Raw genomic sequence first — 72,089 nt, 5'->3', positions numbered from 1 at the left:
AGGTTAATGGTTGGACTTGATGATCTTAAAGGTCTTTTGCATCCAAATATTTTATAAGAGCACCTACTTTTGCACTAGCAAGAACCACACATGTTTCTTTTTCCTGATGTTCTTTGGCCTGAAAAAATATTTTTACTGAATTTATTCATTAAATGTCCCCTAATCTGAGTACCATTGTTTCTCCAAATTAAAGGCCAATGTGATGTCCTGCTTTCAAATGTTTGTCCCACCGAGTACTTACTTATATTTGAAGAAACATAATTTTAGCAAAAACTTCATAGCCTAAAAAAATAAGGAATATTTTGTCCTTTCTTCCCATTCCTCTTTGAATTTATCTCTACATGTGTTCTTCTCCTATGTTTCTCTGTCACATTAAACATCTGACCCCTGCTATTTCTGAATTCTGTGTAAAACCACAAATTAAGTATTGTCTCTCTTTTCTGCTAGATTTCCAGAAGAAAGAAAACTGACAAGTCTTATATTAAAATGTGTTAAATTAGGTTAAAAAAATATTAGAAATCAAATGGAAAAAGAGAACAGATTAAAGGACAGTTCCTAGCAAATAAAGAATACTGTATCAACAGAACTCCCTTCTTCTTGATGTGTTGTTTCACAGGAATTATGTAATGTGACATTCAGATGCACATCAGCCTCTGAGATCTGTGTGTGGATTTTAGTTCCCTTAAGTGGGAAGAAGATATATGTGTGGGTGACTTCATGTGTTTTAGAATCTTCTTCAGTCTGTCCTGCAAACACAACCGGCTGTTAGAGAGAGAAAAATAATGTTAAGTGGGACAATGATAAGCTGAGTACAGAGCAATGATGTGTTTTTTTTTCTTTTAGTTTACAAAAGAAGATCATTGGAAAGGCTTGTGTTGTTTGAGACTTTCAAACTTTAATCAAAATTTAAAAAATAAAATAATAAAAAAGGAAGGAGAATTTAGAAAAGTTTAAGATAAGTCTTGGGACATTTTTCCATGTAAGAAGGTTTGATGATAAAATTGCATAATAAGGTAATAGTCAGGATTAGTTTCTAATAGCTTATGCATCTGTATCAATAAGATTTCCTCTGCAATGCGCTTCTTAAGAAACAGCAATTAGGAGTATGAGTATTTGTCCATTTCTACATGTGGCACTCTTGAGCAAAAATAAATGGCTTTGTAAGACTTTTCAGTTTGGTGCATGGTGACTTGAGATTTAAATTGTGTCCAATTGAAAGGTTTCTAAAGCTGATTTGCTGACAAGGTCAGGTTTCAGTACTATTATAATTAGAGCTGGAAAAAGAGTAATGTTGATTCACTTCCTTAAATGCTAGGTCAGATGTTTCTGTTCAGGGGAAACATCTACTAGTCTGATACATGAAGGAAAGTCAAAACTATAGCAGCAACAGCAACAAAGCCAGCAATAAAAACAAAGAAGTACTATACCTTTAAATTGCTACCACAAACCCAAAACAAGAGTTTTCTGTGATTTATGTTTATAGTGAACAGAAAAAAATTGCAGTCTCACATATTTGAAAGAGAAATTTAGCTACGGATTTAGTCTTCTAGAGATAATTCTTGGGTCTTTCAGTCTTAACTGAAGAATGAGTGATGTTTATGACAACTGCTGAAAAGCCATGCATTCATTTATTGATTGTATTTTTCTAATATAACATCTCATTTGGTAAGATTACTTTTTCTAGCTTATTAAAACGCAGTTTTCAGATGCTTTAGAGAAAATAAAACTACTGATGAAAGTCTGGACATTTAACATGTAAAGCATAGTTCTGTTTAAGTATGCTGTTCTACAGTCATTCCTTCATTAGGTGTAAGACATTTTGAGGAATCTAGTGACCTTGTCATTTATATTTCTGTTGCTGATATTTGTTAAGTGTGTATGTAACACTTAGGTATTTGAATTTCTGTAACAAAAAAAACCAACAGTGCCATGGTCTGAACTTCTGAATACTGGCAGTGCTGAGAGTGCTTGCAATAATTACTGCCCTTACACCTTCTAATAAAGTATCTTTAAAGCTTGCTTTTTTTTTTTTTCCTACAGATCTACTGAATGTTGTATTAGATATCAACATAAAAAACACTTAAAAATAAAAAAGCAGATTCTAAAGTACAATTTCACATGAGAAAATGGCCACTTTATGTACCAAACGGAAGACCACTGTCCTAGCGATCGTTTGTTAGACCTTTTCTAGTCTCTAAGAAATAGTCACACTGAAATTATATCATTTTCTCTATTGACTAGAGAAGAGCCAAAAATTTAGCTATCATTTTTATTCTTAGAAAAAAGCTTCTGTGTGGTCTCTCTAAGTGTAGTCAAAAGTGGAATTTCTTACAATTATTATTCCAATCTAGAAATAAAACAGTGTTCTCATAAGTTCATTTTACTTCCAGTTATGAATTGTCCGGTAAATAGGGAAAAAATAATATTTTAAAATTATTTTACTGAATTTATAATTGGTCACTTAATCAGTTGGTTAAATCTCAGCTACTTATTTCTATGGTACTACAGAGGATTTATCCAGGTGAAGTGAATTTTACAAGTATTATAACAAATTACCTAGCATAAATAAAGTTTTTCTCCATGGAAAGCATTAAAAATATCATTAATTAAAAGATCTCAAAAAAATTGCACATTCCTGACTGCTTAGCACTACCATTGAGGTCCAAAAGAATGTCAAATTCACCAAAAAAAATCTTTATCAGTAGATAAATATCAATATCTCATTTTTTCTTCATTTGAAATTTCTTGGTTTTTTTAAATCAAACCATTCACTTTATTTCAAAACGTGCTTTATTTTTTATTTTTTAAATACGATGCATTATTATTTCACTCGCTTTTCAACTTTAAGGGTTATTTTCTTTTTACTGCTCAGTTATAAGCTAAAAAGTACAAAAATGAAAACACTTCAGTCTACATTTTTTCAACACTTACATATTGTGAACAAACAGAAAATTCCAAAGCAACCCTTTCAATTCGTGTCTCATAGTTTTTATAAAATATCTCCCCTTTCCAGTGTAAGAATTGTTATTCTTATGTAGTTTGAAACACTTTACAGTTTTCTAAGCTGGTCAAAGCTGTGTGTCTTTTCATTTCTGGGGTGGGATTTTGTACCAGCTAGGAAGTATATTCAATATTTGTTGATTTTACTTCCTTCACAAAATACCATATTTGGTGGATATGATAAGAAAGAATTGGGGGTGTTGGTTGATGAGAAGCTCAACATGAGCAGGCAATGTGCACTTGGGGCCCAGAAAGCCAAACATATTCTGGGCAGCATCAAGAGAAACATGACGGGCAGATCAAGGGAGGTGATTGTCTCTCTCTGGTCCACTCATGACACCCCACCTGGCGTACTGTGTCCCTTTCCAGAGTCCTCAAAATAAGAAGGACATGGACCTGTCAGAGAGAATCCAGAGGAGGACCACAAAGATGAACAGAGGGCTAGAGAACCTCTTCTATGAAAGTGGGCTGAGAGAGGTGGGGTTGTTCAGCCTAGGGAAGAGAAGGCCCTGGGGTTACCTTATATCAGCCTTCCAGTACCTGAAGTGTGCCTACAGGAAAGCTGGGGAGAGACTTTTTAAAGGACATATAGTGATAGGATGAGGGGTAGCAGTTTTAAACTGAAAGAGGGTAGATTTAAGTTAGATCTTAGGAGTAAATTCCTGACTGTGAAGGTCATGAGACACTGGAATAGTTTGCTGAGGGAGGATGTGAAAGTGTTCAAGGCCAGGCTGAATGGGGTTTTGGGCAATGTAATCTACTAGGAGGTGTTCCTGCCAATGGCAGGGGATAGGAACGAGAAAATCTAAGATTCCTTCCAATCCTAACCATTCAATGATTCTATGAGTACAATTGTCAGCAATCTCATAAAGACACACATAACAATTATTAACTGCACTAATAAATGGCATTTGGTGATTCTATGCTCTTGCTCACATCCTTGAAATTTAGTATTCTTTCAATAGCTTGTGGCTGTACAGCATTTGTCACAGATAACATTTGGAGTTCAGCTGTTGGTTGTATTTTCACAGAATCACAGAATCACTTAGGTTGGAAAAGACCTTCAAAATCACTGAGTCCAACCATTAACCCTACTCTACCGAGTTCGGCACTAAGCCGTGTCCTCACATCTAGACAACTTTTAAACACATCCAAGGATGGTGACTCAGCCACCTCCCTGGGCAGCATGTTCTAATGTCTGGTGAGCCTTTCAGTTAAAAAATTCTTCCTAATGTCTAGTCTAAACCTTCCCTGGCACAGCTTGTTCTTGTTATGTCTGCAGAATAGATCAGTGCCTACCTCTTTACAACATCCTTTCAGGTAGTTGCAGATGGTGATGGGATCTCCCCTCAGCCTTCTTTTCTTCTGACTAAACAGCCTCAATTCCCTCAGTCACTCCTCATAAGACTTGTTCTCAAAGCCCTTTACCAGCATGGTCACCCTTCTCTGGACACGCTTCAGCACCTGGATGTCATTCTTGTATTGATGTGCCCAAAACTGGACACAGTATTTGAGATGTGGCCTCATCAGTGTCAAGTACAGAGGGATGATTACCTCCCTGGTCCTGCTTGCCATGCTATTCCTAATACAGCCGAGGATGCCGTTGGCCTTCTTGGCCACCTGAGCACACTGTTGGCTCATGTTCAGCCACCTATCAATCAGAATTGCCAGGTCCCTTTCTGCTGGACAGTTTTCCAGTCACTCTTCCCCAAGCCTGTAGTATTGCATGGGGTTGTTGTGGACCAAGTGCAGGACCAGGTACTTGGTCTTGTTGAACCTCATACAATTGGCCTTGGCCCATTGATCTAGTCTGTTCAAGTCTCTTTGTATAGCCTCCCTACCTGCAGGCAGATGAACTCTCCTTCTCGACTTGGTGTCATCTGCAAACTTATTGACAGTGCGCTCTATCATTAATAAAGATGTTAAAAAGAAGTGGTCCCAACAGTAAGCCCTGAGGAACCCCACTTGTGACTGGTTGCCAGCTGGGTTTAACTCCATTCACCACCACTTTCCGGGCCTGGCCATCCAGCCAATGTTTTACCCAGCAGAGTGTACGCCCATCCAAGCCATGAGCAGCCAGTTTTTAAATCAGAATGCTGTGGGAGACAGCATCAAAGGCTTTACAGAAGTCCAGCTAGACAACATTCACAGTCTTTTTGCATCAGCCAGGTGGGTCATGTTGTCATAGAAAGAGATCAGGTTTGTCAAGCAGGATCTTCCTTTCATAAATCTGTGCTGACTGGATTTGTTCACCCGGTGGTTCTGTATGGGGTGTGTAATGGCACTCAAGATGATCTGCTCCATGACCTTTCCTGGCACCGAGGTCAGACTGACAGGTGTGTAGTTTTTTTTGAAGGGGATCAGTGGCAGTGAGAAAAATATCTTACATGGCTCTTGACTAAAATGGTATTTACTCCTTTATAGAGCTTTATTTATTGTATAAAGCCACAGACTATTGGCTTGTATTCCCCTGGCATGCTTGTATGTATGTTGATGAGAGAGAATCTCACTTCTTTTGTCTTCTCCAGCCAGCACCTCCTACACCTAGGGCCAGAGGCCTCCTCTGCCTTGCTCTCCTTTCTGTACGGGCACAATAGCAGGTCTAATTTGATCCTTATGTTAAAATGATTCAGCCAGCCCTCTCACTAAGTGATTATCACTTTCTGGAATAAAAGTGATTTGATGTACCTTAGTGAACAAAGAATTTTCAGCCATTTTTTCTTACTGGAAATAGTGTTTTACTCATGTAGCATCTCCTTTGCAAATAAATCTCAAGTACAAATTGAACTTGTGTGCAGTCATCACAAAGACAAGACTGCAGGCAATGCAAAGGCACATGAATTTATTCTGATAGAATCTATTTGAAATTATCACTTTGCCTATCTGAAAGTCAGAAAGTAATAGCTGTATTATGGCATATTTATAATACTACCAGTTAAATCTGTCCGCAAAAATTTTCAACATCAGAACTAACACTGAAGCCAAAGCCACATTGGCGAAGAACAGTAGTATCTCTGCCTCTTTGGAAGCTGCTTAAATTTCACCTTGTGGTGATCTCAATCAAGTAATCTGCTACATTACCCAAATATTGTAACATTTTCTGTCCATTTTTAAAGGCATGAAATATGAAATACATTACTTGATGATGGTTGGACTTGGTAATCTTAAGTTTTTTCCAACATAGATGATTTTATGATTCTAAAAAATCAGATGCAAAGCTTTGTGTTTGTATTAATATAGATTACTTAGGTGAAATGAAATTGAAAAACATAAATCAAAGTAGCTCATTACAAGTTGCTTGTTTTACAGTAATTTATCAGTTTTATTTCTGTTTTTTTATTGTTCTGTACATATTATTATTCTTTTACTTAATTTCTGATTTTTTCATACAAGCTACTCATTTTTGTATGAATTATAGTCATACTTCTAAATAAATGAATTTACTTTCCCCCTCCATTACAGCAGGCATAAATAGGCAAAGGCATTCCATAGGACCTTTAATGACAACAGAGTAAGCAGATAATATTTTAAATAATTACTTAATTTTCTAATTTTGTTTTAATTAAAAAAAAAAGAAAAAAAAAAATCCTCACAAAACCCAGGATTTCTAAAATCTCTTAGGAAGAGCCAGGTAGAGAGGGCTTGACAAACTCCAGGAAAACATTAATGTTGGTGCTTGCTGCAGAAAAAAATTTTACAATATAAGAAGTATCATCTACCAAAGGGGAAATAACAATTCAAGAGCTTTTCTCTTTTGTTTTATATATATATATATATATATAGGTATAGGTATAGGTATAGGTGTAGGTATAGGTATAGGTATAGGTATAGGTATAGGTATGTATATATGTATAAATATGTACATATGTATAGGTATGTGTGTACATGCATATATGTATATCCTGAGACATATATATTTATATGCATAATTGTATAGACACACGTATTTTAGTCTTTTAACTCTTTCTTCTCATTCTTTTATTAATTTATATAATACACGGTTGGTCTTCTGTCAGATTTCCACACAGGAATGAGTTTCATTCATCCAGTAACAAATAGTGCATGACAATATATATTATTTTCTTGGGAGCAACTCACTGCTATAGTAAAGACTTAGAATATATTTTCATTGTGCTTTAGAGAGTCAATCAGGCTTTAAACACATGCCATGATGTGTTTAAATTATGTTGGTTCCCAGAATTACGTGTATGATTATCAGGTGCAAAATGCAACTCTTTTTCTTTTTCTAGGACAGCCTAACACTGTTGAATTTGTTTGAAATGCTTGTTACAATTTAAATCACAAAGATATTCTTCTTGTGAATTTGCTTTTTAATCCTATCCCATTAAGTGGTTCTTGCTGTAAAAACTGAATTGAAATTAGCAATTTCTATTAAAAAAAAAAATCAAATAGACCAGTGTTGCCTCAACTTATATCTCCTAATCAGGCAAAGTGGCTTAAATTTTGAAACACAAAGTTAGCCCTTATTATAAATAGCATAAGCTAATTGTGAGAGAAGCCAAGGAGTTCTATGTCTTCTGATATTTTGTAAGATTATTGCAGAAGGAAAAAAAACAATGAGTAAGGAAAGAATTTTTGCATTACAATCTTAAGAATCAATTTACAAATTTACAAATTTTTTTTCTAGGTTTTGATCATCTGTGTCTTTGGAGAAAGAATTATTGCCCATGGGGTGTAGTATAGACAGTGATTAATGTCATTCTTATCTCTGAAGTTGTACTCCGCAATTTGAGACTTATTTTTTTAATGTATCTCTGTGTGATTTTTAAACAGAACAGAGAGAACTTACAATGGAAATATTTCCACATTACTTCTCTGAGGTCTGTGCCATAGTTAGAGGTTTCATTTTTTTTCACTTGCACGAGGAGTTCTGGGATTAAAAAAAAAAAAAAAATTAAATAAATAATGTGTGGTACTTAAAGATTAATCTAAAAGGTAACTAAATGTTCAACACTGTGACTAAAAGCTGGCCACCAAATACATTACTTTATTATGAAATTTCTTTCTTTCAAAATCTTTCTCAGGGTCATCTTCTTCTGCCTAACTGTTCACATAGTTAAAATTGTAACTGTGGTAAATGCATTTTTTTCTAAGAATTATGGAAAATGAGCCTTGCATGAGGACTATGATATATTATCCATCAGGTCTATTAATCAGACAGTCCAAAATATTCTAAAATATTTTTCAGATCTGTTGGGAATCTGAACATAGATTGGGATTGGTAATCACATAGAGATTCAGAAATCCAGATCAGGGAAAAGAAGGGAATGGTCAAAGGATACAATGTATTTTCTAAAGTGTTTTAAGCTGTAAAATGCTGAAGTAAGTGAGAAAAAGATAGGAGTTTTGTTTTTTCTTCCTGAGAGATTATCTGAATTAGGATCCTTGTACATGAACAAACTTTATGAAAGCTGTCTTATTCAGCAATATTATAGACTTTAAGAGTTATGATGGAAAAATAACAGGTGCAAAATACGTGTGCAAAAAATTCTTGGCTAGGATTCTGTGTTTTTTAAAGGTCTCTTCTCATTTAGTGTTCCCTGCAGTGTCTCCAGCTAGAATCAGAATATAAGAAAGCATTTTATCAAAACTTTATCTGTATTCCGTTCATTGGATTACACTCTTAAACAAAGCTGATAATTATATTATTTTTTAATAATAGAATTTATACTTTGTATTTTACAATCTTATCCCAGAGAATATCGAAAACTCATCAATAAGAGAAATCAGGGTCGCCCTTTTTTTTTTTTTTTTGAGGCAGGTTAGAAAAGAAATAATATTTGTGAACATTTAAAATTAAGGGTTTCTATTAGGTCTCTTATTTATGTTATGTAATAATGATGTCCCTGGTGTTTCATAGTGAGCATGATAGACTATTACTATCCTGTTTTAGGGTCTCTGATACAAAATTAATACATTAGATATAGTTTCTTCATTTTTGTATATGATCACTTTGCTGAGGTGTGTCTAAAAGCATTCTGAGAGGAAAAATATAAGATCATCGTTCACAAGAGCATTTAATCACCTGGGCTTTTCTGCTGCCTCTGGTAAGACCATTTCAATGCTATTACAGCTAAGCAAAAAAGAAATTTTAGTTAAGGAGGCAGAATAGATTTTTCTTCTCGTGCTCCTGTCTTCACATCTGTTTGTGTCTCCCTGTTCTAAATTTTACATGGTACTGTGTTGTAAATCAGACAACTGAAATGATTGGAATAAAAACCAGTATGCAGTTCTTACATCAGTAACCCTTCTTACATGCATGTAATGATGCTATCAGTGAAGCCTTCCCTCACAGACAATAATTTTCTTAAGTTCAAAAGGCTAGCTCAATTTCAGAGGAGAAATAAGGAGCATCTTAAACTGCTTTCTCCCCTGAATAAAACCTATCCTGGAACTACTCTCTGAGCAGCTGTTCACCTCTGACACTGCAATCTTGAAAAAAAAGTAATTATGAACTTGATTATCCACATTTGCAGCTGATGTAGTCATTTATCTTACAAAGTAGGGATGAAAAGCTACACTTACAGTCCAGTAGTATTATATACCGCAGTTTTCTCAGGGGTAAATGGCTGTATAAGGCATAGTTGAAATAGAGAATCAAATGTATTGTGTTCCTTTGTGCTATGCAAGTCACAGCACTCAGGTTGCATTGTGTTCCTTTCTCATGAAAGGAAAACATATTGTGATTTTTACTATACCAAATTATACTACTTTGTGCCTCTGATTGCTATGTGTAGAGAGCTATTATTTTGTATGGCACAACATGCAATCAGCTACTGAACAGCACTATGTGTATTGATTACACTATTTATCTCTGTGATTATTAATAATAATTCTGAAGTACATTCTAAGACTGTGGTAGATTAAAAAAAACAAAACAAAAAACAGAAATATGTTTGCTTTTTTCTGAAGCAACCTCTAATAATATTTTTGTCTTCAATTTAGAGTATGAACATCCAAACCTTAGCTCCTCTGTTCACTTCCTTACATAATTAAATTGATTTTGGTGCAAAATAGATAATTATACATTTCCATTTTCAGCTGAATAGTAATTCAATTATGGCAGTTCAGTGCTAAAGAAGGGCAGCTTAAGACTGAAGAAGCCATTATGAAATATTACCTGTCATATGAAATTCTATGGATGTTTACTGAGCAGTACTTGACCTAAAATGCAGCTGAGTATGTAAGATGGATTTCCAACACTTTACAAAGGGTTCCCTATAACATAAAAAATAAATGTTCAGGCTGACTCCCAGAAGAAGAAGAAAAAGAAGCAATAGAAAGTGGTTAGTAAGAATTCTCTCTCTCTCCCCTGTCTCTCCCATCATAGGTCTTCTGTATTTACAGATCCTTTTTCATTACTTTGATTTCGAAGTGCCTCCATTTAAAAGCTTTTGACCAACATGCTTGTAAGCACATGAGGTGAAATCATATTCTAATACATGATATATTAATACAGTAAACTGGAAACAATGGAAATGTTGGTAACATTTAGCTCTTGGTTTGACTATATTGACTGTATTTGTAGTTCTGCTTTGTAGCTGAAACAAAGGTAAGTATTTACCATCTTCTGGTATTGTTTTTTCAGTGTCAGAAAGTAATCTTATTACTGGGAATAATTTGGCATTCTGCAATGTTTGAACAGAAGTAACTGAAATAACAAGTTGGCCCTATGAAATTAAAAGAGGTTTATTTTCATTGTAGCTCTATATTTGAAGACTGGAACATGCTTCTAAGATGGTGCCTTTTTAGCTGGAACTATACCCATACCCCCTCTTTTAGAAATAACAAAGAAGATAAAGGTTACTAGATTCTCAATTATTTTCTTTCTTTCCAAACAGAAAAAAACCCCACCAAACCAAATATAAAAACCTTTTTAAATATTTGCACCTATTTTGAGCCCAAATAATTTCAGTTGGCAATTTAACCATCTAGATTTTTAAAAATTTTCTTTTACAGGTCCTGGTCACCTTAGTTAATAATGACTTAGCAGCGTACTGGCCAGTGGCTATTCTCCAGTACTTTTGCCATGGAGTCTTGGTCCATGACAAAAAAGAAGTGAACAAGCAAACAAAAAAACCCCAAAACCAAGCCAAACCACAACACACACACACACAAAAAAAACCCAACAAAAATACCCCAAACAAACAAAAACACCAGCAGCACAAGACCAAAAACCAACCAACAAAAAAAGCCCCATCAAACCAAACCAAAAAACCACAAACAAAAAAGGCTTGCTATTATGTTGTTATTTTATTTCAGATCACTTGTAATGAATACTGACTTGTACTATCCTGCCAGTTTCTTACATGTAAAAAAGTTTCTATTTTCTATCATACGTCTTTGGCAAAGGATGAGATGGAAGAGAAAGCATGAATGAGATGGAGTTTTAACAGTAATAGTCTGGGAGGCAGCACATCATCTCTCTCTTTCTCTGAATTGTTGTGAAATCCATAGATATCAGTGGGACTGGAGCTAGAAATGGTAATAATGAGCAAAATCTGTATCCAAATATTCCTGGTTTCTATTTTGTCTTGGAAGAATAAGTCTGCTCCCCGAAAGCCCCTATGACCAAGGCACGTGAGTTTTTTTGTGAGAAATTCATATTGGTCCCTGCATTTTTTGATGGAAAGTAGAGAAATACTTAGATATTCCTTGAAGATTTTTTGTATTATTATTTTTAAGACCTGCAAAAGATAATTAATTTGAAAAGAGGATGAGCTGATGTTTACTAAAATTTATGGGCTAGTATAATGTGAGTCACATCACTGACTGTCTTTCCATGATAGCTAGAGCACTTTGGGGTAAAGATATAAATGACATATGTTGCTTTGCCTCTCTAGCTTTGTTCTTTCCTGTTTGTGTTCCTCTCCATGTCACTGCAGAGTATTGAAGATCTACAGAAGGTGTCTTCTGTGTGTTTTTTTTGTTTCTTTCTCTTTTGCATTAATTTAGTAGTACTTACAGCTTTCACTTTTGATTCTTTCTAATGATTATATTACATTTCATCAAGAATTTGAATATTGGGGTCTAAATTATTTTAGAAAGTGGCCTGTATAAACTTATTTCACTCAGATTTACAAAAACCTACATACAAATTAATTTTATTAATCTTTCTTCTTAATTTTTTTCATGACCCTTTGAACCTACTGGCAGTTTTAAAAGTGATGCAAAACATCTTAGCAGGAGTGGTAACTTCAGGCTGTACTTTCTTGAACAGAACAACCTTGAGGGATGCATAACTGTAAAATTTCAACATCCACCCATACAGATTTGTGTCCTCAGAATGGAAAAACACTGCAACCTAAGATTAAATGAGCAGCTGGTAGAGAGTATCTGATTTGATCATGCTGCTTTTTTAGACAGACTAATTGTTCTGATTTATGGTTATCACCTGTATTTCATGGGTGCTTGCTTCCAGCTCTAATTAATGGATAATTTTTAACTGCTGCAACTTTAATTGTTCCTTGGATTTCAGAGCAGAGGAAACATGGATGATAGCAAATAGGGACCTGGAAATTATAATTGTTTAGCTTTGGGTTTTTTGAGATATAGAATTTTACACCACCTAGGAAAAACACATTTTTCTGTATATACAATGATGACTATTAAAAAAATACAAAATTAACCTTCAACTGAAAAAAAGATATAATTTTAAAGCTTTCTAGTATAAGGTTGCTTGACATTATTTAGGACACAACAGATATTTTACATAATTTGTTAATTTACTTATGTCTCTACAAAGAACAACACCACAGTTTTTATTAATACCTCAGTCATATTTTAATTTTTTTTACTAACGGGTTCCTGTCAGAGATACATACAAACTTGGTCCAAGGAATTAAAAGATGGAGAACTCATCCCTTCCCTTCATTATGCATTTTCAGAGCTATTGTGGAAAAAAAAGGTAAAGTTATGCTATTTTTATAGAAGCTCTTCCTATCATTAAACAATCAATGAAGAAAGAGTAAATAACAAGAGAATATGTAGTATAAGAGTCAATATTGTTACAAGATGAACAGTAGTGCACAGACAAATATGAAGTAAAAAAAAAAATATTAAAAAAACAAAAAAAAATTAGCAGCAGGATCTTGTAACACATAAAGTAGAAGGCATAAGACATTAGAGGTCAGAGATTACACTGAGGTGATAGAAAGGAGAAGTTGATGAATATTGACATGTTTTTTAATATGTAAACTTCATATATACTCACAAGAGAAAACAGGGAAAATAGCATTCTTGTAGATGAGGCTTTCTTGAAACTTTCTACAACTACGACTGCAAAAGTTTTTAAGACTTCATGACCTGTTTTTTGAATGCAGAGGATCACACTGGTGATTCAATTGTAAAAACAAAAATAAATTAAATAAAACACAAAACAAATTAAAACAAAAACTACAAACACAAAAGCACTTAGCTGATTATGAAAGGTGTGTTTTTTTAATCTATCAGTTTCATAAATCTACATTTCTCCACAAAATAGTGAATTTCTCTAACATCTCACTTTACGCGCTCATATATCAGTAAATTTTACAGCTGGTGTTTCTGGTACCTTCTCTGAACCTTGAAAACTTCCCATAAATGTTATCAGATTAATTTCTCAGCTTTTCTTTCTGTTTTGCTCATTATGGAGTATTTATGGAGCATAGCTGAATGAGAAAAAAAACCACAAAACAAAAGAAAAACCTAAACTGTCTGAAACTCAGAAAAGAACTAAAAAGGGGAAAAGTTATACTGAGAATGTACAAGAAATGTATACTTAATCATCTAGAATGCAAGCTCCTCCTTCAATAGTCTCCAACAGTATCTGAAATAAATTGGATATAAAAATAGATTGAATAATTAAAAATATGTCCAGATACACTCTATGGAGTAAATAGAAGAATCTGAAATTATTAAAAAATATTGCAGAATGTTTCTAAATAGTTCATCCGTGAATGTTTACATAGACATAGTTTTAATAAAAAAAACCAATACAAAACAATCAATCAGAAACAAAACAACAAAAACAACAACCAAGCAAGCAAAAAAATAACCTTAGTCTTCTTATTTTGAAATTAAATATGTTATGAAGAAGTTGTATATTCAATGCCATATTTACCTGAGGAATCTCTCACAATCTTTGGACTAGAGTCTTGAAGAGCAGACTCTGTTCATCTCTCTAAAGCCTGATCATAAAGCCCTGAAAACTTTCCTATGCCTGGTTTCTTTATATTACAATTTTTGGGCAATTTGAAAAGATAACTAAAAAAATCTTGATTTATCTTTCAACAAAAAGGTTAAAGTGTATTATAGCCATGAATTCTACTTTAAAAAACCCACATATTCTACCCAATACTGAGATTATAATATTTTTTTCTAAAGAGGGAGCAAAAATGCGATTGAGAGGTATTTGATACATACGAATATCAAGTCAAAGCTAATATTAATGTAAGAAGAGGATTAGCTGGTTTGGTAACCCATTTTTTTTATTAATTTCATCTGAGAACTGCAGAAGGATTTGACTGTTTGTTATGAACTACATTTTTTCAAAAGAAAAAATAGTTCTATAGCATGTATTAGTCAAGTATGATAGAGAATTTAGATGTTTCTGTATTATAATAACTGTGCAAACGCTATCCTGAGTGCTTATTAGTTTTTCATTTTTTTGTTGTTTTGTTCTTCCAGTTCAGAACAAAGCCAAAATATTTAACTTCTCAATAGAGAAAGAGAATCTCTCTTTCTTCCCCTTTTACTTTCTCCTCCAGAAAACCAAATACCAATTTTCAGAGAAGCATATTCTTAACTCTGGTAAAACTATTTCACCTACCAGTTAAAAACATATTATCGTTCTCAGATTAAGTCCCCACCCCCAGCATATTTGCATCTTTCTTGGTTTCTTAGACTGTTCTTAGTCCCCTGAGGCAAATGAAGAGCAACAAAAATCTTCAGCCACTCTTATAACTATGTATACATGGCTCTGTTATCAGTGCAAGAATAGTAGTCAGAGAAGGTTAGGATATGAAGAAAGGGCTAGTTTTCTGAAAACAGAAATTTTTGTTACCAGTGTCTCAGTTGAAAACTGCTGTAAGACTATGCTGGTCCATCAAATATCATCAGCTAGTCATACACATACTATCATCTGTTTCTATAGCTAGGCAGGTTAACTGCTATTCATTGACAGGCAGTTGTTGGCACTTCATGTTGGCACCACATCCCCAGATGTATACTCTGTGCTCTGGTCTTCCACCAGATGGCTGTGGCCTAGGTGTGAGCTAGGCTTTCAGTACCTGACAGATGCAACTGCAACAACCCCAACCTTATTGCACACCCCTGAGATGGATAAAATCAGCAGGAAAATTGCAGTGACAAAATATTTTTTTTAACTTCCAGCCATCAAAAGGAAAAAAAACCTCTCCAACCAGGCAAAGATGGCTGTGGTTCTACAATATGCTAGAGCTTACCTTACTGTGTAGTTGATCTGCCTTGATGAGGCTGATGGACCTTGCAAAAGAACACCAGAAACAGGCTGCAGGCACAGTCACACCTATTTTTTGTTGTTGTTGTTGTTATATATACATGGTCTAGGGACTAGAACTATACAGCTTCAGAAAAAAAATGTAGTAATTAATGAAGAATTACCTGGTGAAATACAGTTTTAAATATTGTGCATTTTAGAGCTACCAAAGTAGATCATATTTCAATGATTTAGTTACCTATAGATTTGCCTACTGAGAAACATGTAAGAAAACAATACGTAAGAACGTGTAAGAAAAGAATAAAAAATCTTTGAACAGTTAAAAATAGTAAATATTCCAATTGCTCCTTGACACAAAAGAGTCAGCTTTAGCGTGTCTGACCTTGTTCAAGTCAAGCTCTTGCTAGCTCGGTAAATACCCTGTATTAGTGAGTTTGGCCTTTGCTGATGGGAAGGATGGAAAAACAAGTTTATTGAGGTCTATTATGTTGCCATTAGCCTAAAAAGCAGAGACACTTCCTGTCATTTTAAGTGTTCATATTCTGGATTCAGCACCAATAAAGTCAAACACCTCTGCCCTTTCTAACATATGTAATTATAATTAAAGGAAATTACTAAAATGCTGAAATACTCAATCTGTGTCTTGCAGATCAGGCTTGGCTTTTATTAATGGGAAATATGTCCTTATGGATATAAATATTAATGCTTTTAAGTGGTAATCTTTGTGAGTTGTTCTGCCCCTTTATCCCCTTTTCCCTTTTTAAACTTCAGCATTTGTTTGATATTTCTTAATTGTATCCCTTCTGTCACTAAACAGACACAAATATCACCTTCTGGTCAAGGTTGCATTCAGGTTCTCTAACTGAGTCAGGAGGTGGTTTGGGCGGGGGAGGGTGGAAAGTAAGTTTTAGCCTCAATTTAATTAGAGGGTGCCTTATAAAATAAATTAGAAAAATATATAAATGCAGTACTTGGAAAAACTTGGTAATGTGAAGGATATTTTTATTTATCTGTATTTGTTTGGTTTCAATAGTTATTTTTATTACTTTTTAACCTCTGTCTGCCAAGTATACATGTAAATGTACAAGGCAGGCTAGAAAATATGCCATGAAGATCAGAGAGTTTGTGTTTGCGGATAGAGCTATGTCTGAAAATTTGGTATAGGAAATGACCTTGACCCTGCTTTTAATAGTTGTCTTTTGCAGTTCATTGTTTGCTTTTCTTAAACAGGTTTCTTGTACTCTCTGGTGGATAAGTTCCAGAGAGGACACCTGCATGTCAATCACATACTTGGAATTTTCTTAGAATATTGGTTACTCTCCTTTTTAGTGGAAAAGATATAATTGCATGTCACATTACACTGATCATGTCTGTGTGTTGATATTGGACCTCATATCTACCTGTGATTTTCATTTTGGAAATAAAAAATCCTAGGATCATAATAATATTAAAGATATATTACAGTGTATTTAAATAATATGATAGGGGAACTAGTACAAGAAGAAACTAATTTGTTAACATGATTTGTTTTCTTTTTTTGGACTATGAGTGCTCTTTCCCTCAAATTCTGAACCTTCACAGCACTGATGCATCAGAGAAGAATGATTTTTAGAAACTTAAAAATGTGGATTTTGTTGAGTTGCTGAAATTTCTTACTATATTTTCAAAGCAGAGTGCATTTATTTTTTCATTGGTGATATACAAAATAAAAGCCAGAAAGGTGAAAAAAGGATTAGATTGACTGATGTATAAATTTTAATTTAAACTGTTAATTTAAACCACAAACATGTAATAAAAAGTACCAATTACACACTGAAAAGGAGGCCAGGGGGCAGCATTTAGATTCAGACTTAAGGTTTTATTTTGCCTCTTTTGAATCGCAGAAATTAAGATTAAACCTATTGCCTAACTGGAGCCAAAAACTTCACAAGAGATGGGAATCTCTTCAAGCTGGCAACCAGTCACAAGTGGAGTTCCTCAGGGATTGAAATTGGGCCCTGTGCTGTTCAACATCTTGTTGACTTGGATGTTGGGATCAAGAGCACCCTGATGAAGTTTGTTGATGACACCAAGATGAGTGGAGAGGTTGACACTCCAGAAGGGAGATCCACCCTCCAGGATGACCTAGGTAGGCTGGAGAAGAGGACTAGCAGGTACCTTATGAAGTTTTATCAGGAGAAATGTGAGGTCTTCCACCTGGGAACACACAACAAAAGAGTGCAGTTCAGACTGGGATCCCTCTGGCTGGAGAGCAGCTGTATGGAAAGGGATCTGGGGGTCTTGGTGGATAACAGGCTCAACATGAGTGAAGAGTGTGCTGCAGGGGCCAAGAAAGCAGACAGGGTTCTGGTCTGCATCAATAACGGCATCAGCAGCAGCGATAAAGATGTCATCATCCCACTCTACTCGCCACTTGTATCATGTCCCACAAGGTGGGCACAGCTCCTCAGAGATGGGGGCCCACACTAAATAAAAATATCACATCCCACAAAGTGGTCATGGGACCCTCAGCCCTGGGGGTCCAAACTAAACATAAATATCTATTTTAACAACCCATTTATAAAGATTAAGCTCGGGAATTCTCTGCATGGTACTCTAAGAATAAGACCATTACCCAAGAGGCTTTCACAAAACACATTTGCTTAAAATTGAGTAAGATTATAAAGTTTGTCAAAAAGAAACACACAGGAATATCACTCTTGAAGCAATAGATTATAATGAGCATAACTTAGCAAAATGTTACTTTCAAAACAACAGGTTACAACTGGAAAAACTTGGCAAAATCAGAAATTATGTTACTCTTAAGTGCCAAGAGTAAGGTTAGAAATAGAGAGACAGAGGGAGAGAGAGAGATGAAGGGAGACAGAGAGAGAGACAGACAGACAGAGAGACAGAGACAGAGATGGAGCAAAAGAGGATAGGAAAGATATCACTACTGTTGGACCCAACAACTACCTTTGGATCTCATGATGTTGTGGTTTTTCGACAGTGCGTGCACACCCCAGGAATTTCATATCTGCCTCTTATGTGGTACCTGGCCCCACCTATCCTGGTCGGGCTTGGACTACCTTGTGCAGACTCAGTGTTGAATTTGGAAATGTTTTGGAAATGAGTTGGTGGGGCACGGAGGTCCAGGTGATCACTTGCCTCCCCCCAGTACAGGTTGACCAAGCAATGACATTTCTTTTCATGCATGCACTCTGTCCTTTAACAGGAAAGTGGTTTTTCGCAAGATGGAACTGTGCCTCTATGGGGCTCCTCTTCCTAGTCACTGCTCCTTAACAAGTAAGGGTAATGTCCCATTTACCAGTGTTGCTGCCAGTGTAGGGGCTCCCCTTGCAAGGACAGTGTCCGGTTTATCAGGGTGGTTGCCAAACAAGCGGCTCTCCTTGCAAGAATGAGAAGCCCACCCTAGCACAAAGTCCAGTTTGTCAGAGCAGCTGTTTTGAGACAATTACTCATTTCAGGACTTTACAACTTGTCAGACCACACCTGGAGTATTGCATTCAGTTTTGGTCCCTGCTCTAGAAAAAGGATGCCATCAGGCTGGAGAAGGTTAAGAGAAGAGCCACAAGGATGATCAAAGGAGTGGAGGGCCTGCTTTATGAGAAGGGGCTTAGAAAACTGGTTTTGTTCAGCCTTGAGAAAAGAAGGCTTTGGGGAGATCTTTTACAATGTTTCAGTACTTTAAGGGTGGTTACCAAGAAGATGTAGACTGTATTTAAAAGGAGTCACATGGAAAAGACAAGGGGTAATGGGCACAAGTTGCTCCTATGGAGATTCCGATAGGACACAAGGTAAATTTTTCACCATGAGGACAATCAAACATTGGAATAGATTCCCAAGGGAAGTGGTAGACTGCCCCATATTGGACAGGTTTAAGTCTCCGTTTGACAGGGTGGCATCTCATATAAACTATAGTATTACCTAAAAAGGTTGGACCAGATGATCTTTGAGGTCCGTTCCAACCTGGAATTCTTAGTTCTATGATGGTTCTATGAATCACAACTCAGGTATCCCTTATGTCTTTTTACATTTATTCTCTTCATGACTGGTCAATAAAACTCAGTTGCTGTGCCAGCAATTGGCTTAAGATAAGATTTGCATTAAAATGTATGGTAGGTTTACATCGTGGAACTTCTTTTCTGTTATCCAAGTGCTATTGAGGAAGGTTTTCTGCATATTATAAATTTGGCAGTTTTTTGTCAAGCTTGTCAATTGTCATGGGAAAAAAAAAGGGTAATCATAAGGAAGCAAGCTCAACGTAACTTCTTCGGTAAGGTGAAAAATTATAATAGCGGAAAATAAGCATGAATATGAGCAACTTCTACCTGAAAATTATAAACCTTGGTGCAGAATCTCTGTGCCTTACATATTCTAACATCCTCCAAGTGCCTTCTCTCTGCCAGTTATTTTGTGCCAATTATTTTCAGCATTAAAGCCAATACAGCTAAAAGAAATCATCTTTATTTTGATCATCTTTTAAATTAACTGTTAAGTTAGGAGTTAAACTTGACATGCAGCTTCCTAATATTGAGGTTGAAAAGATCTGTTTCTTTAAGAAGTTTAAAGATGTAAGAAGAGGAAGAAGCAAACTCACTACCTAGTGTGACCTCCTCTCAGATAAAAAATCTACCAAAAGAGATAGTCATTTTCTTTCCTGAGTAGCCTTTGTTACAGGAGAAGTGATAACTAACATTTTTACTACTGGAGTTCTTCCCCTCTTGTTACTTCAACTAGCAGGGTGGTTTTTTTGTATGTTTGGGGTTTTTTTGTTCTTTTGTTGTTGTTGTTGTTGGGGTTTTTTTTTGCTATCTAGAGAAATCTACAAAGTTTAAACAGTCTGATTCTTAATCCTAATGGTAGAAACTTGATTTTGCTTTGCAGAGAAAAATCAGTACTTCTGATTTGTAGATGTCTTAATCTTAGGATATGTTCTTCCCACTTGAAGATTAGTACTTTTATTATAAGTCGACTCAAGTAAGCTTCTAGTCACCAAAGAATCATGGCAGTACTAGACCTTCTATAAACAAAATAAATCTCAAAACAACTGTGAAACTATTGCCTAAAATTGTCTTAATGAAAACTAACTTATTTCTGACCTGACTTTTGGAACTATTATTCAAAGGATAATTTAAATCAATGAATGCATACACATTGAGAGAGACGTTCAACCTCTATAAAAAAATTGCACACTGATAGAAGCTCTCATAATAATACAAAACAGATTAACAAAAAGCAACATTTTAATTTTTTTTTTTTTTTTCCAGCACATTGTTCCATTAAAATAATGGAACACCTCTAGGTAGGGCTACAGGATAACCAAGACATCCTTACCTCATTTAAAGACAGGGATTATTTTTATGGTTTAAGCAATTCTTCAATTGTATGAGTAAGGTCAATTTTTCATCAGGACTACTTTCCTAGTTAACGTGCTTGAAAGACTGTAAACTTGATGCCACATGAAATTAAAGAGATCAGTTCATAACATATGTTCTACATGAAGAATTTTTTAATGTCTTTCCTTTCTAAAGTAACACTAGATATCTGACCCAGAGTTTTCAGTCGTGTTTAGTGATAAAATACATGGAGCTTCACAAGCATTTTCTATATTATCATAAAAAAATCCCTTGAATGCATGGTCATCATATGGAATTCAAGAGCAGTAAGAATATTTTTATGTCATTTTAAAAGTCTCTATAAAGACATTTTATTTCTTCACCTAAAATCTCTTTATTTTTTCAGGTAACTGAGTAAAGTAAGAGACATTAATTAATAAACTATTTTAGGCTACTCAGATTAAATTATTTTCATTACTAAAATCATATTATATTTAAGAGCTTAGTAACATTTTTTTTTTTCATTGTTAAGTGTCACAACCTTTGTAGGGCAATCCATGGACATTCAAAGTGGAACCTCTTGCTTTCTAACGTCCTTCTCAGAGAGGAACCCAGGTGCAGCTGGATCCAAGCTTAATCTAAGACCTGGCCCTTCCAAGGAGAGTGATTAAAATATTATGGTCCAAGGAAATTATCACTGTCCAATACCTGCTGATTGGATTAAGGTGAAACAACACTCAAGGTCTGTATTTGAACATAAGGTTTAATTAAAACTATAGAAGTAATACTGATACTTCCATTATTACTTCAGCCTGTGCAATCATAAAGGCTGATCATTTAGATCACAAAATCACAATACACATATGTTCAAGCAGCACGATCTGAGAAAAAAAATTTGGCCTTGCATACTGGAAGGCATGCAGGCAGGAAGGCATGAAGTCAGGCAGGAAGGCATGAAGTCAGGCAGGAAGGCGAGCAGGGAGGCAGGCAGGAAGACAAGCAGGAAGACAGGAACCTGTTTTCTAAAATAAATTTCTGCACAGTAATTTCACTTATGCTTTTTTCCACTTCAAGATACTAGGCTTTTGGAAGATCCAGCTACCAATGCAATACCTGAAACACCAGTAGTGGGCTGTAGTCTTCACTCCAACATATATTTTGCATTTAATACTATGCACACCTGTGTTTTTACATACTGTGAGTCCCCTGCTGCATACTTTTGCCAAGGAACTGAGGCAGAGATAAGTTATTTCTTCACTGCCTCTGTACTAGTGGTCTGTAACAGCCATCAGTCATGGACGTATTACTGCCACTCCTTTTGACGGATACTGTTTAGTTTAGACAAGCCCCAACCCTAGAGACATTCAAGCTCAGGCTCAACCAGGCTCCAAGCAACCTGATCTAGTTATAAAGGTCCCTGTGCACTGCAGATGTGACTGGATTGTACGACCTTTAAAGGTCCCTCCAACCCCACATGTTCTATGATTTTCTGAGTTCTGAGTTGTCTTCTCTTTTAAGTTACTTCATTAACTAAAAAAACAAAACAAAACAAAAAAACCCCAAATACCCCCAAACAACTCACTTGAAGGATCAAGTAAGTTTTTATACTAGAGTTGTCATTTGTTTTTTTTTCCACAAAATCGAGACACTTTAAGAGAATGGTAGCTCTGGTAGTTGATTGAATCTGGAATAAGTGCTAACAACAGAATGAACGGTATGACCATTATCTTTTGCAGCCTTTCTAATTTAGCTCTCCTTGGAAGGTGATTAAAATACATTAATATGGTACACAAAAATGTTTTGCTTTTTTTTTTTTTAAAGAAGTTAATTTTATTTTGCTTTTTTTTACTGCTCTTGAAAGTTGATTTTTTAAAAATCTATTTGGCTTTTTATTATTATTATTTTTTTAAAGTATGATTTTAGAACATTTTTTATGTAATGTGGGACTAAAGCAACTTCTTATGTTTGTCTTTGAAGTGTACCAGACAATGGCAATTTAATGTATGATTCTGTAGGTAGAGCTCTGTGCTAACAACAACTATGTGCACTCCAGATTTTAAATAGTTAAAATAGCTTTACACTAAAGAAATGAGAATAGTTTAAAATCCTCATTATTTAAACTTAGGGTTAGAAAACAGCAATCATTTAATGAGAAACATATTCTTTAAAATCACACGACAAATGAGTACGCTCTGCATAATTGAGGGCAAGTCAAAACAAAATAGAATCTAAGTTGAGCAAGATAACCAGTGAAAATATGACTCCAAGTTAATTTTACAACTTCTCTGGAAGCAAGTAGTTTCTATTAGATGAAAGCTTGAATATAAGAAAGTTTGTTAAAAAAAATATCATATTCCAGAGTCTGTTGCAAGGACTCCATATCTGCACATCTCCATATCTCCACACACTGCATAAAACTATTTCTATTTTATTACATCTAAAGGCTTATGCTTCCATTGATCTATACACTATACACATGTTTCAGAAAAAAAATGAAATCCTTCATTTCAAATTTGTCAAGTGAGAAATGTGGCAAGTTAGATGAGTACTTACATTCTTTATAATAATTTGCCCTTTATAGATAAAATGCATTGGTATTTCAAGAGGAAAAAAATGTGTTTTGTTTATTTTCTTATTTACATTTTAAGTTATGCTGATTTTATAGAATGAGGCTTTTTAAAATCAAGAAGTCCTATGAACAATGAAAATATCTTAAGTACAGAGAAGTGGAATACTTATTCCCTGAAGAAAAATAAAATTATTTCAGCAGATGTAAGTCCCAAATTTGTTGCTGAAACCTAAAAAAAAATAAAATTAAAATATTTGGATTTTGGTCTTCACTCTTTAATAACTTTAAAATTTTACTTTCATTGTAAATGTTCAATAGCATAAGTTTAAATCTATGACATAATATTAAGTCCAGTCCTATAAAAACATAAGAAATGGATGTCTCTAATGCTGAGGCTCTTGCAAGAAAAAAGCAAATCTTAGTTGATTAAACATTATCAGTTGATAGGACACTCTGAGTGATTTATTTTTTAAAAAATATAAATAAGTAAGCTATATTCAAAGAGATAAAATTCCATGAAAGTGCCTGATTTAATCACAAAATTTTACCAAAAGTTTTATAAAGATCTTTTCCTACACACACACACACACAAAAGTATATCAGCAAATTGTCATGTTCTCTGAAGTTTAAAAACTATACAGCATTTATTTTAGAATGAGCCAAAATAAATTAGTTCATTTTATCTGCACTTACTGTTCCTGCACATCTTTAAATATTTAGTGGAATCACTGTCATGACCCTTCTGGATAAGTAAGCGAAGATTGACTCTGTCATATTTATAATTCTTGCTGTGGTTCAGTGAAATATTACATATTTGGTAATCATCACAAAGCAAGCCGTAATTCAAAATTCCATTTCTGTGCAAGCACAGAAGAGAAAGACAGACAGTTCTCAGATTGTTAGCTATCACAAAATTGGCAACATATGGATAAAGACATGATAGCAATCACAGGGAAAAAATGAGACAACAGACCTTACCATGGCATATGGCAGCAAGCTCTTCAAGAGTAGAAGCACTTCTATCGATGGCTTCAGTCATCTGAGAAAAGTAGAGTTTTTATGAGGATCTTAAAAGAAGATAGAGAAATAGCTTTGAAAAAGGCTACAAAAAATTCTTCCCAAGTGTGAATGACAACAGGGGATTATTTATTTGCAAATTTAATTGTATGATTATGAGGGTTAACATCACAATCTAGTAAGAGGTAGAAAATATCCTCTTGGCACTGCATGGATCAAGACTTGAGAATTTTGAAAAGGAAGAGAAGCGGTCAATGTCTGATACAGTAAAAGGAGAGAAGTATTCATTCATTGGAATTATTCTAAGTAGTGAGTACAGCATATGAGACAATGAGACCCTGAATACAAATATTTGCATATGAATGGAAATGAGAGCACATATCTTAAAGTCTAAACATAATCTGAATATATAAAGCAAGGAAAGATCAATAGGCATAGTATTGGTATTCACAAGGCCTGAGAAAAAGAGCGACCTGCAGGGCTCATATATAGGCAAGAAGATAGGATTTTTTGTTAAATATGGTGAACATGATGTGAGGATTATTATTTATCAGCTAGAAGATAGAATTTGGACCTGATTAGAGAGGCCTGTAATAGGGAAATAAAGTTACACTTTTTGCCTAGATATAGTGGTTGAATTTGTGGGTGGGTTTATCCAGATTAGAATTCAAATGGAAAAAAAGAATTTAAGTAGGATTGGAGAGCACTTTGAGACTGCTGTGGTAAGAGTGCAGAAAATTCTCTGAGGGAAGGAAGTTTTCCAAAATAGACAATCAGTCAAGAGAAGTGTTGTTGAAGAAAAGCAAAAACAGTTTGCCTGACTATTTTGATAGTATTAGTAGAAAATATGAGAGTGGCATCCTTTCTCTCACATTTGGATACAAAGCTGCTAAAAAAAAATATGAGAGATCGAGACATGTTTTTGGATAAAGTTTTCACATGTTGTCAGTGACTGGAGGAAAAAAGGAAAAAAAAGAAAAGAGATGGTAAGTGGTAAATGAAATTTTGTTCAAGGGTAGACATTTTTGTGTTTGAAGACACTAGCCACATGCAAGGAAAGATGGAGAAACTAGAATAAACTAGAATAAACTAGAAAAAAGGAGAGGAGATGAGAGCATATGACTATAAGGATTCTCTGGATCTCCATGACAAAGGTCTTTCTACAGTCAAGGTAAACAGTATCCACCACGCTCCTTTGCCTATTGAGTCTGTCACTTCATTACAGGCAGCAGTCACATTGCTCACACACAATCTGCCCCAAGATATTTATCAGCAATAATCTCTGCGAACCATGTAGAATTGAGTTTATTGTGTTTTGGTGCCAGTGGAAGAAGGCATATGAGATATATTACCAGGGAATTAGGAAGAATGCAAGAAAAGAAACTTAACGGCAGGGCTTCTATAGTCACCCCTCAGATTAGGAACTATTTTGGGAAGCTTAAAAGCATAAATATAGAAGAAAAATACAGGTTAAAACTCATTTAGGCTAGAAAGTAGTCTTAAGAATGTACTTGAGCCCTTTTCTGAAAGAATAGGTTTTTTCTGCATAACTATGTTTTTTCTCAATCACAAAATAAAGGATTAAGCTAGTCTTCATCCCTTTGTAGATAATTTACACCATTAGCTAATGCAATAATAATAATTAGAATGAGCATAGATAGCATATTTTATGTGAGTGCTTAAGATCCTTCATTAGCTCAGTGACTGAGCTGTTACTGTTCTCTAATTGTGGGAATGCATTCTTCATACTTTTTGCAGCAGCATAGTATCTGCATATAGATATCTATCTTTCCTGCAGTCAGATACAAAAAAAAAAAATATCTTTGAATATATTATTTAATTCTAATCCATGTTATCTTTTTTGCAGTTTTGCATGGGAGAAAACGAATAATCATTACCAATATTAAGCATCCTACATCACTGTGATCTTGGAAAGGCATAAATACTCTACTGCATTAAGAAAAAAACAAAATATTTGCAAAGTTTTTAGCACAAAAGGGTAGATCAGAATAAATAATCCACATCATTAATTTTAGTCTTCAGAAACCTTCCAAAACTCAGAATTTAGAAGTGAGTTACCTAGCTTTCCTTTCTGCATGATGTACAGGAAAAAATCAGCATCTCACGAGAACAGCTGCCACTTGGTATGTTGATCAAGAAGACAGCGATATTCAGCATTTTCATCAGAAGATTCCTAGAGCCAGAGCAAAGAATATACAGGTTGAAAAAATAAATCCTAAGTAGAACCACTCAAACACTGAGTTCCAGGCTGTATGAAGGTACTTTTCCTCTTCTATTTACAGGACCTTGTCCTATAGTTAAGTAATATTCCCAAATAGCCTCTGACTGCTACCTTAGTTGACCAGCCATGTGCCATTAGTCAATCAATGACCATACATTTGCTTTTTAAAAATTTGTTCATTAAAAAGAAGCATTATTTGTTATGCTGAACAAACTTCTTGTTACATGCAAATAGTAGTTAAAGTCAAAACAGTTTCCAATATTTAACATGAAGGCTTGAAATAAAAACTGCTATATATCTTCTTAAACATTACCTTTCTCTAGAAAGTGACCTACAGCTGTTTTTTTCTCATCTCATATCCTCTTAAGTCCACTAAAATGAGAGCAGCATGCACTGGCTTGCCAGGGAGGCATTATGCTACAGAAATCTATAAAGCTACCACTCTGAACTTTTAAAGATTATTGCTGTCTAAATCTTTCTAGATCTGACTTAAAGCTGTTCTTGAATCATAGATTGATTGAAATATGGGAGAAATGTGAATTAATTTACTTAATCACAAATATTTAAATGTCTCACATACTTTCAGGGACCTGGCAGATAGAATGTAAGATATAAAGTGACACATGGAGCTGAGCTGGCTGGCTGGTCTCTGTGTAGAGGATATGTGAGAAGAATATTCAAAGTAAAGTTGAACAGAAGTAGCTGGCATTTCTTGTCTAAATTCTACAAATTCAAATGGAATATGGTTCTCTAAAGACCAAAGGAAGAAATAAGGGAGTGAGAACATCTATATCATTAGTGTCTTTGATGTTTTCTATAATATGGATGAGAAAAAGTAATTCAATGCAGACTTGTAGCTTGGTTCCTTTAACCACATTATTCCTGCCCCAAACACTAGATGACTTAGATATAGTAAGCTCAATTACATGATAAATGGACTTTTATTTTTACTTTGGTGTAAGGACAGGAGAGTAATTAGTGACTATTAGAAGAACAAAAAAACAAACAAACAAACAAACAAAAAACAACAGAAAGAAGATACTGGATGCAGGGCTGTTTGTTGGTTTGTTGATTATTTTTTTTTCTTGACCTGTAAAGGATTGTCTACCCTTCTTTGTTGGAGTTACTGATCTTTTGACAATTAAACAGTTTCCAGAAGATTTTGGAGTGTCCTTGAAGACATTAGAAAAACAATTGGGCACAGATGTGGGTGATTTTCTGTAGTTCCCTGCTTGAACAGGATTGAGGCTAGGCAATCTCTAGTCATGATTCCCAGTCTCCACTAGTCTGTTTCAGATGTTTCTATTATATAAAATGCTTAATTAAGTATATATTTTCAGGTAGAATTTGTCAAAATTACATTGACCTGACAAATTATAAATACTTTTTTTCAGACTTTTATATATATATATATATATATAAAAATCAATGCTCATCAGATATGGATAAGTATGGATCAGAGACTAAGTCAACAAAAGGAACCTTGTGACTGTTGTTTAGTACAGGCCAACCGATCAAAGCAAGAGTATTAAGGAAATCTTACTCCAGTTACAGGAGGCATCACAGTCCCAGACTTTCCTCCTGATAGAGGACTTCAGCCAGCCCAACATCTGCTGGAAAAGTAATCTAGGAGACTCCTGGAGGTCATTGAGGATAACCTCTTAAGCCAAGTAATAGACAGTCCTACCAGAGAGGATGCAATACTGAACCTGTTGGTCATCAACACAACTGAGTTAATCAGTAACACCAAGATTGGAGGCAGCCTGGACTTCAGTGATATTACACTGCAGTTCTCAGTCCTGAGGAAGAAGATTCAGATGAAAAGTCCAGACCCTGAATACTAGGAAAGAGAACTCCCAGCTGTTCAAGGAGTTAGCCAACAGGACCTCCTGGGAAGCTGCCTTGAGGGACAAGGGAGCAGAACAGAGCTGGCAGATCTCTAAGGACATTTTCTATAGAATGCAAGAGCTCTCGATCCCCAGGTGTAAGAAATCAGATAACAAAGGGAAAAGACCAGCATGGCTAAGGTGACACCTGCTGGTCAAACTAAAGGGCAAGAAGGAAATATACTGGCAAGGGAGGTAGGGACAGGCATCCTGGGAAGAATGTAAGAACACTGCCCATTTCTGTAGGGATGGGGTCAGGAAGGCCAAGGTGCAGCTGGAGTTGAACTTGGCAAAGGATGCAAAAAATAATAATAAGGGTTTCTACAGGTATGTCAGCCAGAAAAAGAAGGTAAAAAGAAACATAGTCCCCAATGAACAGGAGTGGCAAACTGGTAACAACAGATGAGGAGAAGGCTGAGGTACTCAACAGCTTTTTTGTCTTCACTGGCAACTTCTCTTCCTACAGCTCATGAGTGAAGGAACTGCCAGATAGGGACTGGGGAAGCAAAGTCCATCCAACTGGAAGAGAAGATCAGATTTATGATCCCCTGAGAAACCTAAATATATGTAAGTCTATGGGACCTGACAAGATGCCTCCCAGTATCCTGAGGGAATTGGCTGATGTAGTTGCCAGGCCACTTTACATGATACTTGAAAAGTCACGGCAGTCAGGTAAAGTCCCCAGTGACTGGAAAAAGGGAAATATTGCACCCATTTTTAAAAAGGTTAGAGAGAAAGACCCTGGGAACTACCAACCTCTCAGTCTCACCTCTGTGCCTGTGAAAATAATGGAAAAAATAATCTTAGAACTTGGACAAGACACATGAGAGACAGGGATGTGATTTGAGACAGACAGCATGGCTTTACCAAATGCAGGTCTTGCATGACCAAACCAGTGGCCTTCTATGATAGAGTGACTACAATAGTGGACAAAGGAAGAGCCACGGTTGTCAACTATGTGGACTTCTGCAAGGCTTTTGACATGTTCCTCCACAACATCTCTCTAAATCGGAGATATATGGATTTGATGAGCAGACTGTTCAGTGGATAAGTAACTGGTTTTATGGCCCCATTCAGAGCATAGTGGTCAACAGGTCCAGATGAATATTCGTGACAAGTGGTGTACCTCATGGGTCAATACTGGGAGCAGTAGTATTTATTATCTCCGTTAACAACATAGACAGTGGGACCTAATGCACCATCAGAATGACAACACCAATTTGAGCGGTGGTCTTGACACACCTGTGGCATGGGATATCATTCAGAGAGACCTGGATAAATTCAAGAAATTGGCCCTTGTGAATTTCATGAGGTTCAAAAAAGGCAAAGTGCAAGGTGCTGCACCTGGGTTTGGGCATCTTCTTGTATCAATACAGTCCAGGGGATGGATAAATTGAGAGCGGCCCTCAGGAGAATTACTTGGGGGTGATGGTTGATGAAAAAGCATTAAAAGAAGTGTGGCCAGCAGGACCCTCCGAATTGCCCCTGAAGAATAGGTATGGGGCCTTGGAACTTCAGGGACAGGAAAATGAAGCTGGAGTGACAGATTTGTCTAGTGAACCGCCTAGGACTTGTCGCTCAGCTCCACAACTTAGGACTTCTTCAACTAAGAAGGAAAGGAGGGTAATTGTGGTGGGTGACTCCCTTCTGAGGGGAACAGAAGGGCCCATCTGTCGACCAGACCCATCCCACAGGGAGGTCTGCTGCCTCCCTGGGGCTCGCATTAGAGATGTTAAAAGGAAACTCTCTAGTATGGTAAATCCATCTGATTACTACCCACTGCTGATTTTTCAGGTTGGTAGTGACGAAATCATTACAAGAAATGTAAGGGCAATGAAGAGAGACTTCAGGGTCCTAGGACGGCTACTTAGGGGGTCTGCAGCACAAGTCGTGTTTGCCTCCATACCTCCTGTAAGAATGGGTGGAGAGATAAACAGGAAGAGTTTACTTATCAATGAATGGCTATGAGACTGGTGCCAAAGGCAGGGCTTTGGTTTTTTTGACCATGGGCTGCTCTACGAGACACCTGGCCTGATGGTGGCAGGTGGGATGCACCTGTCACAGAGGGGGAAAAGGCTTTTGGGGCAGGACTTAGCAGGGCTCATTGAGAGAGCTTTAAACTAGATGTGAAGGGGGAAGGGGAGAAAACTGGGTCTGTTAGTGACAAGCCCAAGAGAAACATACCAGGGCCTGAGGGGGGGTGGTCTAAGGAGGATTTGGTCCCACCAGTGTGCTCTACTTGCTTCCTGAAATGCCTGTACACCAATGCACGCAGCATGGAGAATAAATAGGAAGAGTTAGAGGTCTGTGTGCGGTCTAAGGGTTATGATCTGGTAGCAATAACAGAAACACGGTGGGACAGCTCATACGACTGGAATGTGGCCATGGATGGCTATGTGCTTTTTAGGAAAGATCGGTCGGTGAAGCGAGGTGGTGGAGTTGCTCTTTATGTGAGAGAGCAACTAGAATGTATCGAGTTTTGTGCAGGGGCTGATGAGGGGCAAGTTGAAAGTCTGTGGGTAAGAATTAAAGGGCAGGGTGGTATGGGTGATACGGTTGTGGGGGTCTACCACAGACCTCCTGATCAAGATGAGGAAGTTGATGAGGCTTTCTACAGGCAGCTGAAAGCAGCCTCACAATTACAGTCCTTGGTCCTTATGGGAGATTTTAACTACCCCGATATCTGCTGGAAGACTTACACAGCCAGCCTTTCACAGTCTAGGAGGTTCCTCCAGTGCATTGACAACAACTTCTTAATGCAAATGGTGGATAAGCTGACTAGAAGAGGAGCGCTGCTGGATCTTGTGCTCACCAACAAGGAGGGCCTTGTTGAAGCAGTGGTGGTCAATAGCAGCCTTGGCTGCAGTGACCACGAGATGGTGGAGTTCAGGATCCTGTGTGGAAGGAACAGAATACCCAGCAGGACCAGAACCCTGGACTTCCACAGAGCAAACTTCGGCCTCCTCAATCAATTGTTAAGGGAAGTCCCATGGGACAGAGTGCTAGAAGGTAAAGGGGCTCAAGATAGCTGGACAACATTCAAGGACCACTTCTTGCAAGCACAGGATCAGAATGTCCCAAAGGTAGAAAATCTAGTAAGGGAGCTAGGAGACCAGCGTGGTTAAAAAAGGAACTGCTGGGCAAACTCAAATGGAAAAGGAAAATCTATAAATCATGGAAGGAGGGGCTGGTTACTTGGGAGGAATATAGGACTGTTGTCAGAGAATGTAGGGAGGCAACTAGGAAAGCTAAGGCCTCCTTGGAACTTAACCTTGCAAGTCGGGTTAAGGACAATAGAAAGGGCTTTTTCAAATACATAGCCAACAAAGCTAATACCAGAGGCAATATAGGCCCACTGCTGAATGAGGTGGGTGCCCTGGTGACAGAGGATATGAAGAAGACAGAGGTGCTGAATGCCTTCTTTGCCTCTGTCTTTACTCCTGCAGGCTTTCCCCATGAGCCCCAGTTTCATATAGCCCCAGTAGAAGTCAAGATAAAGGAGGAGTTTGCCCAGGTAGATGAGGATTGGGTTAGGGATCAGTTGCGTGATCTGGACATCCATAAATCGATGGGTCCGGATGAAATGCATCCAAGGGTGCTGAGGGAGCTAGCGGAGGTCATTGCTAGTCCACTCTCCATCATCTTCGGTAAGTCATGGGTAACAGGAGAGGTTCCTGAGGACTGGAGGATAGCAAATGTCACTCCAGTCTACAAGAAGGGCAAGAAGGAGGACCCGGGTAACTATAGACCGGTCAGCCTCACCTCCATCCCTGGAAAGGTGATGGAACAACTTGTCCTTGGCACTATCTCTAGACATATCAAGGAGATGGGGGTCATCAAGAGCAGTCAACATGGTTTTACCAAGGGTAAGTCATGTTTGACTAACCTCATAGCCTTCTATGAGGAAATTACTAGGTGGATAGATGATGGTAGAGCGGTGGATGTGGTCTATCTTGATTTCAGTAAAGCATTTGACACTGTCTCCCACAGCATCCTTGTAGATAAGTTGATCAAGTATGGGTTTGATGATCAGGCAGTGAGGTGGATCAAGAACTGGTTGAAAGGAAGAAGTCAGAGAGTTGTAGTCAATGGGGCAAAATCTAGTTGGAGGCCTGTGACTAGTGGAGTCCCTCAGGGGTCGGTACTGGGACTGGTGTTGTTCAACATCTTCATCAACGACCTGGATGAGGGTACAGAATGTATCCTCAGCAAGTTTGCTGATGACACCAAGCTGGGAGGAGTGGCTGACACACCAGAAGGCTGTGCTGCCATTCAGAGAGACTTAGACAGGCTGGAGACTTGGGCGGGGAAAAACCTGATGAAGTTTAACAAGGGCAAGTGTAGAGTTTTGCATTTGGGGAAGAAAAATGTCATGCACCGGTACAGGTTGGGGGCTGACCTGCTGGAGAGCAGTGTAGGTGAAAGGGATCTGGGGGTCCTGGTAGACAGGAGGATGACCATGAGCCAGCAATGTGCCCTTGTGGCTAAGAAGGCCAATGGCATCCTGGGGTGTATTAGAAAGGGTGTGGTTAGTAGGTCAAGAGAGGTTCTCCTCCCCCTCTATTCTGCATTGGTGAGGCCGCATCTGGAGTATTGTGTCCAGTTCTGGGCCCCTCAGTTCAAGAAGGACAGGGAACTGCTTGAAAGAGTCCAGCACAGAGCCACAAAGATGATTAAGGGAGTGGAACATCTCCCTTATGAGGAAAGGCTGAGGGAGCTGGGTCTCTTTAGTTTGGAGAAAAGGAGACTGAGAGGTGACCTCATCAATGTTTACAAATACGTAAAGGGTGAGTGTCAAGAAGATGGAGTTAAGCTTTTTTCAGTGATGACCAGTGATAGGACAAGGAGTAATGGATACAAATTGGAGCATAGGAGGTTTAAGGTGAATATCAGAAAAATTTTTTTTACTGTGAGAGTGACAGAGCACTGGAACAGGCTGCCCAGAGAGGTTGTGGAGTCTCCTTCTCTGGAGACATTCAAAACCGCCTGGACGCCTTCCTGTGTGATGTACTCTAGGTGACCCTTCTCTGGCGGGGGGGTTGGACTAGATGATCTTTTGAGGTCCCTTCCAACCCCTGTGATTCTATGATTCTATGATTCTATGATTCTATGATTCTATGATTCTATGATTCTATGATTCTATGATTCTATGACAAGGGGTATAATTGTGCCACTCTACTCTGCTTTCATGAGATGCCACCTGGAGTACTGCATTCAGCTCTGGAGTTCTCAGCAAAGAAAAGACATACAGCTGTTGGAGCGAGTCCCAGAAGAGGGCCACAAAAATGAGCAGAAAGCTGGAACACCTCTCTAATGAGGAAAGGCTGAGACAGTTGTTGTTGTTCAGCCTGGAGAAGAGAAGGCTCCAGGGAGACATTATTGTGGCCTTTGAATACCTAAAGGCAATTAAAAGAAAGATGGACACAGACTTTTTAACAGGGCCTGTAGCAACACATAATGGTTTTAAACCGAAAGCATTAGACCAGATAAGGAAGAATTTTTTTTTGCAATAAGGGTGGTGAGACACTGAAACAGGTTCCCCAAGAGGAGTTACATGTTCCATCTTTGGAAACATTCGAGATCAGGTTGGATGGGGCTCATTGTAAAATTTTAATCACAGTATCACAGAATGTCCCTGGCTGGAAGAGACTTCTAAAATCACCTAGTTCAGCCTTAGGCCTAACACCACAAGCTCACCCCTAAACCATGTCCCTAAGCACCAGGTCCACATGCCTTTTAAATATTCCCAGAGATGGTGACTCCACCACCACCCTGGGCAGTCTATTCCAATGCCTGAAAACCCTTTCAGTGAAGAAATTATTCCTAATATCTAACCTAAACTTCCCGTGGTGCAGCTTGCATCCATTCCGTCAGGTCCTATCACACATCACCAGGGAGAAGAGGCTGTCCCTCTCATTGCTCCACCCTCCTTTCAGGTAGTTGTAACCAGCAATGTGGTCTCCCCTCAGTCTCCACTGCTCCAGACTAAACAACCCCAGCTCCTTCAGCTGCTCCTCACAGGAGTTGTGCTCTAGGCCCTTCACAAGCCTTGTTGCCCTTTTTTGAACAAGCTCCAGCACTTCTATGTCCTTTTTATAGTGAGGGGTCCAGAACTGAACACAATATTCAAGGTGTGGCCTCACCAGTGCTGTGTACAGGAGGACAACCACCTCTCTATTCCTGCTGGCCACAGTGTTCCTCATACAAGCCAGGATGCCATTGGCCTTAGCCACCTGTGTGCACTGCTGACTCATATCTCGTTGACTGTCGATCAATATCCCCAGGTCCTTTTCCAACCTGCAGCTTTCCAACCACACATCACCAAGTCTGGAGCTTACCATGGGATTGTTACGACCCAAGTGCAGAACCCAGCACTTGGCCTTGTTGAACCCCATACAGTTAACCTTGACCTACTGATGTAACCTGTCTAGGTTCCACTGTAGAGCTTCCCTACTTTCTAGCAAATTGACATACCCACTTAGCTTGGTGTCATCTACAAACTTACCAAGGGTGCACTCAGTCCTCTCATCCAGATCATTAATAAAGATATTAAAGAGAACAGGCTGCAGTACAGAACCCTGGGGAACACTACTTGTGATGAGATGCCAGCCAGATTTATCTCCATTAACTACTACTCTTTGAGCTCCACCATCCAGCCAGTTTTTTATTCAGCATGCAGTGTATTTATCCAAGCCGAGCACCAAAAGTTTCTGAATGAGAATGCTGTGGGAGACAGTGTCAAAGGCTTTACCAAAGTCCAGATAGACAATGTCCATAGCTCTTCCCTCATCCACTAGGTGGGTCACCTTGTTGTAGAAGGAGATCAGGTTAGTCAGGCAAGACCTGCTTTTCCTAAACCCATGTTGACTGGGCCTGATGCCCTGGTTGTCTTGGATGTGCCAAGTGATGGCACTCCCCCTTGCTTAGGTAGGACAAGTGTAGAACAAGCCCAGACTAGCCCACTGCTGCAGACTTACCGAGTTGCTGCCTCAATGCTGTTCAGCCACAAGGACAGAAGGACACTGCAATGAGCAGAAAGAGACATCTTCAACTAGATCGGGCTGTGAGGAACTATCTAAAGATTTCCCTGTTCACTGCAGGAGGATAGGACTAGATGACCTTTAAAGCTTCCTTCCAATTCAAACTATTCTATGATTCCATTATTCTAGGATTCTACAATTCCAGTTAAAATTAATCTAGTGTCATTCTCTAAATGTTTTAAATCTGAATTATTTTCCCATGACAAATAGTCTTTCAGTTTATTTGATACAGTAGATTGTGCTTTTTTCCTGGAAATAGGTAAATCAGGAAGAAACTTTCACAGAAGAGGTATTTTATCTTTTTGAGAATTAGTTAATAATTATTTTCTTATCTAATATCCTGATTTGTAACAAAGTGTTTTCAAGACATATTCTTCAGTACAGTGAAATTGCTACATGACCTTTTGTTTACAGTTTTACTTCTGGAGAGAAGTTAATTTTATCTTTGGTTATGTAATTTCATTCCTTTAATCCAATTCAAGTCTTTACGTTCTGAATAACCCTGGGATTCTTGAAGTAGGAATTTCCTCAGTGAATTCTAACACAGTCAAATGCTAGTTTTGTAATATAGTATGTAGCCATTTAAAGTTAGCTTGCCATTTTAACAATTGAATCTGGAATAACTGGACACTATAGTGTAACAACTGGCAGCTATAGTTTGTTGTGTGTAAAAAGCTGACGTGTAACAACATCTTGTTACAAGAGTAACATGTCCTGATTAGAATATAAAAGCATGAGCTATAGTACAATTTACATTTTCTTTGGTGAAATCTGAGTGAAAGACAAATATCAGACTGTTGCAAAAATGCAAGCAAATATTTTTTTTTACTTAAGTTTTTACTCAGATTCATTAATCTATGTCTCCAGGTAACTGCTGAACAAGTTCTTCTAAGATGTTGACTTGGTTTTTAAGAGACCATTGAGAGATTTCCAAAATGAGATACACATTTTTTTAATACCTTTTTTAAAAGGGTGTACAAGTGTTGTTACAATTACTGTCCTACCCTTTCTGTGTACCCTTCTATTGTCTGTTCCTAATGTTATCTCTGCCAGCTACTTAAATTCTAAAGTCTTCAATAGGCCACTTTTTCCCTAAGTAGAACATTATTTTAGTATAATGCTAAAGTAGTAGAAAACCTGTGCAATTATATTTCAAATACACATTAGTAGATGATCAGGACAAGGTTTTGCTGGAGCAGGTTTTAATGAAGTAATTGTTGAGATCCCAGTTTTGTACTAAACCAGCTGTAGTGATTACCTATGCCTCTGTTTCCTGAAATGCAATAGGTCCTTCATTTATTCAAGAGAATTTAGGTGATACCAATGACATACTGTTATCAGTTTATATAATTTCCAAAGAAAAACTCTTCAGTGATAAGAAAAATGAGGAAAGGATCAGGAAAAGAAATTAGGGAAAGATGGGAAATGTGAATTTTTGTGTTTGCTCTTTCATTCTAATGATTAAGTGATAGTCTGAATACTATTGACAAAACAGATAAATCAACTGGCTGAGCTACTATGTTTTGTGTAATTTAAGGGCCAGGATTTTTTAATATTGAGAGGAATGCCCCTATATCAAAAGTTTTTTTAAAAGTGTATGTAAATACCAGCTTCTGAAATTAAGACACAAAATACTAACTTTTTCTTGTTTATAAGTGGTTTGATTTAGAGTCAGCCTGTTTGTTTAAAAAAGAATAGTTATAATCCAAGAGTACTTTCTTTTTGCATAAAAAGTCTTCAACACAGAATTTGCCTAATCTTCCTTAAAACCTTTTTTTTGTTACTTTGACATTTTCAGAAATGAGTGGTGGAACAGAATATTTAGCAGATTGAAAGTTAAATCCTTTGTCATGCACCATTATAAAGCAATGAAACAATTAGCACTGAAACAGTGAGGTGAAAGTTATTACAGATAATTTTCCCAGAGAGAGAAATAAAGTGTAATTATCCCTAATTATATTCGGTAACTAAAATAGCATCTTAAAAGTAATTATTTAAAGTTAAGTCTCTAATAAAAAAGCTGAAAAAAACCTTTGGAACAAAAGCTTTGAAAAACATGTATTGGTAATATAAAAATACACCTGGTAATGTATTTTTGCACAAATGAGAAAGGACCCTTCCAGCAGCATACACAGAAAAATTATAGTTATTTTTTGAATACTAAACTGTATGATCCTCATATGTAATTTATTTCCTAAGAGGTAAAAAAAAAAATATTATCTTAAAAGTCTTTGTTTAAAAAATAGGAATATTAGGAGCACATATTTCTTCATTTTTTGTCTGATTAGGAGAAAAATAGAAAATTATTAAAATGTGGAGTGAGTCATATGCATGTGTGAAATAAATAAAAATGGTTTGCTAAGACTCTGAGGTCCATTGTTGAAGAGAAACATTGCTTTCAGAGTGGTTTTTTTTGATGAGCACCTGTCCAAATATGTTGAGACAGGTACTGATTTTCTACTTGTACAAAGAAAGAAAGCTAGAGGAAGAAGTTGCATTTTCAATTTTTCATAGCTGGGAAATTACACACTTTGTTTGTCTGGAAGAATATTTTTGTTTGTTTGTTTTAACCTCTGCTGGAACCTGTAATACCAAGTGAAAGATTATCTCTAAAGTGTTTGGTACTGAGTGGAAAGATGTGTCAACACAGCATTAAAGTTATCAGTAAAATTCTAATTCAGTCATCAAAATTCTGCCTTTGATTTAACACTGCAGTAAACTAAGATTAAGCAGATGTTTTACTTATTTGTTTTCTACAGCTGTAGTGCATAGCTTTATATGGTAAACTGTGTCCAATTAATTTGTTACAGAAACTTGACCTCTTTTCCTCAAAATTTTTAATTCTATGCAGAGGTTGGTTTGGAACTTTTTTTTTTTTTTTAAGTGTATTATAGTATCTGCACCAAAGCCCATCATTTCATGCACGTGATTGATACCTAATGATATGTTTCTCAGGCTCTCAAGGAAGATTCTCAGGAGGTTTCCTAAAGAGGTCACCAGGCAGCAGCAAAAATTATACACAGATCTTGCATTTGCAAGGATCTGAATCATGGGTTTGTTCCCTTCTTCTCCATTCCTCCCAAAAGCCAATGGAACTATGAAGGAATGAGTAGGTGGAACTTCTGGCACGTGACTCACCTGGAAGACAATAAAACAGAGAACTAAGGAATACAGAATAAGTATTTTGGTTTTTTGTTGTTTTTTTTAGTGCATTGTGGTTTTTTTCGCACATCAACATCTACCATGGTAGAATCCTAAATTAAAATTGAAGGCAGAAAAACAGTTAAAAATATGTATCAACTGAGGTTATTTGGTCTCAGTTCAAATTATACAAATGTTATTGTAAAAGGAGTGCATGACATTTAAATGCTTAATGAGAAAAATTATACACTCCTTTACCCTATTCTGTGTTGATCTTATTCATGAACACATGTTCATGACAGGCTGAAACAGTTGGGGCTATTCAGCCTGAATGAGAAAAGGCTCAAGGGAGACCTTATATTGGCCTTACAGTACCTGAAGTGGCCTACGGGAAAGCTAGGGAGGGATTTTTCACCAGAGAAGGTAGTGAAAACACAAGGGGTAACAGTTTTAAACTGAAAGAGGGTAGATTTAGTTTAGATATTAGGAAGAAATTGGATGTGTTTAAGGCCAGGTTAGATGAGGCTTTGTGCAACTTGGTCTAGTGTGAGTTGTCCCTCCTCATAGCAAGGATATTGGAACCTGGTGATTTTTAAGGTTCCTTCCAACCTTAATCATCCTATGATTCTGTGATTCTATGGTTTTATGATTCTATGATTCTATGATTGACAGTGAAGGCTAATCAGTCTTGACTGCTCCTAAATACCAGAGAATGATTTCCAAACACCTCTTTGCTGCTTCCTGTGAACATCCTTACACACCCTTTTTCTGTGTTGCTCTATTTGATTCAAATTACAGTTTCAAACAAAAGTTTTGCCATAATAACACATAATTCACTGTGTTTTCACAGGGCTTTTCTGGAGATTCTGTAAAGTAAAATCTCTTCTTTATTTTAGACATTTAGAAGTAAAAAAACCCCACACTTTGATCTTTTGTTGCCACTGATAGCCTTCTTAAGAAAGGTTTCTTGGAACTAAATGGTGATTTGCAAAATAGTTGGAAAGATTCCTACCTATCCTGTCAGACAAATAATTACACTATTTCTTGCAGCAGTTACAAAGATTTTCAGATGAGGAAAGTTATTTTCACTGCATTCTCATTACCACATATTTCCGTGCCAAGACTCAAGAGTATCATGGTTCTGATGAAACAAAAACAACTCAAGAAGATGTACTTTCTCAGTAACAACAGATAAGCTTACAGACCACACTGCAGCTCCTTTTCCCCATTATATGTTGACAATGTTATCCGAAGAAGTAATATTCACCCTTTAAGCTAATGTTTTTTTGTTTAAATTTTTTCTCAACAAAAAAAATTGTAAGGCATTCATTACAATGCTACATTTGTTAGTAATCTTTAGAATGCATTTTAGGCTGCTTTTTTGGATTCAAGATAATTGGTTTCTCTCAAATTTAAGTAATTCAAATAAACTGACAAAAGCCTCCTTGTACTGAAAGTAATGTCATATGTAATATATACACTTATTTTCACAAAATCTTTCTGATTGTAAAATACCTTGAAGCTTTGAGTCTGTTTTCTATAGAACAGAATTAATTAATACCAGTTTAGCAGAGAAGAAAAATACTATCACATTACTCTTCACGTGTGTATCAGTATTTGGAGTCCTAAGTAAAAATATAAGAGAAAAAGTGAGGAAATAAGGGCTTTTTTAAAGACAGTTTAGCAATTGGCTTTGTTTCTCTAACAGTATTTAGGAAATCCTGGATTTGCAAATAGGTCTAGCAGAGTAATATATTTGTCTTACTACATTTTGAAAATTCCTTATCTTCCCCTACTATTCATTAAATTGCACAGAAGAAAAAATTATGCTACATAAAGTACATTTTGTATATTTTGACTTTTTTTAATAAAAATTAAAAATAGTTTTGAAAAGGGAGAAACTTTGTACTTGGACATCTGATCTTAATTTTTTTCTTTACTATTGTTAGGAAAATAATTCAGCCTTACAACACACTAACTGTAATATTTTACATTTTCTAATATTCCATCCAATTCCTGCTCCATAGAACAAATATGTGTGTGCAAAAAATGTTTCTCTGACACTACAATCCTTAAATTCTGGTCAGCAAAAATTTCCATTGGAAAGAAATGATGTTTTTATAAATAATACACTCTGTTTTGAGTAGAAGTAGCTGAGATACAAACTCATACTTGATTTTGAAAGAAAAATAACATATAGAGAAAGGTTATGTAAAACCTTAATATTCAGATTAAGTTACTCATCTGGTTTGCTTTTGCCTCCATACCAAAATCTTCTACCTATGTAATTAAAACACTGTAGCTCAGAAAAGGATATTTTTTGTTGAGCTGATAGCAGGAGAAATGACTCTCCCGTCATTTGAATATGGATATGAAACCAAGCTTCCCTTGTTAATAAAGATGAAATATCCCCATGTCAGATATATCACCGCAGCCAAATAACACGATAGTCAAGTGGGTGGAAGGACAGCTGCTGCAGAAGTATGACTCAGGATATATTTCTGAGGAGAAGCTTTAATTAATTTTGTTAACATTCAAGATAAATATGCTACCAAATGAAAATGTTACAATGACCACTTCCTTTGGTTACCTTACATGTCTTACTATCAGTTAAGTCTGACCATCCATGACTGGGCCTGTTTTCTGGTTAACATTGCTTCCACTCAGGGCAGTGAAGGGACTACGCCATTTCTTCATTACCCCAATCTATGTGTTACACATGAGCTGTGTCAACACCTTCATCGATTTGAATTGCCTCTCCTGGGAACATTTTACTAGAAGGAAAGGAACTTAGTAAGATACTAACTCTGTTAGTACTTATGAAAGAGTCCTTTGACCATAGGTCCTTTGGTCACAGTATTTTATATTTCAAATTTCAGATAATTTTTTTCATATATTTCTAAAGTCTGCACTGTCGTATTTGCAAACTATATAACTATATAAATATTTGCAAACCATATAACTCATGTTTCACAAAGACAGTGATTAAGTCTTACAAAATTTAAAATATTCTAAGCTCTGTAGGATAAGGTTTCCAATATATTTTGTAGTGTCTCTTTTGTGGGGTTTGGGTTTGTTTGTTTGTTTTGTGGGATTTTTGTTTGCTTTTGGTGTGGGTTTTGTTTTGTTTGCTTTTTTCCCCCTCAAATTTGATCATTTGATGATTTTAAAATATTACACAATTTTATTATTTATCAATAGAACATCACTTACCATGTATGGTAGTAGAATAATGTGCTTCTATTATGTTTAAACTGTTGTTAAGTGCAATAGTAATAGTACCTTTTATATTCTTTTCAATTAGAGAACAAATTATCGACATTCTTTGTTGCCTAACAGCTGAAGGATCAGATTCCCTTGTGATGTAAGAGACTAATTTTCAAATTGCAGTTATAAGAGAAGGTCCAAGTTCCAATTATAGGTGGAATGTCCAGTGCAAGTATCTTTTTGTGGAAACAGTGCTTCTGCACAAAAAAATCAAACAAAACCACCAACAAGTGAAGAACAAAACAAACAAAAAAACCCTTAACAATAAAGCCCAAGCAAGCCAACAAACAAACCAACAGTTCCAAATTATTTGGGTTCAGAATAAAAGGAAAGCCATAATTTACCTTCTACTTCAGTCAGAGTTTCTTTATCATTCATAGATTTCATCTAATGACTGCTTACAAAGGAGGAAGGAAAACTGGTGCTCACATAACTTCCTTAAACACCTTAACTATTATAACGTGTTAATGAAGTACAATCTGTCCTGTTTTTCCCAGGCAAATTTTCAAATATTTGAATCCCTGCTCATTGTTCAGCAAGATGCGTTAGAAATGTTTCTTAATAGGAGAAAGTTCCAGATAAGGGATTTCCTCTGACATGACAAACGATATGCTACCCATGTTTCTATGTTTTTATAATTTCCTTATGCCTGTGAGGATTTCTGGGTCTTAATTCTCAGAATACCTTCATTTCCCTGAGTTATTTTGCTCTGCTCTTTGAGACAGGGTCAAGCCACTTTGAAGGAAGTGGGATAAAGTGTCTTCTTGTCTTTGGATGACAGGAATGTTATTCCATGTCTGGGGTAAAACAGAAAAGGAGGGAGAAAAGTATTTGGAAACTAATCAGAAGATAAATACTTAACCAGAGATGTGTGGTGAGTATAAGGGGAACAGAGAGTCTAGAAAAGGACAAGTGCAAACCATATTCACACCAGAATGCTAATACTGTAAATCTGTGCAGCACTTTGATTTCCTCAGCATTGGTATCTGACCTGTGTAATTACAAATGTGATATGAAGCAAATGGTAGAGCTACATTTTGACTGAATTACCCAGATCAAATAGTGAGGAGCTTACACTGTCTTCTAAAGAACATGTGACATGCTGCATAAAGTTAGAGTGGCTCATGATAACATTCATTTGAGTGCAAGTATTACTTTTAATCCTTTTTTTGTGAAAATATGAACTGGTAAAGTAAGTTCTCAGCAAATCAAAATTATAGCATTTTTAAACTTTGTATTAGAAGACCTAAAACCAGAATGACCATTACTGAGCTAAGTCCTTAATAGCAATGCTGAAGAGAAAGAAATTGTTACAGGAAGTAGTAGCTATTCAGTTTGTTTATTTAAATGCTGATATTGAAGATAGCATCTGCATTCAAGAATTACCAACAAAATTATTATTTTTTTGTACAGATATGCAAGATATACAAATTGGCACTTCAAACAGCAGCAAACATTCACAAAACCAAGAATACTGACATTCTTCTATGAATGCAGCTACTCACAGAAGAAAAGCATATAAAAATACTTCAGGTGCTTCCCACTGCAAGATTAGGCACAGCCTGTTGGCTCCAGTTCAGTGCTTATTACAGCACCTGTTGTTCTTAATATTGGCCACAGCTGAGTCAACCCAAGCTTAGGTGCACCATGTTGCACAGAATTTCATTCTTTATGTACATTAACCAGAAAGCTGTAGGAAACCATGTAATTTTATATGGAATGCAATTGTTCTATGAAACGAAATAAAGAAAATCGCATGTCATTTACCTAGGAAAGAAGACACAATATGTTATAGCAGTGAATTAGTAGTATAAAAAGAAAGGTTAAGTGTGATTACTACTAAATAAACTGCATATGCATAAGACTTATGCAGAAAATATTTTTTTTCTGATATTCCTACAGATATTTTGGATTGTAAAGGGTATGTTTTGCATATGGAATTTGCTATGATTTTTTTTTTTTAATAGACTGACATGATGTATAGGCTAATGAAGAAGAGAAGACACCCACAAAATTTCTCATTTGATTCTTCCAAGAAATTATTTTACCTTACCCAAATTTAAAATTATTTCAAGTCCTTGTTTTGTAAACTTCATTTTTATAGTAATTTGCTGCTTTTTTTTTTTCCTTAGAGTAAAGATACACTTTCTTTAAAGCTTATATTACAAATTGTACCTTACAGATGTTCAGAATCCTGTAGTATCTTCCTAGTTGGTGACTTTCTGCATATTTCCTCTTTTGAATTTTGTGCTGCAGGGAAGTACGGAATTCACGTGTATTATCAAGATGACAAACAGCAATTTTTTATCTTGGGTCAGGTTTCTTTGTAACTTTATTTAATTCCCTAAAATCTTTGCTAATGCCTTCATTATATAGTTCTAATATATATTGAACAGCAGTTTTCTCAAATATTAGTATTTACACTGAAGGAATAAGTTTACAAGAAAAAGAATAAAGACTGCAATGAATTTAATGTGCGATAGTACAGCAAAAATTAAAACTACTTAAAAAAATAATAAAAATAATAATATTAAAAGTACTATCATCTTTCCATTAGAAAATGAAAGATATTTAACTTTATATTTACTGATAGCTAATCAGGAAGGTACAACTCTCCATTGCCAGCTCTCCACCAGGACATCTCTGCACCAGGACACTTCTACTCTGGGTCAGTGGCACAGCCCTGTGCCATCTGCTGACCCACAGAGAGTTGTCCTGGTGTAGAGATGTCCTGGTGGGATGATGTCTTCTGGAGAATTGTCCTAGATCCTAGCTAGTTTTATATTGAACAACATGAATAATTAATTGTTTTATCAGACTTAATTTGGCATAAAAGTCATGTTGATGGAAATAGTTAACACTTTTTAATGCATTGCTCTTATTAATTAATTAGATATTAACAGAGTTTCTGTATTCAAACTTCTTAATAGAGACAATTTATAAGAACTTCAGCATTTACCTTCATCAACAGGCTAGTGTTAGGAGACATTTGTAAAATCTGGGTTTTAAAATATTTAAGTTTATTTGGACTAACTCTAATATTGCTATGTAGTCACAAATGTGAATCTTTCCATGGTATGGGTATATCTCAAATACTCAAATACAAGTTATAAGTCTACAAGAGACCAATGAAGTTAGATTTCTACATTCTACTGAACTGAAAGCAAATGTGTTACCTATTTTACATCACTTTGAAAATCTCAGTTCCATTTTTGCTTACAATCTTTTGTCCAATAAATCTCACATTTCTATGTGATGCCTGTTGAAATCACTCCTTCTGATTTTTAGATTAAAAAACTCCAGAGTTGCTGCATAACGTTAGGTTTGCATGCTACCTTCACGTTTTCTGTGTGGTTCTTAAGAATAATTTTGACATGGCTAAATCAAGTCACCATTATATCCTTCCTTATATCCAAACATGTTGTCTGAGTGTCCTGGTTTGAGCCAGGAAGAGGCCAGCTTTCTTTTTGCTATTTTTTTTTTTCTTTACTTAATTGAACTGCCTTTTAAGTAGCACACTTGCTGAAAGGAACAGCAGATTTTCCAGCTAGCGGACTGATAGCACTCAGATGCTTATAGATACTGCTGAGAGACCAAATACACTTTGCTCTACTTGTTGTATTTGCTACTTCGGTCACTAAAAGAGCAGAAGAGTCCTATCTACAGCCCTCCTGTAGAGAAGAGCAGACTAGATAGATGGCAAAATCAGTGAACAGAAGTATTCCATCCCTATATCTACATAGGTCTCAGTATAAATTCAGGGATCATGGCAGTCAAGTTTCTTCTTCCCTTCTTTTACATTTGTAGCCAGGATCCAGGAAGGTTTCCTTCTATCCATCTCCTTTGATCCCTAGGCCCATACATTCCTAACTCTTTTGACTTTACCCTCAGCTTCTGTCTAATCTGCCACTATCTCCGGCAGCAGTCCAGAACTGCTCACAGCTAAGGAGAGCGCTGTAGTAGTTGCTGGGGAGGTGATAGGGGTTTTGCACATTCCTGCACATATTTGTATATGTTTGTCCATATTTTCTTCTATCATTAGCATTTAACTAAAGCTGCCTAGTTTAGTTTTCAATCCATAAAGTCTCTCTCCTTATTATCTCTCTCCTTCCTCTACCTGGATGGGAGGGGGAGGGGATTGAGAGCATTATTGTCACTGGTTTAATTGCCGATCCTGAGTTAAACACTGAGTTAGTATAATTAAACTATATGCGATACAAATAGCTGAATCAGATGCAAATTTCTGCAGGAGAATCCTGATTAAAGAAACACTAGTGAAAATGCTGACATTCTGTGGGATACAAATCCAGAGACTAAATTCTTATATATCAGTAATGACACATACTCTTTTTCTATTTTTCATTTCTTGATAGGGTGCATGACAGGTATGTGGAGAGAGAGAATAAGATTAAGAGACCATGTGACTGTTGTTGCTAATGAGGTGTGAATGATATCAAGCTGTTACCATACAGCTTGCCAAGAAAGAATCCTTAAGGGACAAAAAAAGTGAATTAATTTTGGAACCTCCTCTGTGCAGATCTGTGTTGCTATGAAGTCAGAATTTCTTGTTAGGTGTTAAGTCAGTCCAAACTCTGATCACTTACACTTCACTGCACTAAAAGGACTGCTGCCCTTCTTGAAAACAGTCTTTTTCAAGCATTAATATCTCAGAGCATTGACATCTTGATCCTCACTGAAGCTACACTGAGAACACTGGATATTTAACACTTCAGTTAAGTCTCCCTCAGTTCCTTCTCCCTTCTCTTCAACCCTTTACCCTTCTCAGACTGAACAAACACCATCTTAGTGTTGGATCCTAGAGCAAAGCAAAAAAGAATAATAAAGTTGAACATAATACTCAAGTCTAGTCAAGTTAAAATAAAGGGTGCCTATTTAAAATGAAAAATAAATGAACAATTGAAATCCATGTGTAGGACTGTGGTTGTTTTATAAACTTTCATGCATAACAGCTATGTAATTTGTGGTGAAGTCTCACAAGTGTTGCTCGGACAGCACAGAGCCACAATCAGGTAGATGGACTGGAGAGCTGTCTATCACTACGCTTATGTTTTTCCACTTCTTTTTCTGTCTTCATTTACTGTGACATTAGTCCTGAATTTCCTTGGAGAGAGAAGGGAGAAAAAACAAGATGTCTAAGAGAGTCACAACACAGAGATAATGTAGAAAGCAGACCCCTTATAGACACCTGAGCAAAGCCAGTGCAGGGGTGTGTGAGGGGATGTGTTTGTGGAATGGAAGGTCTGCAGCATTTAGCAGAAAAATGGAAGCACAGTAGATTAAACAACCAGGGAGATTGGCCAGCTTATTGAATATAATGAGTATCACGTTTTTAGTAATTGCTTCTGAAAGATGAATATGCAGAAAATTTTGGGGAAATATATAAACAGCAAAGTGTTATAGTAAAATATGTCTTTCCTGTCAAGGTTTTTGTTTTGTTCTTCTTTCATATTTATTATTTATGGATTAAAACTGTGCTGAAAGTGTGGCATGTAGATGTCCATCTACATGGACCAGGCTGATAAGATGTTCCAAGTAGATTTAGATTGAGAATGCAAAGGCAAATTATTTTTAGTCAATGAGCCCATAATGCTTCTGGTCATTAGGGAAGAGATGGAGCATACAGATTGACCTGGGTCTGAGGGGTGAATTTGACTATGAATGTTATCACCCAGGTTATTAATGAGTGTAATACATGTGCTGCTATTTAAGCATTTACCAATTCAGTGTTTCATAAAATATTAACCTAAAATATCATAGAACCGTAGAATCGTCATCAAGGTTGGAAAAGACCATCAAGTCCAACCATCTGCCCTACAAACTCTAATCGCTAAACTATCTCCCAAAACACTATGTCCACTTGTTTTTTGAACACCTCTAGGGATGGTGCCTCCACCACCTCCCTAGGCAGCCTATTCCAATGCCTCACCACTCTTTCAGTGAAGACATTTTTCCTAATATCTAATCCAAACCTTCCCTGGCACAACTTAACCCCATTTCCTCTTGTCCTATTGCTGGTCACTAGAAAGAAGAGGCCAACACCCAACTTGCTACAACCTCCTTTTAGGGAGTTCTAGAAAGTAATGAGGTCTTATCAGCCTAGTTGCCCTTCTCTGCATCCTCTCCAGCACCTCAATGTCTTTCTTATACTGCACTGTCCAAAACCGCACACAGTACTCAAGATGCAGCCTCAGTGAGGCTGAGTATAGGAGCAGAATGGTCACACTATTGGTCCTGCTGGCCGCACTATTTCTGATGCAGGCCAGGATGTCATTGGCCTTCTTGGCCACCTGGGAACACTGTTGGCTCCTGTTCAGCCAGCTGTCAATTAACACTTCCAGGTCCTTCTCTGCTAGGCAACTCTCCAGACACTCCTTCCCAAGCCTGCAGCAGTGCCTAGGGTTGTTGTGGCCGAAGTGCAGGACTCGACATTTGGCTTTGTTGAAATTCATACAATTAAGCCTCAGCCTATCCATCAAGCCTTTCTAAATCCCTCTGCAGAGTCTCCCCCTTAAGCCAATCAACACTCCCATCCAACTTAGTGTCATCTGCAAATTTACTGTGGGTGAACTCTATCCCCTCATCCAGCTTATCAATAAAGTTGTTAAACAGGAGTGGCCCCAGCACCGAGCCCTGGGGAACACCACTAGTGACCAGTCCCCAACTGGTTTTAACTCCACTGAACACAACTCTTTGGACCCAGCCATCCATCAATTTTTTATTTGAAGAAGCACATGTACATCCAAGCCACAAACAGCCACCTTCTTTAGGAGAATGCTGTGGGAAAACTTGTCGAAGGCCTCCTTACAGTCAATGTAGACAACATCCACAGGCCTTCCCTCATCCAATAAGCAGGTCACCATGTTGCAGAAGGAGATGAGGTTAGGCAAACAGGACCTGCCCTTCATTAATCCATGCTGAATAGTCCTGATCACTGGGTTGTTCTGCATGTACTCCATAATGGTACTCAGGATGATCTGTTCCATCAGCTTTCTGGTACTGAAGTCAGACTAACAGGTGATAAGTTTTCCTCCCAGAATTTCATGACAACCTGCTGGTGTAGTTCATGCAGCTGCCTTCAATTCAGTTAAATGGAAAATAGTATTTAAGAGTAGGTGCTGCTCTACAGACCTTACTTTGACATGTCATTAAAAAGCTTAATGGAAAGAACTATAAAGTTATGATTTTAAGACTTTTTTTGGGGGGATGACTATATAGAAATATAGAAGACTCTCAGGTACCTAAAAATTACAAATATTTTTTAATGGCCACATAATGTAGATAGTAGCAGCAGTTTTCCATAGAAAGTGAAGGTTCTGTGTCAAAAGTTAGGGACTTGTTCAATTTTAATCAGCAACACTAAGTCTGAGGTAGAAACTAAAGCTAAATTAGATATGCTAATAATAGTTATTCTTTTGGATACAACACATGTCTGAAATGTAATATTTCTTACTCATTTATTATTATCTGCATGCATATTGGAGAGAAAAGAAGAAGAAATCATCTAACTGGCTGAAGATTTTAAGTTTGGAGGTACTGCAAGGCTATGCTCATCTTGGCTATGAAGACATTCAAAGCATAATATTTTGTAAATTAATTGTTGTCTTACATACTTAGATTTTAAAGTCTAAAAAGGAAGGGTATGTGCAAGTCTCTGTTGGTGGGGCTTTATTGTTATGGCAAAGACATAGTGTCAGAAAAAGTGACAGAATTACTAATATTGATAGAATTTGACAATCTCACCAATTAGGGGACATAAATTCTGAAAGTAACTCTAAAATTAGTATGCTGGTGTTCAAATACTCAGTTTCGATGGGTTCTCGGTATGTGTATGCACGTGTTTTTTTCCTTTCTTTCTGATTTGACTTCTCTTATGCACCTTTTTCCTCAAAATTTAAGTAGAAAATATAATTGCTTAGTGTCTCTGAAAGCAGAATTCCAGCCACCGTTGAAATGAAACTATCTCTAAAGTAATGAAATGTGAGCATGTAAAAAAAAACCATTAAATTATAGTAAATCAACAAGGAGTGTTTTTATAGTTTCTATCAATCTTAATAGCAAAAGTCATCTAATGTTGTTATGGCCTTAAACACTTTTTAAAAAACATCTCCATAGCTTGAGTAACATGCTTTACATTTTGCAGGAAACATTTTCAGCCTCATTATCACTATCAACGTTATCAACAAGTTCTGTATCTACACTGTCAAAACTGAACCTTCACTCGGTCTGAAATAAGATTAAATTCAGAACCCATGTGGCCTAAATGTATTTTCTTGGACCTCATCAAAACAAATATGTCTGTTTTGTACTAGTGCAAACGTCAACACCTCAAATCACTTAGCTTTAATAATGCTGCTTTAGTGACAGCTAGCATGATAGTCCCTTTTCTTGAAGCACTTGTGCATCTCAGGTAAATCAAATGTCTCATGCTTGCAACTTTCTTCAGGAGTTACCATGTTTCACAGGGCGTGAAAGTCAGGATATTTCATACTACTGTGTTTCAGAAAGACCTGTTAGTGTTGCAGAGATATTTGGTAGAACTACCTATGATATGTGATCAGTTTATCACAACAGCAGACTGTGCAATTCAGAAATACAAATACATTAAAAAAATAATCAATAAAAATCACACATAAAAGACCTGTGAGGGGCACTTGAGTACAGAAATGTACGTATTATACTAACAGATTTTACGCTTCTCCCCTGACCTAGCTTGCTCTTTTTTTTCCTCACAATTTCTCAGAATGTCCTTAATTTTACTTTTGAAGATCCACAGACAGCACACCCTGTTCATTCTATGCTCTTTACTGTAATTTCATAAATACTGTTTCTTTCATAACAAGGAAAGTGCCAACAGAAATTTAAACTGTAAAACTTTATATTTTAGACAGATTAACATCTGTGATTGCATGTGGGTTGCTAATGAGTCTCTCAAAAAAATCTATTGTCTTTTCATACACACTCCTTTGCAGAGTAAGGGAAGTATTTCCACTTGTGTATGTCTTGAAGATATTAATATCTGGAAAGTCAAAGCCTGGTCATCCTCTTTCAGAAGTCCCATTTTGATCAGGATAAAATACATTTTGTCAGAACTACCACTATGCAATAGTATTTTAGAAACTCAACCAAGGAAGTAGAAGTGATCATCTCTAAAGTTCATTACCATTCTAAAAATGCTTACAGTAAATATATATAAATATATTTTAAAAAACACCAAACTTCTAAGAAATCTATTTCTTCACAAACAAACCAAGTTTTCTCAGCAAAAGAAAATTATGTTGTAAGTAAAATTGCTATAGTTCTACAGTCTTTCTAGGAACTGATCTACCCTAAGCTTGTAGAGATTGCAGACTGCAATGTTCTACCTACAGTCATACTGTGAAATTAATATTTAATTTCATGATATATATATGCTTTCTTGTGATAAAATATGAAAAGCAGGAAAGGAGTGCATTTATCTTGGCAGACAGTAACTCTGAATAATGGGTTTAATGAGCACTAAACAAATGAAATTAAACTTGAATACAGCAGACATAACAGTAATTATTAAAAAATATCAAGCTCTGTCCCAGCACCCACTCTCACTTTCCCCTAGAAAGTTACACAGTATTTTGCTTGTAGCATTGGTGCATATGAGGAAGATCACAGCTTTGAGACACTCATCGAAAAGGCATTTTAAACCTCACTTTAATTATGTCCTCAAGATAAGCATAGTAAACTTTTCAAACATTACTATCATAATAACTCTTGGCTATCCAGAAAACACACAGCATTTCTGTCATGTCATGGCAGGCCACCCTGAGCTGTCAATAGCATCTGCTATATAAAAAAATAACATCACCACTAAGACACACTTCACTTTATATTTAAATTCTGTTTAAAGTAAGGTGATCACGCACTTCACTCCTGCCTGTTTTTAATGTGTCTTGCTCAACACACTTGTTCAACTCAATTTTTCACATTTCTAGTGACCAGTGATGAGACTTAGCTGAACTATCAATAATCTTCCATTTCAACACATAGTTTTAGCAACTTCAATATTGTTTCACCTGACTTATTAACCATAAACAGGATAAGAATCAAACTCATTGTTTTGACAATATTGGCATATTGTTCTGCTAGAGAATCCACTTATTTGTGTTAATCCAGCTCACTGACAAGTGAAATCAGATTAAAACCTCAGTTATCCCCTAGGTACAGTATGTGTAATAGTTATTTTATTCTCTCAGGATCTATACAAGAACATTGAATCTCACAGTTCTATAAAACCAAACATTTTATCTCCAAAGAAAAATAAAGTAACAATAAATTATTATTGTTGTTATTATTATTAGTGTTTCTCTTACTATTACTACAACTTCTTCTATTTCTACTTCTAGTTCCAGTTTTAGGTCTAGTTCTATTGTTATTTATTAGAAAATATTTGTCCTCTTACAGCTCCTGGAATTTAGCCATGGACTATGAATCTTTTGCATTCAGTGGCATACTTTGCACAAGCAAATAAATATGTCTGCCCCAAAATGCTTAAATCCTGTATTGGTTAAAATACTTTTGAATATCTGAAAATAAGGCTATTGTTGTCTCTTAGGCATGAGAAGATACCTTCACAATACTGTAGCAAGATGACATACAGATTATTTGTCAGATGTCTTCAATGCAAAGATCTATGAAAAAATCTTTCTAGATAGTTACACTTCGGTTACACTAATAAAGCCTAATGTCACCGCTTCACTCAGGTTCAACAACAACATTCTCGATCCCCTCCCCCTCCCACCCAGGTAGGGAAGGGGAGAGAAAAAGAGAGAGACTTGGCTGGATTGAAAACTATACTATACAGCTTTAATTAAACACTGATGATAAAAGAAAATATATACAATAATATACAAATATGTTCAGATATGTGCAAAAGCCTCTCGCCTCCCCCCACCCCCAGCAACTCTCACTGCACACACCTGAGCTGTAAACAGTTCCGAAAAATTCCAGACTGCTGGAGAAAGCACAGAGTCATGAGGGTCAGGAGAGCTTGAGCATAGGAGTCAATGCTGATGGATGGACAGAGTCCTCTCCAGATGCCGGCCATGGACGGAAGGGAAGGAAAAGCAGGAAGAAAGTTGTCTCCTGGGATCTCTGACCTTCCTCTGAGCTTACAAAGATACATGGAATGGAATATCTCTGGTCAATTTTGCTGTCTGTCTAATTCAGCCTCCTACATGGGGGTCATGGATCTCCCTGTAGTGTCTGAGCTGGCAGAGTGAAGGTGCAACCTTGAAGACCCAGCAGTTAGAAAAAACATTCCATCATTATCAGTCTTAGTTGGAATGCTCTGCTGCTACTTAACAGAGCTTACTGAAGGAAAAAAAAAAATCAGTAAAAGGAAAATTTGCTTCATCCTCGCTCAAACCAAGACATTCCACCGCTTATTCCATACCATATGTTACATATGGGGTCTATATTTTACCAACTGTAAAATCAAGGACTTCACCATCCTCCATCATCACACACCAGATATGTCCAGGTTTCTGAGCAAAAGCAACACCCCGGAAAGGTTTACCTTTGCCTGAAGCAAGATAAACCCAAACACTTTTATCCAGCAGGTTTCTTTGACATACCACAGGAACTTTATCCCCATCTGCAGTATGTAAAAGGTCTGACTGAGCAGGACCAGCCCAACTGATGGATCCCCTAGTATTAACTAACTAGGTGGCCTTTGCCAAATATTTGTCCCAGTTTTTGAAAGTTCCACCACCCATTGCCTTTAGGTCAGCTTTCAACAAACCATTGTAGCTTTCAACTTTCCCTGAGGCTTGTGCATAGTACAGGATATGGTAGATCCACTCAATACCACGCTCTTTAGCCCAGTCAGTCACAAGACTGTTTTTGAAATGAGTCCCATTGTCTGACTCAAGGCTTTCTGGAGTACTACGTCTCCACAAGATTTGCTTCTCAAGGCCCAGGATAGCATTCCTGGCTGTGGCATGAGACACAGGATATCTTTCCAACCATCCTGTACTTGTTTCCACTATTGCAACTACATAGCGCTTACCTTGGTGGCTCTGAGGAAGTGTAATGAGTCAATTGGCCAGGCCTCCCCATACCTGTACTTTGACCACCTCTTCTCATACCACAAAGGTTTCAACCATTTTGCCTGCTTAGTTGCAGTGCACGTCTCACAGTTGTGGATAACCAGCACAATGGTGTCCATGGTTAAGTCCACCCCTCAGTCACAAGCCCATTTGTATGTTGAATCTCTGCCCTGGTGACCTGAAGTGTCATGGGCCCACCGAGCCAGAAAGAGCTCACCCTTATATTCCCAGTCTAAGTCTATTTGGAACACCTGAGGAACCTCATTTGCTCGTTGGTTGTTTCAATGTTCCTCAATGGCTTGACTCCGTACATGTGCATCTACATGACACACTTTTACCACCAGTTTCTCTATCAGAGCTGCAATGTCTTTCCACAGGTCAGCAACTCAAATAGGTTTGCCTTTTTGCTGCCAGTTGTTCTGCTGGCACTGTTTTAGCCAACCCCACAAGGCATTTGCTGCCATCCACAAGTCAGTGTAGAGATAAAGCCTTGGCCAGCCCTCTCACTCAGCAATGTCCAAAGCCAGCTGGATAGCTTTCACCTCTTCAAACTGACTTGATTCACCTTCTCCTTCAGCTGCTTGTGCAACTAGTCCTGTAGGACTCCACACAGTAGCTTTCCACTTCTGGTAGTTCCCTACAAGATGACAGGAGTCATTGGTGAAAAGAGCAAATTGTTTCTCAGTCTCTGGTAGATGATCAGCTTTCTACATCCGTCTCACCACTTCTTGTGGTGGCATTCCAAAGTGTGTGCTTTCAATCTGTCATTGAATTCAGCAAAAGTGTTGCCCATTGCTATCTGAGGGATTCCTCCCATCAGAGATGGAATTCTGAACACTCCCAATTAATGAAAATGTATAATCTGGGCTTAAAATCAAGCCCCACATTGGGCACCAGTAATTGTTGTCACTGTTTGACTCAGGTTCAACAACAATGCTCTCAATCCCCTCCCTCTCCCACTCTGGTAGGGAAGGAGAGACAGAAAAAGAGAGAGACTTTGCTGGATTGCAAACTATATCTAGAAAAACATTCCACCATTATCAGTTATAGTTGGAACACTCTGCTGCTAGTTAAAAGAAAGCTTACTGATGGAAAAAAAAGAAATCAGTAAAAAGAAAAATGCCTTCATCCTAGCTCAAACCAGGACACCTAGATTGTGAAATGATTGCAATTTTATAAATTATTTTTTTTTAAGTCTTGAAACTTCCTCATTTACTTCACTAACATTTCACTCCCCCTCATTGTTTCCACCCTTAAAGAAAAAAAAAAAAAAAAAAATTACCTTCCACCAAGTTAGGCTAACTTTTGTTCTAACTGTGTTCCTTTCCTCCCAACTTCCATTTTGCACATCTGAGAACAAATTTGTCTTTAAGTATCTCTAGACACCAGTAAGAGCAAAGAGACCAAAAGGAACCAAAGTTGTCCCTTCTCAGCCTGAACAGATACATCTCCTGCAATATTTCATCAGGTGCCCCATGCTTTATCTTCTAGTTAACTCTTGGTTCCCACAAGATTTGCTCCAGGACATCGGTATCTGTCTTGCATTTGGGGAACTCAGGTTTGGGATAGTACCCCAGTGCATTTCACACGTCCTGGATGGAAGGGCAGGGTCCTTCCTCAGGCCTGCTGGCTGCACCGTTGCTGATGCATCTTAGGATGTGATGCCTTCTTTGCTGACCTAGGGCACTGATGCCTTATGGCCAATCTGGTGTTCCCTGGAGCACTGACATCTTTTAGCAAAACTGCTCCTAAGCAGTTAGCTCCAGCCTGTTCTGCTGAAGGGCTTTATCCATCCCAGGTTTCAGGCTTTGTGTTTGCTTTTGATGAGGTTCATGGAGCTCCTGCCTGTTTCTTTAGTCTATCTTATGCTTCTGAATAGCTGAATTCATAAATAGCTGCAATGCATTGACAGTTCCCCGCAGTTTGCCCCTATGAACTTTCTGAGAGTGCACTCTGTCCCATCATCCATGCAGCTCATGTTGACACCAAACGGTATTTGCTTTAGAATCAAACTCTGAGAAACAGCAATACTAATTGGACTTCAGTTGGATTCACCATAACTATTTTAGCTTTGTAGTCCAGCCAAATTTCCAGCCACTCTCATTTACCCTTCCAATCACCAAATTGACTGTAAAGACATTATGGGAAGCTATGATGAACATATTTCTAAAATCAAGCTATAAAATATCTCCTCTACAGGTCAATATATGGACAGGTATGTTCTTCCAAATTAAAACTTAATAAAAAATGAAGGTAGATTTTTTTTTTTTTTGGTATTTCTGTTACTTGAACAGTGAAATTAAATGAAAAAAAGCCTTAATTTTATTATTCAGTGAACCTTGTCTATCTTATTTCCAAACTGTCTGATGTTACTCCTATTAAGGAAGATCCGTTTGATTTAATTAGGTGAGAAAAGTTAGAAAAAGTTAGAAAACCATGACAATGTCAGAAAGATTAGAATAAACTTCAAACAAGCAGTCAAGATTTCAGGACAGTTGATAACACCACTTAGTAAAGGAAAAAAATACACTTTTTTTTCCTACTTCCCTCTGGCTGAATGAAAATCAATCTTGGTGATCTTAGTGAAATGTTACTTTCTTGATGATAGCATTACACTATTCTTAAATCTTTTTGCCTTGAGAGTGTTTATGATCAAAATAAGATAATTTAAAATACCTATGTAATAAATAATTTGTTTTCCTGTAGCAGGTTTGCCTCCCAAAATATGGCCTTTGACCTCTGTTTGTTCCACTTTATCTTCTGGGTCTAATGTCTTTATTTCCATCTCCAAGGGTGTCCATTAGTTTACAGCAATCTTTACAAAGATAAGTTCTCTCTTTTCAAGCTCATGCAAAAGCCGTTCTCTTCAGGGATATAGAATTCTTTAAGATGTTATATGTAAGAGTGAACAGCAAGGCCTTCTTTCAGGTTTTTCCTGGACTGTGAAATGCCTGAGAAAGAGGAGCTGTATTTATTCTAACCATCTGCATTGTGTTCCTTGGGCAGAGACTTGAGTGGAATAAGTGCTGTTAAGAAGAGGAAAGTAAGAATGAAAAAAAAGAGTTACATCTCTAATCACACAGATGAAAAATAGCTAATTAAATAAATATTCCAGTTTTAAAAGCTACCCAAAAATGTATGCTAAACTGTGCAACACAAAGCTTGAAAAAACAATAGAAATTCCTGGAGGAGAAGATGCTACTTTCTTTTTTATTTCCTTTTTTTTGTTTTATTTTGTTTTTCCCTCTTTTTTTTTGGTGTGTGCTTGATTTTGGTTTTATTATTATTTTTGTTTTTTAAAAGAATGTTCTTGGCTAGTTGGTTAAATTTAAATTTTGCCATTTCTTTAACTTTTTTATTTGTAGGCAGTGAATGGCTGCTGAGAGATCTTCAGGCCAAGGACTGAGGGAAATGCTTCTTCTCACAGCTGGAAAGGCTAAAAAGGAATTATGGGGGCATTGAATTATAGAATTTTGCTGTTTTGCAGCATGTAGAAAGCTATTATAGCAGTGATTTCCTTTGAAGGTTCAACACACTGCTAAATGTCAAAAAGAAATGTATGTGATTTAAATACATACCATCATCTTATGATTGTTGTTTTCTTTAAAAAATGATTTCCGACTTTGCCTCAGTTGTCTTGCCAACAGATTAAAATTCAAAGAGAAGGGCTGGTAGCTCAAATCCCAAAATACTTATTCCCTTCCCCTGTTGACAGTCATTTTGGATCAAGATAGTCATCATACAGGGCTCAGAGAAAGAACTATGAAATTACAAAGAAGTTATCAGACTACTGATCAGAGAAATATTTAATATTTTGAATGAGTTGTCATTTTCATGAAACGTGGTCTGCCTCATCAAATCAAAGCAAAAATACAAGTACACTCTCATGGATGTATGCAGGAAAACAAGGAAAACCTGGTGAGCCGAAGAAGCCCTAAACCTGATGTTCCTGGGGTTCCTACTTTCCATTAAAATTATTGAGAGGTAAATTTTGTGTGGGAGTAACACATTAAATATCAATATTGTGGTAGCTTTGTTTTAACATCACTGCCAAGCTGATGGTGTGAGACATTTTTCTCTCATTAAATATTGTGAAGCAGATATACATCCAAGATGATAACTTCCAAGTTTGTCTCTAACAGCTGCCCCTTTCCTTCCCCTTTCTTTCATACCACTTATATAAAAGATGGTTGACATTGGCTCTGCCACATTCCCAGGTGTGTGAGTTTAGTTTCTGCTAGTGCCACTGCGGAGAAAATAATTTTAATTTCTCCATATTGCAAGACTGTCTTTGCGTGTTAAGTGTACGTATACTTCTCAGGGTGGTGTTATGATAAATTTAAGATGTAGAGTGTTATTGTATTGCCTTCATTGTATAATAACAGAGCAGAAGGGAGTTTTCTCTTATTTCCAGCAGGATAAAAACCTGCCTTTCTTGACCAGATTTACTATTGATATAATAATATATATAAATATAGTAAATATGTTAATGCTTACAACAAAGGTATCTCAGCCCATCACCAAAAGTGCAACATGATTTTGGGAGGTGTGTAAAATTTAGCTTTATTTGTTTGAGCTAATGAGAATACTTTTAGTCAACGAAATAGGAAAGAAAAGCTCTCTCTTGAATTAAAAAAAAAATCTTGCAAGATTCACAGCACTTCTGCTGTCTACTTGCTTGGAAATGCTCCCAGAACAAGCTCTAGTACTTCTAGATAGTTCTGATCTTTTCTGACCCCAGAAATGTGGACAGAGAAAAAAAAAGGTAATAATACATTTAACATTCCAAAGGACAAATTATTATAAATTTAAAGGTTTTAAATTACTGTGGACACCAAAGTTTACATACCAGGTGACAAGGTTTTGATTATTACTTGTTTTATTCTGTGTTTAGCTGTACAAAGTTGTTTTGCTTCTGCTGTATTATATTATAGTATTTTAATATTATAATATTGTAGTAATTATACTAATTTCTACAAACCTTAAAGTTGCTATTTCTGTAATATAATTGTTTGGTCTATTTGTTTTCTGTTTGAGTCATAGCATACTGTACTGCCCAAGTCTATATTTTAATATTTTTCCATTGAGACAACCACTTTTCTGAAAAATTATTTGTATTTGAGTATCTCTTTCAGGAGTATAATAATTTATAAAATTGATCCCTTTTTTGTATTTGCTAACTAAGCTGGTTCTTAATCTATTAACCATCAGAACAGGATAGTACAGTTTGAGGCATGAAAGAATCTTTGCATGCACACCATCAGCATCCTGAATTTACAGCTAAGTTATTGTTCTAGATGTGCACTCTAATATCTAAATTAAGTAGTGCGTATAATAAAAATATGTTTAACACCTTCATTAATGACCTGTACTATGGAACAAAGTGTACCTTCATCACGTTTGCATAGGATACCAAAAGCAGAGGAGTGGCTGGTAAACCATATGGGTGTATCATTCAGAGGCACCTGGGCAAGCTGCAGAAATAGGCCCTCAGTGACCTTTAAAATTCAGCTAAAGTATATGCAAGCCCTGCCCCTGGGAAGCAGTAACTCCAGGCACTACTTCATGTTGGAGGCTGACAAACTGGAAAGCAGCTCTGTAGAGAAGGACATGGCCACTCTGGTGAACATCAAGTTGACCATGAGTCAGCAACTTACTGGGGCAAAGACAGCCTTCTGTGCTGCTTTAGGAAGAGCATTGTTTGCAGATCAGTGGAAGAGATTGTTCCTCTCCACTCAGCCCTGGAGAGAGACAACTGAGTGCTGTGTCCTGTGCTGGTCTCCTCAGTACAAGAGACACATGGATATTCAGGAGTAAGTCCAGTGAAGAGCCACTGAGATAATTAAGATACCAGAGTATCTGTCATATGAAGAGAGGCTGAAGGACCTTGAAGTGTTTGTTTAGCTTGAGAAGAGAAAGTCCAGGCTAACCTCATTAATATGAAAGAATGTATAAATACACATTGATGAGGAATAGACAGAAGAAGAGTGAAGCAGACTCTTCTAGGTGGTGTACAGCAACAGGTCAGGAGAGGATGATCACAAGTGAGAAGGCATTGGAATTCTATATGAACACAAGACAGTACTTTTGAGGATGACTTTACAGTAATGTTGATTTCTTAGATATGTAATTAAATGTTTAAATCGAATTGAGCAAATAATAAACACATGAATCTGAAAAACCCTTTCCAAACAGAATTTCACGCCCTTTTTTTAAAGTGTTCAATAGCTTTCCAAAATACTGAGAAAGAAGGGAACAATTACTAGAACAGAACAGAGTATAATAGAATAAGTAGAATGGTTTCATTCCAGCTGGAAAGGACCTGCAACAATCATTCAATCCAACTGCCTCACCACATCAGGGCTGACCAAAAATTAAAGACTATTTTTAAGAGCATTTCCAAATGGCTCTTAAAAACTGACAGGTTTGGAACATTCACAACTTCACTAGGAACCTTGTTCCAGTGTTTTACCGCCCTCTTGGTTAAGAAATTTTTCCTAATGTCCAGTCTAAGCTTCCCCTGGTGGATCTTTGAACTATTGTCGTATGTCCTGTCACTGGACCACACAGAAAAGAGATCAGTACCTCCCTCTCCATTTCCCCTCCCAGGAAGCTGCAGAGAGTAATGACATTTCTCTTTAGCCTTCTTTTCTCCAAACTAGTGAAAACCAAATTCCTCAGCCACCCCTCATGGAACATTACTTTTAGCCTTTTCACCAACTTTGTGGCCCTTATCTGCATAAATTCATGTAATAATAGGTTCCTTTGGGTTGGAAAAGACCCTTAAGATCATTAAGTGTAAATATAAACTTAACTCTGCCACGTCTGCCACTAAATATGCCCCTAAGCACCACTTCAATGCCTCTTTTAAATAGCTCTAGACATGATGACTCAATTATTTCCCTCGACATCCTCTTCCAGTGCTTGGCAACCCTTTTAATGAAGGATTTTTTCCTGGTATCCAATCTAAAACTCCCCTTGTACAAGTTGAGGGCATTTCCTCTCATTTCGTCACTTGGTAGAAGAGCCCAAGACTCACCTTGCTACAATATCCTTTCAGGTACTTATAGAGAGCAATAACATCTCCCCTCAGACTCCTCCAGACTAAACTATCCCAGTTCCCTCAGATGCTCCTCATAATGCTTGTCCTCTAGATCCTTCACCAGTTTCATTGCCCTTGCTCCGTCAACTAGATGTCTTTCTTGTAATGAGGGGTGCAAAACTCAACACAATATTGGAGGTGCAGCCTCACTAGTATCAAGTACAGGGGATAGTTATTTCCCTAGTCCCACTAGCCACACTACTTCTGATGCAAGTCAGGATGCCATTGGCCTTCTTGGCCACCTGGGCACACTGCTGGCTGATGTTCAGCAGGCTGTCAATCAAAACTCCCAGGACTTTTATCTCTGGGCAGCTTTCCAGCCACTCTTCCCCAAGCTTGTAAAACTGCATGGGGTTGTTGTGACCCAAGTGCAGGACCTGAGACTTGGCCTTACTGAATCTCATGCAGTTAGCCTTGGCTCATCAATCCAGCCTGTGCAAGTCCCTCTGTAGAACCTTCTTGTCCTTAAACAGTGCCTCCCAACTTGGTGTCATCTGCAAACATACTGAGGGTGCATTTGATCCCCTTGTACAGATCATTAAAAAAGTTGTTAAAGAGAACTGGCCACAGTGTTTAGCCCTGTGGAACAGCACTTGTGACTGGCTGCCAGCTGGATTTAACTCCATTCACCACAACTCACTGAGCCCAGCCAGGCTGTTCTTTTTTTAATCTAGCAAAGGCTATGCCTGTGTAAGCCACAAGTAGATATTTTCTCCAGGAGAATTGTCCTGGTTTGAGCAAAGATGAAGGCAATTTTCCTTTTAGTGATTTTTGTTTCCTTCAGTAAGTTTTTTTTGTGTTTTTGTTTGTGTTTTTGTTTGTTTGTTTGTTTTTTGTTGTTTTTTTTTAGCTAGTAGCAGAGTGTTCTAACTCAGATTGATAACAGCTGGAATGTTTTTCTAACTGCTGGGTCTTCAAGGTCACGTCTTTACTCTGCCAGCTCAGACACCATGGGGAGATCTATGACCCCTCCTTAGGAGGGTGAATTAGACAGACAGCAAAACTGACCAGAGATATTCCATTCCATATGTCTACATAAGCTCAGAAGAAGGCTAGAGATCATGGAAGAAAACTTCCTTCCTGCTTCTTCTTCCCTTCTCTTCTGTCCATGGCTGGAGTCCAGGGAGGACTCCATCCACCACTATCAACCCCCAAGCTCAAGCTCTCCTGACCCTTACAACCCTACACTTTCTCCAGCAGCAGTCAGGGATTTTTTGGGACTGTTCACAGCTAAGCAGAGTGCTGTGGGAATTGCTGAGGGTAGGGGGAGGCAAGAGGCTTTTGCCCATAGCTGAACACATTTGTATATAAATGTATGTTTTTTCTTATATCATTAGTGTTTAATTAAATCTGTAAGTGATTTAGTGAATTTGCCATACCTCCTCATACCTGTACTTTGATGACCTCCCCTCATACCACAAATTTTCAACTATTTTGCCTGCTTAATCACAGCACACATCTCACAGTCATGGATAACGTGTGCAATAGCATCCGTGGTGAAGTCCACCCTTCAGTCACAAGCCCACCTGCCCAGATCACCTGAAGTGTCATGGGCCCATCCACCCAAAAAGAGTTCATCCTTTTGTTCCCAGTCTAAGTCTATTTGGAACATTTGGGCAGCCTCATCTGCTCATTGGTTGTGTCGATGTTCTCAGTGGCTTGACTCAGAGGCATGTGTGCATCTACATGACACACTTTTACCACCAGTTTCTCTATCAGAGCTGAAATGTCTTTCCACAGATCAGCAACCCAAATAGGTTTGCCTTTTTGCTGCTAGTTGTGCTGCCACTGCTTTACCCAACCCTACAAGTCATTTGCTGCCATCCACAAGTCAGTGTAGAGATAGAATCTTGGCCACCCCTCTCTCTCGGCATTGTCTTTGGAGAGCTGAATGGCTTTGGCTGTGTAGTTTAGTTTTCAATCCAGTAAAGTCTCTCTCTCATTCTCTTTCTCCTTCCCTATCTAGGTAGGAGGGGGAGGGAGTTAAGAGCATTGTTGTCTAACTTGAGTCAAATGGTGACAAGAATGTTCAGTAAAATGATGTTAAAGATTTTACTAAAGTCTAGGTAGACAACTTCCACACACATTCCCTCATCCTCTAAGTGGGCCAGCCTGTCATAGAAGGAGATCAGGTTAGTCAAGCAGGACCTGCCTTTCATAAAACACTGCTGACTGTCCCAGTTGGCTGCTGGTCCGGTATGTGATGGCACGCAGGATTATCTGCTCCATAACTTTCCCCAGGCCTGAGGTCAGACTGACATGCCTGTAGATGCCAAGATCCTCCTTCCAGCTGTTCTTGTAACTGGGTGTCATTTTTCCAACCTCCAGTCAACTGGGACCTTCCCGGCTAGCCAAGACTGCTCATAGATGATGGAAAGGGGCTTGACAAGCACTTCTGCCTGCTCCTTCAGTACCTTGGCTGGATTACCTCCAGCTCCATTGACTTGTGTGTGTCCAAGAGGTTTAGCGAGTCACTGTTTGCCCATGGATTCTTCTGCTCATTGACTGTCCCTGTCTTCAAGGTTAGGAGGCTGGGTACCATGAGAACAACTAGTCTTACTGCTAAATACTGAGGGAAAGTACCTCAGCCTTTTCCTCATCCTTTCTGACTATGTTTCCCCCACATCCAATAAAAGATGAAGATTCTGCTTAGCCCACCTTTTGTTTTTAATGTATGTAAAGAAATTTTTTGTTGTCTTTTACAGCAGTAGCCAGATGAAATTCTAGCTGGGCTTTACCCCTCCCAATTTTCTCCCTGCATAATCTCATGACATCATTGCAGTCCTCCTGAGTTGCCTGCCCCTTCTTTCAAAGGTCATAAACCTTCTTTTTTTTTTCCTGATTTCCAGCCAAAGTTCTCTTTTCAGCCAAGCCTGTCTTCTTCCTCTGAGTCTCACCTTTTGACACATGGGCTCTGTCTGCTCCTGTGCCTTTAAGATTCCCTTCTTAAGGAGCAGCCAGCTTTTCTGGACCCTTTTATCCCTCAGGACTGCCTCCCATTGAACTTTTCCAACCAGTGTTCTAAGGAGAGCGAACTCTGTCCTCCTGAAGTCCAATGTGGCAGCACAACTAACACCCCTCCTTACTTCTCCAAGAATCAAAAACTCTATAATTTCATGATCATTATGCACAAGACAGGCCTCCAGCATTCACATCACTCACAAGTCCTTTTCTGTTTACAAGCAACAAGTCTAGTGGACACTCAACCCTATCATCACCGTTGAGCTCTAGGCAATCAAAACACTCCCAAACACACAGGGACATCCCACTGCCTCTCCTGAGTAACCTATCCCTTCTACAGAGTTTGTAGCCATCTTTTCAGCACTGCAGCTGTGTGAGTAATTTTCTGTGATGAAAAGTAAATAATAGTTGCCCCTCTACTTGGCACTGACAAGGCCGCATCTCGAGTACTGTGTTCAGTTCTGTGCCAATCACTACATGAAGGACGTTGAGGGGCTGGAGTGTGTCCAGAGGAGGCCTACCAAGCTGGTAAAGGGTCTAGAGAAGAAGTCATACGAGGAGTGACTGAGGGAACTGAGAATGTTCAGTTTGGAGAAGAGGAGGCTGAGGGGAGACCTCAGTGCCCTCTACAACTACCTCAAAGTAGGTTGTAGTGAGGTGGGTGTTGGCCTGTTCTCCCAGGTGAATAATGACAGGATGAGAGGAAATGGCCTTAAGCTGAAGCAGGGGATATTCAAATTGGATATTAGGAATAATTTCTATACTGAAAGAGTGATCAGACACTGGAACAGCCTGCCCAGGGAGGTAGTTGAGTTACCATCCTTGGAGGTATTCAAAATCCATGTAGATTTGGTACTTTGGGGCATGATCTAGTGGCTGAGGTGGTGGAGGTATTTTGGGAATGTTTTTTGGTGGGCTGTGTGTGGTTGTTGACTTGTTTGGTTTGGTTTAGTTTTTGTGTTGATGGTTAGACTTGGTGATCTCAGAGGGCCTTTCCAACAATGACAATTCTGCAATTCTCTAACATTACAAAATATTCTAGCCGTTAAACTGTGTAAGACTTGATTGGATAGAGGTTAATAATAAGATTATCTCACAGTCATAAATGAAAGGTGTAACTGGAGTATAACTTATTCTTAATAAGAATGTTTTTTATGACATATTGAATCCCAAAGGCTTGCACTTTTTTTTTAAATAATTGTACTTTTTTGGACTGCAATAAATTTAATTTTCTTCCTAGTTATTTGTATGTGGTTAAGCTTTGGATTTGTGATGAATACAGTATTAATCACACACTGATGTTTTGTTACTGCTTAATGTTGTTTACACAGTGTTAAGGCTTTCGCTGTTTCCAGCTCTGCCCTGCCCATGAGTAGGCTAGGAGTGCACAAGAACTTGAGAGGTGATACAGCTAGAATAGTTGATCCCAAGTGATCAAATAGATATCCAGTACCATATGAGGTCATGCTCAGCAATAAAAGCTGGAGAACAGAAGAAGGAAGGGGACATTCAGAATCATGGCATTTGTCTTTCCAATTCACCGTTACATGTGATAGAGGCCTGCTTTCCTGAAGATAGCTGGACACCTTTTTACTGATGGGAAGTAGAGAATTAATTCCTTGTTTTTCTTTGCTTGTACACAATTTTTGCTTTGCCTATTGAACTGCCTTTACCTAAAGTAATACTTTTTTTCACTTTTACCTATTTTATTGTGTTCCCCATCTCACTGTATGGGAGTAAGCAAGCAGCTGTGTGGGGCTTAGCTGCCTATTCAGGTTACATGACGTAATGTTATCTAAGTCACTTCAAAATTATTATTCAAAAAACTATGAACTTACAAAAGAGAGTAGCTGCTTAATTGAGAAATGTGTAGCTGACAGTGTTGACCCTTGACTGGCTAGAAACACTTTAATAGTTCCATCAGTGATGTAATTTACCATGCATAACTGCAATACAGAAGAATATTCTGGGCTGGTCAGCAATTTATCTTTTTCTTTGAATGGGTTTTCCACCTAGAAGGATAACTGGCCATCACTAACGGTCATTATTCTGTAATGCATCATACAAAAACATGTCATCAATTAGAAAGATGCACTTCAAGAGCACTGAAATATGCATTTTTATCTGATTTTTGTATGTATCAAATTAGGCTATTTTGCTCCCATTTATTTTGAAACTTTTAAATAGTGGAGTAAAGTTGGAAGAAAACAAAAGGCAAGAATATGTAGCTATATTAGTTTTAAGAACACACGATGCTCTCCTAATAGCACATTTTATTTAAAAAATAATTTAAATTAAAAGGACTGTGAACATATTGATTGTGAAACAAACAAACAAAAAACAACCTCATTTATTTTTGTTTGTTTTGTACAGTAACAAATAAAGGAGATAATCTATAAATAAACTCTAATCTTTCAAAGCACTGTATTTGAATGCAAATAATGTTACTCTCAATGTATTTGTCAGCAAACAAGGTATAATGCAAGGTCCTTCCAGTCTGGTTTGTTTTGTTCGGTTATTTTACTCTTATATTTGAAAAAAGTGAAAGAGGAAAAAAAAAAAAAAAAGTAAGGCTATCAGGAGCATTTTATGATTATCCAGTTGGACTAATTTATTTCTAACCTGTTTCTGCAGTGAACTGTTATTAGGTTATGCAAAAGGTGAACACATGATCTCTTTAACCACTTGAATCTTTCCATAACAGAAAATCTCCTTAAATTTCTTGTGTGTGTGTGTAAGATGTATATTCAGCTATTTGTGCATTTAATGCTTTGAGAATTAAGAACTCAGTTTAAAAAATAAATAAATTTGAGCGTGACACATACTGTGTTCTTGTGAATTTAACTCTACTGTAAGGATCCTTAGAGAGCTCAGTATATTTGTTTATAAATATTGTAATTTATATCGGCTCTGAAGAAGATGTAGGTGTTAACTCGTGTTTGCCAAAAATAGCTGTGCAGACTGTAAGAGGAAATTATGACAAATTTTCATTTTCTTTTAATCTCAATTGAAAGCATGGTGATCATGAGACGGCAGGGACCTAATTTTTCTTGCAAATAATTGAAGACAAATGCAAGTGTAACAAATTGCCACTATAACTGTGCCCACACAACTTCTACAAAGCTACTTTTGGATGTTTCCATTACTAGAGGACACAAGATTAGAGGGACAGCTGAATCACTAGTAGTGAAGAACATCCTCTGTAGTGTATAGTAAACTAGTAAATTCACTTACTAATTCAGTATGTCCTAAGTACACATGACTAAATTGAAGATGTGAACAAATAGGAGAATACCAGAAGCTTTATATACATATCTTCAGAGTTGAATTACCTACATCTAAATAGCACTTAATAAATAGCACTTAATGGATTGTGCAGAATCTACTATGTAGAGCTCTAACACTTAGTGCATTCAATACATTTTAATAAATATATATTCCAGTAACAAAAAAGGAACACATAAGTACAGCCTAATCTTTCCTAAAACTTTTTGATGTAAAATTATTTTTATAGCGTCTGTTTTTTCTTTATTTTACTTGTGCTTGTTTACAAGCCATCTGGCCAGGGACATAAAATGCAACAAGAAAAGCTTCTGTAGGTATGTCAGTGATAAAAGGAAGACTAGGGGAGATGTGGACCCTGTCTGATAGGAAATGGGAGACCTGGTGTGGTTTGGGCCGAACATGACAGCAAAGTAACAGCCCCATGGCCACTCACTCAGCTCCTCCTCTCCCACACACACACTAAGATGAGGAGGACAAAGCTCATGGGTTGAGACAAAGCACAAGGAGGGTTCTTCACTGATTAAGGTCCCAGGCAAAACAGACTCAACTTGGGGAAAAAATAATAATTCCATTTCATATTAATAAAACACACACAGGACACAGACTGCACAAAGAGCAGTGCTTGCATATGTTACCTCCACCCCTTCCTTCTACCCTGGGCCCAAATTACATTGTTCCCGGTTTCTCTCCTTCCTTCCTCACAGCAGCACAGGGGGACAGGGGATGGAGTTTAGAGTCAGTTCACAGGCTGGTGGTCCTTGCCATCCTCCTCAGGTAGAAAGATTCCTTACAGTCCTTCCCTGCTTCCCCACGGGGTCCCTCCCATAGGAGAGAGTCCTCCATCAGCCTCTCCTTCATGAGTCCTTCACACAAGGTCTGGAGCAAGCTGCTCCAGCCTGTGCTTCTCACAGAATCAAGGGCTGCTTCAGGAACAGCCAACTGCCCTGGCCCTGGAGTCTTCCAAAGTGCATAATCGGAGTCCACAGGCAACAAATCCTCTGCCCACAAAATCCAAGTCCAGTGGCCAAGTTCAGCCTTCCTGACACATTCAGGGAATGTTCCACCACATTCCTCCGTGAGTGCAGGGGAACAGCCTGCCATCTTGCTATTGGTTGCAAAGAAACTTCTGCTAGGGCACCTTCTTCCTCTTCTTCCTCACTAGCCACCAGCACTGCTCCCCTCCTCCAGCAGAGCTCTTGTCTCTTGAGTGCTTGCTCTGCTCAGGTGTTATATCAGTTCTTTTGCATGTTAATCACAGAAGCGATTGTCCCTCTAATGGCTGCTTGGCTGGTTTTGGGGCAGGGGGAGCTTCTCAGCTTCTTACTGGAGTTACTCCTGGCACCCTTCCCCTGCTACCAAAAAATGCACCAAACCAAGCCAGAACACCTGTTACTCACCATATGAAGAAGGTTGGGGTATTCAATGACTTTTTGCCTCAGTTCATAGAATCATAGAACGGCTAAGGTTGGAAGGGACCTTAAAGATAGTCAGGTTCCAGACTCCCAGCTATGAGCAGGGACATCTCACACTAGACCTGGCTGCACAAGGCCTTATCCAACCTGGCCATAAACAGCTCCAGGGAAGAGGCTTCCACAAGCTCCCTTGGCAACCTATTCCAGAAGCTTAGTGCTGTCATGGTGAAGAATTTCTTCTGATGCCTAATCTGAATCTCAACTCTTTCAGTTTAAAACAATATCCCTTGTCCTTTCACTACTCTCTCTGGTGAAAAGCCCCTCTGCAGCTTTCCTGTAGGCCCCCTTCAGGTATTGAAATGCAGCTATAAGGTCTCCCTGGGACCTTCTCTTCTCCAGGCTGAATAGACCCAACTCTCTCAGCCTGTCTTTGTAGCAGAGGTGCTCCAGACCATTGATCAACAGTTATCATCAAAATGTTCTCAAGCCTTACCACTTAAGTCACAGAAGACAAAGTCAGAGACTAGGTGAATGAAGAACCACTTACAGTAGGGGTAGATCACATTTGAGACCATTAGAGTAACCTGAAGGTGCACAAGGCCATGGGACCTGGTGAGATGTATCTACTGGCCCTAAGGTAGATTAAATTGCTAAGGCACTACCCATCATATTTGAAAAATTGTAGCAGTCCAGTGAAGTTCCCACTGGCTGAAAACTAGGAAATATAACCTCATTTTAAAAAAGGAATAAAAGGAATATCAAGGTCAGTCAGTTTCACTTCTGTTCCTAGCAAGACCAAGGAGCAGATGGTCCTGGAAACTATGCCAGTGCATTTGGAAAATGTAGAGGTGGTAAGTGACAGCCAGCATGAGTCTACAGCATTGGCAGGCAAGAAGAGAGCAACCGATGTCCTCTACCTGGACTTGTGCAAAACATTTATTTTACACTGTTCTGCATGATGTCCTTATCTCTCAATTGGCAAAGCATGGACTTGAAGAATGGACCACATATTGGATAAGGAATTGGCTGGACAGTTACACTCGAAGAGTTGTGGTCAATGGCTTGATGTCTAAGTGGAGAACAGTGACAAACTGTGTTCCTCAGTCTCTCTTCAAGAATCAAGACACTTTAAAAAAAGAAATATCTGAAATTCTTCCAAATTAATCCACTATGACTTCCAGGAATCCAATCTCAAAATAGTCTGAATGCATATATAATTATTTTCAATTTTCCCCCATATAATACATGTCATGTATTGAACACTTTCTCAAAAGAAATGTGGAGCTCTAATATTTGTTTTGCAATGTATATGTGTGTATATGGACTATGATGTGTCTCAGAAAAACCTGATGTTAAAATAGGCTTTTTTAGAAGAAGATTTTTCACTAGCTTCCTGGAGTCCTACATTGATAAACTTTGAAATTAATTAATCAGATAATTGGATCTGCACAAAACAGGCAGCTGAACCAGTTGTTTAATCTACACAATGGCTTAAGAGAAAGGGTAACACCTATCTAGATCAGGCTAATCTAATAATGAGTAGATAAAAATAAAATGTGTAACGTCCACAAATGAAAGTTTTCCCCTAGCTCACTTTCACCTATTGGATGTTAGCTGTTGGTCTTTAGGCAGATAGAAAACACATATATATTACCCACATTTATTAAAAAATGGAATGTCTAAATGAGCTCTGTTCAGCCCTTCAGTGTTTTCTTTGAATGAGTCCTTCTTTACTCTTCCTTCAAAACCAAATGGAATAGGGAATTAACAGGAAAGAACCATCTCCCCTTAGTTCTTCCTTCTCCACTGAAATATACTCAAATTCATCCATCTGCACTCACAATTATTTAACTGACATCAAGTACATGTTTGTGACAAGCTCAGCAAGCAAATTTTCTTGTACATACGATTCTTATAAAGCATTTGATAATTTTTCCAAATAACAACATGGAATTTAAACTCCAGATGTCTGAGATGCTGCCTTTTATGAATTGTATTTTTGCCTTGCAAACACTTTTGTGAAGATGTTTTTCAGTTTGTACCTCTCTTCACTATTTTGAATATCTGAAACAGATGGGCAGGGCTTATCATTAGCTCATGTGCAAAAGTGTCTTTTTGTGAATACGTTTGAATGCTTGTCTGATATAGCTGGTGATAGCTTCTTCCTTTTGCCAAATCCTCTTTTTTTTCTTTTTTCTTTTTTTTTCTTTTCTTTTTTCTTTTTTTTTCTTTTTCTTTCTTTATTTCTTTGCTAGGAATACTTAAGATGTGTATGTTAATTGAACTAAGAATGTTCATAAATTAGTTTTTCTTATTAAAAGGTATTTTCTGAATGTTAGGAACACGAAGCTTCTGTCAGTATTTTGAAGCACTGTTTGATGCATCTACATTACAAGTTTTGGAGTCTGACTCATATTTTGCATCTATAAAGACAGTATAATTAATCTGGTGTCTGATTAATGTGACATCTACCTACAAGAAGGGCTGGAAGGAGGATCTGGGAAACTGCAGGCCTATCAGCCTGGCCTCAGTACTGGGAAACATCATGGAGAGGCTCATCTTCAGTGAGCTCACAAGACAACTGCAGGGCAGCCAGGGGATCAGCACTAGCCAGATTTGGATTTATGAAAGAGAGGTCTTGCCTGACCAACCTGATCTCTTTCTGTGACCATGTGACCTGCCTACTGGAAGAGGGTGAGGTCTGTGGACATTCTCTACCCAGACCTTAGTAAGTAATTTGGCACCATCTCCTACAGCACTCTCCTGGGGAAGCTAGTGAATGATGGAATAGGCAAGTACACTCTTCACTGGGTAAAAACTGGCTGGAAGGCAGAGCCCAGAGAGTTGTGTTAAATGGGGTCAAATCCAGTTGCTGGCTGGTTCATCAGTGGTGATTCTCAGGGCTCAGTTTTGGGGCTAGTCTTGTTCAATATCTTTACCACAGGCTTGGGGAAGAGTGGTTAGGGAGCTGCCCACCAGAAAAGGACCTAGGGGTGCTGGTGACAGCAAACTTAATACGAGCCAGCATTGTGTCGAGGTGGCCAAGAAGGCCAACAGCATCCTGACATGCATCAAGAATAGCACGGCCAGCAAGAGTAGGGAAGTGATCATGCCCCTGTACTCAGCACTGGTGAGGCTGCACCTTGAGTGCTGTTTTCAATTCTGGGCCTCTCACCATAAGGACATTGAGGGGCTGGAGTGTGTCTAGTAAATAATGATAGGATGAGAGGAGATGGCCTGAAGTTGCAG

Source organism: Apus apus, chromosome Z, assembly GCF_020740795.1.
Source record: "Apus apus isolate bApuApu2 chromosome Z, bApuApu2.pri.cur, whole genome shotgun sequence".
In the NCBI taxonomy this organism is placed as follows: Eukaryota; Metazoa; Chordata; class Aves; order Apodiformes; family Apodidae; genus Apus; species Apus apus.
The sequence above is the reverse complement of the archived record's forward strand: the minus strand, read 5'-3'. Positions refer to the sequence as shown.